The following is a 72,089-nucleotide window of genomic DNA, read 5'->3' as shown; positions in this document are numbered from 1 at the left end:
GGATAAGAGATTTCGAATCTCCAAAGGCTGCAAAGAAGTTTGAGCCAATTCGTCACAACAGACGAAGATTTCAGTGAGCAGAAAAAGAAAAAACAAGAGAATCCATGCTTACGCTGTAGGTAAGTCAGTGCCGCAATGAAGCAGAGGTTGAAGAGAATAGAGAAGGCGAAGAGAGCAATGACGCATATCCAGTACATATAATCCTCAACATACATGCCCCTCATCTTGAGAAGAACTTTGCCAACTGTTGGTTCAGCAAACCTCGCATCCGTGTTTGGCTGAGATGAAACAAGATAGCAAGATATCAATACAAGTGGAATTCGAATTGCAGATCACATTCTACAGATTAGCTAGCATGAGAACCTACAGTGCTCCATCTTTCATCCAGAAACTCGTTGATGGCCACAGCGTTCTGACCGTACATCATAGGAGAAACGTAAAAGCCCCAGATCATCCACGGCTCAATGTCGTCTGAGAAGTAGGATATAAACAAAAATGTCAAATCTGCAATCGCTTATATGATGCAGAGACATTTATTGAAGCTAATTCTAACTAATATAAAAACTTAAAACAACACTAACCTTTTGCAATGATAAAACCACCAAGAACAAATACCATTAGCAAAGTGAACGTGCCCAAAGTGTTTGCAACAACCTGTGTTCTTCCAAGTGCACCAATGAATCTGAATAGCGATAAGGCCATCTGATGCAATGCGAGAAATGCCAGAAACTGGCGGAAGAACCTGAAATGTGTCATGTAGAAACTTATTCCCTATTTTGAGAGAGAGAGAGAGAGAGAGAGAATCACAAGGACATACCTACTAGGTGCAGGAGCAAATCCAATAGTGTAATAGGTAAGAACAATCCATATCAATGATTCCATAATAGAAAGGGGGATTCTAAGTACCCAGATTGGCAAAGAAAAAGCCCAAGCAGGGTAGAACAGAGCATCCCTTTGCTTGAAGAACACAGGAAGTCGAAGAACTGTAAGAGCAAGCTCAGCTGTGCCATTAAACATCACATTGATGAGGCTGAAAAAAAGTGCTCCATAAAATTTCCCACCATCAACTAGCTGGCCAGACTTCATCTCTGTTCTAAAGAACACCGTGAAAGTAATTAATGACATCACGGTTATCTGAAATGTCTTAAACGCGTACAAGAAAGCATTTCGTTTTATCAGAAGCCACTCCCTCGACAAGCTTGCCTTGAAGAGCTCCATGTTGGATATACCATATTTCTCAGTGACCAACGCAGCAGGATGGGTTTTAGTTCTGTCATAAGGGACTGCAAGCTCGTCAAAGATCTTCTGCCCGATGTGGAAAGTGCTGAAGCGTTCCACAAACTCAGCCACAGAGACATATTGGTAAGGCTCGCCTTTCTTGCACCAGTACTGCTCTTGATCCTTTGCTGAAGTGACTTCCTGTAGAAAGTCTGCCACGCCCTTTCTATCCGGACACTTGAATCCAACGCTCTCAAAGAACTCAAGGATGTTCTCACGAGGGCCTTGATAGACAATCTGCCCTTCTGAAAGCAGGATAATGTCATCAAAGAGCTCAAATGTCTCTGGTGCAGGCTGGAGGAGAGATATTATCATTGTCACATCCATCACATGAACCATCTGTCTCATGTACTTGACAATTTGAAACGTCGTTGAGCTGTCTAGACCGGTTGAGATCTCGTCCATGTAGAAAACTTTTGCTGGCCCGACCAAAAACTCACCTACATCAGCCCAAAACACACAACTCAATACATTATTACAATGCAATTGCAGAGAGAAATCTGTAGCTGGGATCAAGTTGAAAAATTGATCTTTTTACCAGTTGTGAGCCGCTTCTTCTGCCCACCAGATATCCCTCTTCTCATCTCATCTCCCACCAATATATCAGCACAAATGTCTAATCCAAGAATCTGCAATCATAAAAGTTTACCTCAATGCTAAAAGGATTACTTTTTTATTTGGCCTTGTTTGAAATAACCAGAAGATAACCTTGAGAACATAGTCAGTTACTAGACTGGATTCTTGGCCAGCAACTGCAGTGGCTTTCATGAATGCATCTATCTCAGGGTCGGGCTTGATCCCCGCCTGCTTTTCTCGCCTGGACAGCTCTACAAGGAGGTCGTATCTGGTTCCAACTCCCAAGCAACGTCCTGAGAAGTCTAATGTCTCCCTGACAGTCATCTCCCCGTGGTGAAGATCGTGCTGGCTGATATAGGAGCAAGTCCTCTGAGGAACGAACTCTGACAGTTCGTGTCCACAGTAAGTGATTCTTCCGCTTACCTACCATTGAAAGGCAAAGGGAACGGTGACTTTGGAGACGAAGAAAATGGCTATTGAATAACAAGAGGAACCATCACATACCCTAAGATCTTCCTCCAGCTTCCCGGCAAGAGCTTTGAGCAATATCGTCTTCCCAGAGCCCGGAGGTCCAAGAAGTAGTGTCATCCTAATACAATGCACAAAAGAAACAGGTATGGTTTAGATTTAATCAAATGAGTCAACTGGATTCCTTCTATAAATAATGATGAAACTTAAGGTGTTTGGATGAAATTGGCAAGACAACATATATTGATGTCTCATTTTCACTTCCACTGTTACATAGGTGAGATCAGCTTAAAGTTTAAAATCTTTGAGTTTTAGTAAGCCAACCTTGCAGGTCTCACAATTCCGCTGACATCATGCAGTATCTTGATAGACTTTCTCTTTGAAGGAATAATCTTAATTTTTTCAAAAATTCCCTGCAGACATAAACAAATTCCTGGTATAAGAAACTGATTTATCTCCTCAGTTTTGGAACTGTAATTGCAGCAAAAAAAAAATGAAGAAGAAACTAAAGGCTCTTAGATTAAACAACCTCAAATTCCAATCAATTTATGGAATTTATATATGTATGTATTTAAAAGTAAACACAAGAAAATATTAAGAATCAAATCCAATCACCTCCAACATATTCAGTGTAGAGTTCCACAGAGTTGGAAGCGCCCTCGATCCAACATATGTATCTCCATCAACGGACAAATGCTCATAGCGAACTTCTACTTTTGGAACCTCAATTCCAACCCTACACAAACAAGAATCAGAGCTTCATATCTCAGTCAAAGCTGAGAGTGAGATAGAGAGAGAGATGGAGAAGTGTTCTTAATGCCTCACCTATCAGTCCTTTCTCTCACCCTCTGCAGAAACCTCTCATTATCATCATCAACCGTTTTAAGTATACTATCCATGAGGTGCTTCTTTTCTTGAACCCCCATATTGGCAAAATCAACCTCCTCCCTCACAACCTTCCCATCTTCCATAACTTGCTTCAAGATCCCTTTCCTCGTCCGATCATACGTCGGCATCCTCTCAATGGCCGCCCACATGAGCTCATCTTGATCATCATACTCCCTCCCACTCTTCTGGAAAGCATCCTGCCCCGGTGCAGTGAAAACCTCCCTCACACTAGCCGAAGCCCAACTCCTCGTGCTCACCGAGGCGAAGCTGATCCGCCTGCTGGCTGATCCACGGCTGAGGGACCTCGCCGCCGCCCTCTCCTCAGCAGCATGCGGCGACGCCATCTTCTTCTAACTAAAGCTCACCCCTTTTCACTCAATCACAATATTTAGCCTCAAAACGACTGATTTCATCGACTTCTACATGAAAGCTGCAGAGCATTCAGCACGACATATTAAGACCATAGCATACAGTACACAGCCAAAAAGCTCTCAGCATCAATTATTTTATTCTTTCTTTACAGTATCCCAGATGCTTAAGATTTCAGCAAAGCCAATTTGGAATACCAATTATGATAATCGTCAAGCATAAACAGCCAAGTTTTCTTTCATTAAAGCTAATGCTGAATTTAATACACAACCATGGAAGAACAAAGTGGCAGATAATACTAGTTTAATCCAACCATATGCAAAAAAACAAAAAAAAAAAAAACAAAAAAAAATCATTCTTTACTTGAATTCCGAGAAAAGAATCCAACCATAAAACAAAATTCAAAATTTTGAATGTATCCCATATGCATTTAAATGGTACAGATCATCATGAATACGTTAACTTACAGAGAAAAGAGAGAGACCATGAAGAGCTGCAGAGCCAATAACTACTTGTCTACTATAAAAAGAGACTTCTACTTTAGTTGTACGCTTGATTTTTTTCACACAGTAGAAGTATCAGTGTGTGTACACTCAGAATAAAGTTTGTTCGATAGTAGCAGCAGCACTTTGATTAACCTTTTATTTATATATAGTACTCCCTCTGTCCACGAAAAAGTGCCCTACTTACCCCTTTTTTTTTGTCCACGAAAAAGTGCCCTGTTTACCTTTTTGTACATTCATACCCTTTACTTTTCAATTTATTTACAACTTATGTCATTAATAAATCCACACTTTTATTTAATCTATGCAATTAACCCACACAATTAATCCCATTTATTTATTTATTTTCTTAATTTTCAGTTTATTTATTTATTTTCTTAATTTTCAGTTTCTTTATTTATTTATTTTCTGAATTTCAAGTTTATTTATTATTATTTTTGAATTTTTAGTTTATTTATTTCCAGTTTATTTATTTATTTTCTGAATTTTCAGTTTATTTATTTATTTATTTATTTATTTATTTCCAGTTTATTTATTTTCCATTTTATTTATATATTTATTTTCTGAATTTTCAGTTTATTTATTTATTTATTTTCTGAATTTCAAGTTTATTTATTTATTTATTTTTGAATTTTCAGTTTATTTATTTCCAGTTTATTTATTTATTTATTTCCAGTTTATTTATTTATTTTCTGAATTTTCAGTTTATTTATTTATTTATTTATTTCCAGTTTATTTATTTTCCATTTTATTTATATATTTATTTTCTGAATTTTCAGTTTATTTATTTATTTATTTTCTGAATTTTCAGTTTATTCATTTATTTATTTTTGAATTTTCAGTTTATTTATTTTCCAGTTTATTTATTTCCAGTTTATTTACTTATTTATTTATTTATTTCCAGTTTATTTATTTTCCAGTTTATTTATTTATTTATTTTCTGAATTTTCAGTTTATTTGTTTATTTATTTTCTGAATTTCAAGTTTAGTTATTTATTTATTTTTGAATTTTCAGTTTATTTATTTTCCAGTTTATTTACTTATTTATTTATTTATTTCCAGTTTATTTATTTATTTTCTCAATTTTCAGTTTATTTATTTATTTATTTTTGAATTTTTAGTTTATTTATTTCTATTTTATTTATTTATTTATTTATTTCCAGTTTATTTATTTATTTTCTGAATTTTCAGTTTATTTATTTATTTCCAGTTTATTTTTTTCTATTTTTTTATATATTTATTTTCTAAATTTTCAGTTTATTTATTTATTTATTTTCTGACTTTCAAGTTTATTTATTTATTTATTTTTGAATTTTCAGTTTATTTATTTTCCAGTTTATTTATTTCCAGTTTATTTACTTATTTATTTATTTATTTCCAGTTTATTTATTTTCCATTTTATTTATATATTTATTTTCTGAATTTTCACCTAATAAAATAATGCCAAATAGTTAGTGCAAGATTAGTAAAAGTAACCACAATACATTAACACTACCCTTTTAGTCTTTTACACCACCTTTACACTACCTTTTTCAGCTTTCTTAAAACCCGTGCCAGCACCCAAATGGGGCACTTTTTCGTGGACGGAGGGAGTATATATATTCTTTATATTTTGTGGGACAAGTGACAACTCAAGCTTAAATGAACCATCACAATAAACTAAATTAAACAAATCCCTCTCATCCGAGGACCCCTACGCACCCTCACTCAGCCATTAAGCAAACATCAAGAATCGTTTCAAATAGAGCATTTCATACCGTAGATAAACTGCTTTAGATGTTGACGAAATCGTAGAAGTCAGCTTTTTTTTCAAATGATTTTATTGTATTACTATGAATTTAGATAAAGTTTTATCCATAGCGGTAGGGACAATGGCTGATGGCTCAAGGATTCCTCGAATTTTCCACGTTCAGCCTTCTAGAAGACTGCGATAATGCTTGGAAAATAATTCTTTTTTTAAGAAAATAAAAAATAAAATAAAATACCTAGAAGAATAACTAGTTAACTAGGTATGTAAAAGCAAACAATAAAGTCATAATTCAAAATAATTAATTTGAAAAGAAGCTTCGAGCAGTTAATCTATTTGAATTAATATTGACTGCGGATTCAGATATTTAAGTAGAGGACATTGGAGCGCAAGAAACTAGTGGTTTGTAAAAATTGTTGTTAAATTGTCTTTGTCGACAAAATCATAGTCCATCCGTCCGTCAAGATTATGTAAAATTACTTGAGCACAAGATTTAATAAAATTGATGATGATTTTGATGTAGTGGAAAAAATGTCTCACCACTTTATGAGATGTGTGATTGAAATTGAATTTGGGATGAGTTTTTTGTAAATAAATAGTTAGTAAGGATAAAATATTAAAGAGGATGGCGAGACCATTGTCTTACAAGGAAAGTGATGTAATCTTGGCGGACGCCCGATATAGTAATTTTTACATAATCTTGGCGAATGGGGGACAGAAAAATATATTGTTAAAAAATATATTACAGTTGCATTTACTTTGATGGATAAATTTATCATTGAAAAATGAGGGATAATATTATCCATCCTTGAAGTGAAAATAAGGAAGGAAAAATGATGAACTTCTCTTTTGTGTCAAATGTTGAAAAAGAAATGAGACATTTAAATGCATAAATTTTTGTTATCCTCATTTTTCAATGATAAATTTATCCATCAAAGTAAATGCACCTAAGGTATAATATATTCATGTGCATATAAATGTTTCTTTGTAATAACATAGTGCAACTTAGTTAATAAAATATTTTTCTAATTAATAAATCAAGGGTTCAAATAATTTAACATGCATGAGTGTAGATGTGTATTTTAATTGTCTATAAGTTGTAATTTACACAAAGGAATTAAATGCTTTTATTTACTTTTGATTATATATTATATGTACAAATAATTAAGCACTATAATAAAATTATTTAGTAGTGTCACAATTTTAATAACATCAAGAGTTGTGTCAGAAGACTTGTTATATTTTTAAATGTAACGAAGTTTAGCTACACAAACACATGTATTTATATACTTTAATTGCACATAAAAATTTGTATAAATTTACATTTAAAAATGTCACAAATTTCGTGACATTTATTCATATAATAAATCTTATGACATCCAAAATTATCTCAAAATATTTTATTACACATATATAACTCTCTCTCTCTCTCTCATGCAATCATAAATATTTATATATACGCATAAATATTATATTACTTTTAATTATTAATAAAATTACATATTTCTGAAAATAACTAATTAATTATAAATTATATTATCATGAAAAAAAATTACTACTCTTTCATATGTACATGTCATAAAAAATAACTATACTTTTACATATCACAAAAATAGCAACACATTCAAATGTTACTAAATTTAGTAACATGTTTTTACTTTTGTGACACCCATAATAGTTACTCAACTATAACATGTCACAGTTTTAAATAATTACATTTATAAGTGTCATTATTCACTATTGGAACATTTTGTTATAATGAAGTTGCATATTAAAAATTAACTATAACTGAAATAAATTTGATGGAAATACATTTAAATCAACAAATTTTTATTTTGTAATTTCATCACATATATTTTCTTAGACGTATAAAATGCACGTAATTGAAGTTAAAGAATTAAAAGAGTAATAAGTATATATATATACGAATATTCGACATAGCACCACACGCGTCGAATGATCAAGGCTGGTTAAGTATCATAATCCCCTACCCTCAAAATTCGAATTAATCCCAACAACTTTACATAATTACATGTTTATAAGTTATAACCAACCAATTGAATGCTTTTAAAATTTAATGTAAAAAGAAATTTAAGAGAGCCCATTTTGTCAAATTAATACAACTCTGTCACCATCAATTTTAAGACTAACTATTGCGGCGGTTAAATGTCTGTAGGTCCCAATACTATATCAGTATAGTTGTCCACACTAGACGTTTTCAAGAAAAATAAATTACACTAAATTTTTAATTATAAATACATTTAATTATAGTATAAATTTAATATATCACTGAATTTTGGAGTACCTTTATTTTATTAAAAACAAATAATTAAACATATGGCTATAGATGCAGTTTTCAATAGACTAATTCTAGTTACAACTTGAATTATTTAGGTGCGTAGCAGGTAAATTTTGATTGCAATGCATGGCAACTAACCACGTTGAATATTCTATACTAATATTTTAATATTTGATTACGGCTTAGACTTTGCTACATTAAAGTTCAAATCATTCGGCTGTAGAAAACCGCACACGATTTTTGATCAATTTATTGGCTGCACTTTGGTAATTTATATATTGGCATTAACCCATACTATGATTAATTGTCGAATAAAAATTATAATCACAATTATAATTTTCACTTGTTGTAATAGCAAACTTTTCATTTCTCTTAATTATGACACCCTTAAGTTTGTAAAATAGCATATGTCGAGGTGAATTTAATTGTGTGTATATATACTCACCGAAAAATATTATGGGGTGTTATAATTGACATTGTATAATTCATTTTTTCCAAATGTGTAAATGCTACATATATGAAGTCAGCACATTCTCATAAGTGAAGAAGAAAAAAATGAAAAAGAAAATTACATTGTATGTACACTTAACAGAGATATAACCAAGTTGGAAGAATAATACAAAATATTTTTGTAAATCAAGTCGAAAATTCCAAGGTCGAGTTATGACCTTTGGCTTTGATAATTCAAACATCACTACTTGTCACGAACTTCCAAAAAAATATCACCAAGATTACAACATTCTTGGATAGCATCCAAAGGCTGGGTGCAAAATATAGCCAATATTCATAATAAAATATTTACCTAAGTCGTTTTAAATATATTTCAATGGGTCCATATGTAATGAATGCGGATTAATATCAATATTTCACGGGTGCGCCAGCTTCGAAAATAACATTTCTAATCAATGAATGCAAACCATATTTCTTAATTGATGTCGCTTTGTTTGGTATTCTTTATATCAATCTTCTTTCTGTATGTAAACCTCGGTATAGTCCATTATGGAAAAGCTGGTATATTTTATAATGTTTTAAATTCATACATATTGAAGTAATTAAGTACCCAATATTTGGTCCGTGTCATATAAGAGTCTTTAATTTTCTGGGTATATTTGGTGTGAGGTCATTGTATATGAGTACAGAATTCTAGATGAATGAAATTGTATATTAGACGGTTTGGTGTCACATGATATTCCCTCTCTTATAATATAAATGTCTGAGAATTTCGACACTAACAACTTTTAAAAATCTTATTGATCAAAGAGCTCCCTAAGAATAATCTTCCCCCTATTTAGGAGATTAGCATCGTTATTTTATTTCTACTCATGTTATTTTAGGCTTGCGAGTGAAAGACGTTTGTTTACCTCATTTTTTTGCATATAAAATGATATGAAATAGATACATTTATTTTGGTGGTGATCTGTCGCCATAAATTAATTATTCCATACGCCTACGTGCATTAGTTATATATATTTTTAAGGGTTAAGGTGCAGATCCACTTCTGAAGTGGAGGAGGTCCCTAGAGCATATATAGGGGTGAGCATTCAGACGGTTTGGGTTGAAACCGAATCGAACTGGAGCAATCTGAACCCAAATCGCCTTAAAATTTTCAAACCAAACCAAACCGTTTCACTTGCCAAAATCGAACCAAACCGAACCGTAAATTTTCGGTTCGATTTGGTTCGGTTCAATTTGGCATAAACCATTTCATTTTTTATTTTTATTTTTTTATTCAAAAAAAATATAATTACAATTACAAAATCAAAAAACATATTGTAATTTTTTCTCACATAAACCACCGGCCAAATCATCCATCAAACCCAACCACCGCGGATGCTTGCCAATGTGCACCCTCACCAACCACACGTAAAATAGACGATACACTCGGCGACGGCGAGGTAGGCTTGGGCGACGGCGAGGCTCAGCCGGGCCTAGGCGACGGCGTCGTGGGGCGGCTAGGAGCCTGGGACCTGGGCGACGTCGCAAGTATCGCGACGACAACTCAACATCTAGTGGGCTCAGCGGGGAGGGACGGGGACCTGAACTGGAGAGGCTCGACGCAGAGGGCGGCGCCGGCAGGGGCCTCGAGGTGGCGAGTATGGGTGGGGATGGCAGAATAGGGTGGGGGCAGCGGGAACTCAGCAAACCCTAGCTCTAAAATGAGGGGAGGCAGCAGAATAGAATTAAGGGTTTGAACTTTGAACTTTGAAATCTAAAACAAAATTCCTAATGGCTAATGTTTAATAATTTAATATTAATTATTTATAAGATATATAATATATTATAATAATTATTAAATAATTCGGGCAGGTTCGGTTTAGAAACCGAATCGTTTTTTCCAAACCGAAAATTGGCGGTTTAAAATTTTTCAAACCAAATCGCACCGTTTTATCTACAAAAATCAAACCAAACCGCCCGATTTGGTTTGGCTCGGTTCGGTTTGAAAAAAACGGTTCGATTTTGCTCAGCCCTAAGCGTATACCTCCATTTTCGACCTTGACCCAAATACACCCTTAGAGTCCATAAAATATGTGCATTTAAACACTTAGCCCAAATACACCCTCAGAGTCCATAAAAAAGGTGCATACCCAATGAATAAACGGTCGTTTCTCGCCGTTTACTTAAGTTTTTTTTTTTCTAGTGGGACCCACTATCCACCACCATCCCTGGTGCGTCGTTTTACACCAAAAATATATGGCAGTCAGCCGGTATGCCCACACTGCGCAGACAGCAGTAAGCAAGATCGTCTCCCAAGGGACTAGCGAGAATTTCTCTAATTAAAGCCTGCAAGTAACCCATGAAATTTGAGATTAAAATTGATAAAATACTAAATTTAAAATTAAATAAATAAAATCCAAATAAAACAATTTTTCCAATTAACCAAAAGATGAATAAAAATCCAACAATTAATAAAAGAATTTCAGCAATCAATTAAGTCCACCCTAGCTTAATTATTCCGATCATCGATGCAAAAATAAATTTAAATCATGCAAACAAACCAATTATAACCACCGAAGATGCTTCTGACGTGATCTTATTTCTCCTTAATTATTCGGTAACCAGGAAGACGCTTCACTAATTACTACCCTAATCGACTGACAACCGTAAGAGACGCTCTATAGGTTTAATGAGCCGACAACATTAATATCTAGATAAACCCGATTCAAAATCGATAAACTCTGACGCATGATTATTGAATTAAGACTGTTTTTCCCTTGACCCCGATGTGTCAATTTACCACTAATCAAACTTAAACCACAATTACGGATGGCCGGTTCAATTGGCTATATAATTAATTCTAACCCAATAAATATTTGCAACTATCTAATGGATTAACACAATTAATATCATTAAACATGGAGAATCGCAGATGCAAGCATAAAAAAAAGTATAAGAACAATTAGATCTCACAGAATAATTTTGCTAGTGCTTCCCTAATCGTTGTCGGAATAAACGAATTTAGCTAGAAAACATAATTAAATAACACAAGAAATAAATGAAAATAAATTGCAAAGAATGATGAAAGAAAATAAAAAGAACTTGAATTGAACTCCAAAACTTGCGTCCACAATCTGCCGTCAAAAATTGCGTCTGGTATATGATATGTGTGTCAAAGTGTGCTGACTCCTAATATATACTAAGAATATAATATTTAACCTAATATAATTAAAACAACTTAAAGTGGCGCATAAGCCATGAGCCTTAATAAAACCTAATCTAATACTAACTTTAACAAAAAGTGGCGCAAGGCCTAGCAAAAGAAAATAAACGGTCCACTAACAAAAAGTCAACTGTTCCAGCCCATAATATAATCTCGTCAATTCAGTCTTCACTCCATGCAATCAAACCACGCCCAGGCAGAATGGGCACACCGTCCAGCACAGGTGTGACAGCTTCCAATCTTCACTACTTCATGCTTCAAAATTCTTCTCAAAACCAAATATTTTCTTCAAAACCTATCAAATACCATCAAAATTCATATAAGACCATAATTCATATCCAAAAGATGATATTTAACACGAATTAAACATAGAAATCATACTAAAATTCCTCAAATAAATGCGTATAAATACGCCTAATCAATTCCCCTCCCCCACAACCTCTCCGCAAAACCCTCCGGCACTGTCGCCGCCCCTTCCGGCGACCTAGCAACCCAAATGAATCCGACCTCATCAACCATCTCCAACCCTTTCGCAATCTCCACCATTTCCTTCTTGCTCGTGAAATTTCCACTTTAAAAAAAGACGTACAAAGTCGAGCCTCTCTCTCTCATGCTCAATCCCTCCATTATCTCTCCACCGCTGTCTCCGCCATCGCCGCCATGCCTGATCAAAGGACTGATAGCAATGAGCTTTCTCTCACATACCGTAGAGAGACAATCCATGTACTTCCCTTCAATCCCTCTACAGCTCTTGACCAATCCCCTCTTCTCGTGCTCTCGCAAACTCAATTCCTCGAAGGGGAAATAGTCAAAACTCCCATGCGAGTGCCAGTGATGCAGGAGCGATCCCGCCGCCGCGCTGCTGGTGAAGAAAATAACGGCATGGATGCCTTCCGCCGCTGCGAGCTTCGCCGCCCACAGCTACAGAACATCATATATCAGCAAATTAGGACTCAAATTCGACAGCAAACTCAAGAAGCTTGAGCTCGATTGCTGAAAAGCCTGCATCAACAATGACCGGAGATGGGGCGGGATGTTCTTGGTGGTGTAGAATTTGGACGGGAACTGAGGGAGAGATGGAAGATGCAGCTCGTCTGGTTCGATTCTGTACGAGGAATCTCCGTTGAGAGTATGTGGTGGGTCCCACTCAGAATTAAAAAAAATTAAGTAAACGGCGAGAAACGATCGTTTATTTGATGGATTTAAATGCACCCTTAAAGTCGAAAATGGGGGGGTGTATTTGGGCCAAAGTCGAGAATGGGGGGTATAAGCTCTAGGGGCCTCCACTTCAGGGGTGGATCTGCACCTTAGCCGTATTTTTAATTCAGAGAAAATAAAAAATATCCACATTAAATAAATCAAATATACCTAAATTTTCGTCATAATTGGCGTATAATTACTTTAATTTCATCGCCGCGTAAATGATTTCTATAAACATGCTCACTAAAATAATTTAATTACACGAAAATACCCTTGTGTTAACGATTATAATTCAATAAAACAAAAATAAAAGATAAACACGGTGTTTCAATAATTCAATACTTCAAAACACAATATCAATTCATTCAATTTAAACTATAATATGGACGTTTAATTACCTCATTTTTGCGGAGTAGAACTCTTGTCTTAAAATCTAGTTATAAATTCAAAAAATGTAATCATCGTCTTTGTCAAGTAATGGGATGTTTCTGTATCATGTTCAACAATCGTAGTATGTTGGGACACTATAAGTAAACTTTAGTCATAAATATATCAAGCAAACTACACGCCAGAGAGACAATTGTTTTATATGAGTTCGACTCAAAATTCACAATGTGTTCGTAAAATTCAAATTTATAGCTTTGATCACAAGGTCATTAATTTGTACGTAACTACACACTTCCATACACAAACAACAATTCATTAATTGGTGGTTAGATTGTCGGAATCAACACAAAACATGATGTGATACAATAACGAAAGTGTTAATGATAACTTTTATCCATTTTTAAGGATAAAAATACTCGCAAGCTAAAATATATAAATGTTGTCCATTTTTTTAAAGAACATAAAATTTATACTTTAATCAAATTATAATTGCAAGTATTAAAACTAAAAAAAAAGTTACCCATACCCATCTCTCGCGCGCGCACCACGCCACGCCTCCACCTCGCATCGCCTCATCGCCCGTCGAGCCTTGTCGGCACCACGTCTCATCTCACCTCGCTTCACCATATTGTTATCACGCCAGCTCTCTGCCTCCCGGCCATATCTCTTTCAGCAAATCTGCCACCTCTCTCTCTCTTCCCTATCTGGGTTGCACATCTACATCTCGAACACGTCTCGCTTTGCTGCTCGTTGTCCCTCGCCACGTTGCCACTGTGTCTCACCTTGTGTCACCTCACCATGTTGAACTTCACATCGCACAGCCTCCCTCTCTCTATCTCTCACTCAGATGTGAGTTGCGTTTAGTGCTCGACACTTGAGTGTCGAGCAATAGCTCAATGCTCAACATTCGATGCTCAAATGAACTATAAAAGATGAATATATTTTAAGTTTTGTCTTTCAAAAAGTGATACGCCATCTATCTCAATTCAATAGACCACAAGGCATGAACATAAATGTTAATAAACGAATAGTTTTTCATATAATATGAGAGGAAAAATAATTTTTTTTAGGATATATTTATAAAAAAAGTAAGAAAGATAAACGAAGATATTGTTGAAATACAAGCTTGCGGGCGTCGTTACAATGAAAAAGAAAAGTAGGAGATGAGATTACAAAAGAAACTGTATTGAAATTACAATAGGAAAGAAACCAGAAAAGACAGCCGAGTCGAGGAGGATCCTCTTTCCGCAAGACGAGATACGCCCCGGTAGTGCTCTCAGTTTGGCGTGTCATCTCCAAAGATGAAACGACTTCGTCTCGTAGGTAGCAGCACTGCAGACCAACGAGCTCCGACGAACTGGAACGAGGCGAGAACAGAACTTCAACTATGGATGCAGAGTGCAGCAGAGTTTCAGTGGTGTGATTGCTTGTTGTTTGTGTTGAGGATGCATGGAGAATGTCCTATTTATAGGCACAGTCCACTTATGGAGGATCCCGTCTAATAATGACGGCACTTACCAAGTAACTCCCACCCGTCCAATAATGACGGCAATTACGTTGTAACTCCCTCCCGTCCAATAATGACGGGAGTTACGGAGGTGTGGAAGCTTCTAGTTGGGAGACCAACGGCTACTCTCGTCGGGTCGAGCCCCTTGTGCACGTGTAAGCCTAAACGATTGGGCCTCGTTCTTTGGACCGAGAAATCTTTGGTCCTTTGAGAGTTAAGGGTAGGCCCAAAGACCAGCCCAAGAACCAATTGCCAAGATCCAAGTTCACGGCCGAGGTCGGAGACCGGGGCCGGGCAAGCGGCGGCGGTGCGCGCGTGCGGGCTTTGTAACCCATCACTTGTGCACATCTATTTTATTACATGCACTGATGTAATAACTTATATAATGTCTTAATTATCATCCACAAAATAATGTGGCATAAGCATTAACATCTTTTTAATGCTTATCTCTTTCCACAACTCCATATTTCAAGTACCCAACTTTATTTAATTATTTCTCACTCACCGGAAATCGCTTTTGAGTAAATAAATATACTACAATTATCTACTCAGAACGTAGATCGATCATGTGCCATTTAATTCTGTTAAATTAAATATTTTCGGTACTAAAAAATTATCAAGCATTGGTTACTCACAACCAATTTCCAACAATCCCCCACATGAGTGGAATTAGCCAAAAATGCATATGCAGACACAAGCTCTGTTCTCAAGAGACCTTAGTGCATTAGAATAGGTGGTTTGCGGCCTTGAACCATCTTTAGTTAATATTATCGGGTATACTAATGAATTGATAGAACTTGATGTCTTTGAACCATTTTTCCTTCGTGTATACCAAGACAACAGTATTAACACACTAACGTCTCAACCTCATTTCGTTCTCACATTTTTGTCCTTTGCGGGCCTTGGACAACTCTTTGGATTCATAAGTGTTAGGTCGATGCGGCCCCCACATCTCACTTATATAGGTGATTCTTTCCCGAGTATCCTGCTATACTCAACCTCCTCGAGGTGTTTAGGAATCATTAGAAGTCAAAGACTTAACCTTACCACTAAGCAGGCTTCAACACTCAGTTGCTCTCTAGGGAATGCAAGTAGTTGAGTGTTCTACTTGGAATCTTATAGTTTAGTTTTCCTATTGAACCAAGTTCTTGGGATCTCCAGTCATCATGGTTGGGTTACCACTATATTCATCCTTATTTTGTGGATTTTACACCCATTCCCTCTAGTAATTTATACATTTGATCTCGATTCAAAGCTTTAGTGAGCGAATCGGCCAGATTATCCATTGACTTTATATAGTCAATTGAGATAACTCCGTTTTCGATCAAATGTCTTACTGTATTATGTCATCGACGTATGTGTTGAGACTTACCGTTGTACAACCCACTTTTCGCCCTCCCAATAGCTGCTTGGTTATCGCAGTTTATCATAACAGGCGGCACGGGTTTTGACCAACATGGAATATCTTCCAGAAAGTTTCATAGCCACTCGGCTTCTTCACCTGCTTTGTCTAAAGCGATGAATTCTGATTCCATGGTGGATCTAGCAATACATGTCTGTTTTGTAGATCTCCACGAGATTGCTCCTCCCCCTATAGTGAACACGTAACCACTCGTTGATAGCGAGTCTTTCACGTCGGATATCCAGTTAGCATCACAGTACCCTTCAAGTACTGGGGATTATCTCGTGTAGTGTATTCCAAAGTTTAGAGTATACTTTAAGTATCTCAAAACTCTCTCGAGTGCTTTCCAATGTTCTCTACTTGGCTTACTTGTATAGCGACTCAATTTGTTCACCGGGCATGCAAGATCAGGTCGAGTGCAATTTGTAATATACATAAGACACCCAATGATCCTTGCATATTCTTCTTGTGCAACAGGTTCACCCATGTTCTTCTTCATGTGAACATTGAGTTCCAATGGAGTTTTTACAGGCGATTTATCAAACGCGTTAAACCTTTTGAGCACTTTCTCAATGTAATGAGATTGTGTCAAAATTATGCCATCAGTGGTCCTGAGAATTTTCATTCCAAGGATCACGTCAGCTAACCCCATGTCTTTCATGTCAAAATTCATTTTTAACGTGTTTTTCGTGTCAATAATAATACGATTGTTGCTTCACATAATCAACATGTCGTCTACATATAGGCAGACCATAACGTACCCGTTATTGGTACTTTTGATGTAGACACATTTGTCACATTCGTTGATTTTTGAACCCATTTGACAACATGACATTGTCAAATTTCAAGTGCCATTGTAGTGGCGCTTGTTTTAATCCACAAAGAGACTTTACTAGTTTGCATACATTTTTCTCTTGTCCAGGTACTACAAACCCTTCAGGTTGCTCCATATAGACTTCTTCTTCCAGATCACCGTTTAAGAACGCAGTTTTAACATCCATTTGATGAATCTCAAGATTGTGCAGAGCAGCAATCGCGAGAAGCACTCGAATGGATGTAATCCTCGTCACTGGTGAATAGGTATCGAAAAAATCGTACCCCTCACGCTGTTTAAATCCTTTAACGACTAAGTGCGCTTTATACTTGTCTATTGATCCATCAGCTTTATATTTTCTTTTTGGATCCATTTGCATCCTAAGGGTTTGCAACCTTCAGGTAAATCAACCAACACCCAAGTGTGGTTTTGCATGATTGAATCAATTTCACTCTAGACTGCTTCCTTCCAGAGTAGTCTGTCTGGTCTAGAGAACGCCATTTTGATAGATGAAGGTTCTTCATCTAACATGAAGGCGATATATTCTGGATCGAAATCCTTGGCTATTGTCATATCCCAGTTTTTAATCACTGATTAAAGACTTAATAATTAGGGTTCGGCATCCATTAATAATAAAACTGATTTGATTTATCTGATGTGATTTAATTGTTATATATGTGTTTTGATGTGCTAAATTCTTATTATTATTTGAATCCGTTTGAGATTTAAAGGATTATTGAGTAGTCAATAATTATTATTTCGGATTATAACTGACTTAGCAAAGTCATGTTATTTAATTTATATACGATAGAAATAGTATTTCTATTATTTACTTGAAGTCGTAATTAATTTTCGACTTATAAAACGAGTTATAAAATATGTAATTTATAGAGAGTTATAACGAAGCTTCGTTATATGGGAACCCGAAATTAGTATTACAAATACAGAATAAGGATTTTATTCATCACATTCATCTAGCACCTACACATACTTTTCATTTCCACATCCATCTTACTCTTAAATAAATTGATGGTGTTGGAAACACTCATCATATGCCAACCATTCCACTAAATAAAGAGATTCTTTACACTTTCTCCAGATCAGCCCATTCCTTTTGCCGGCCATCTTCTACACCTTTAACATCTCAACATGCAACTTACTTTTATTTAACCAAAATCAGCAGCCAACATTCCTTCCATTCCTCCTTAGTTCTTCAATAGCCAAAGAAGAGATTGACTTCATTCAAAGCTCTTACAGTAAACCTCAAGAGGTAAAACTTGCTTTAATACTCCATTAATTTTCAGTTTCTAACATTCTGATCCAAGCTATACGTTCTTATGCTTGAATTATAATTCACAGATTCCAGCTAGACACCAAATACCAGCTACATCGAGGTTACTCCAAATTTCTCTTTATATTTTTTTCTAGTTAATTCTAAATCAAGCATCAAAGCAGCAACAAATACACACATACGCATAATCACTATATTTTCCTAACTATTACAGTTACAAGGTTCCAAAGAATTGATTTTGTTAAGAAAAGAAGAACAGAATAATACACACACACATTTTACTATATTCTCTAATCTATTACATGTACAATTAGTTTAATAAAAAGAAATGAATGAGAAAGAACAGATTTTGAAAACCCTAAGTGCTCTATGAGTGTTTTCTGGACTGAAAATTTTGGGACTTCTTGTGTGTTGTCCGAAAATGGGGAGAGAGGTGAGAACAGCTGGCGGCTGCTCACGGCCGGCGACGGCGAGGCGGCAGCCACCGCCCTTTTTCCTTTTTTCTGACAGAAATCGGGAAGAGAGGAGAGAGATTATTAGAGTTTCAGTTAAAAAAAAAAAATAGAGAGAAAGAGATAGGGGAAAAAGAGAAAGAGAAGAAGGGAGGGAGGACTTATCTTCTCCGGTGACGACGACGCGGCGGCATCGGCAGCGGCGACACGGCGACGGAAGCACCGAGCTGTTCCTAGTCGGCCGGAAAAGAGGAAAAGAGGGGGAGCTCAGATCTGGAGCCTACCTTCCCGGCGAGGCAAGGCTCGGCCTCCACCGCGATTCCAGCCAGACGAACGACGGACGGCGGCCGAGCTCCTTCACGGCGAGGCGGCGGCGGCGGTCATCAAAGCGGCGCATGCATCGATTCCGGCGAGGGGGGAGAGAACAGAGAGAGAGGGAGGCGGACGGAGGAGGTCAGAGAGATGAGAGGGGGAAGGGAGGTGCTCGGCGAGGCGGCGCGCCGGAGGCGGCGCCGCACTCGACCGAGCAGAGAGAGAGTCGGGAGAGAGAGAGCCGAGAGATAGAGAGAGAGAAAGAGCTTATGTGTGTGTTTGTGTGTTGTGTGTGTTATATGATAGATTTAGGTTTTTGTTTAATTGGGCTTAAGCCTCTAATGGCTGGGCCGAAAATTTTAAAGAAAAGAGAAGGAATGGGCCGTTTTATTTAATTAGTTTGGTCCGAGTTTTAATTAGTTTGGGCCGAGTTTTAATTTATGTGGGCCGAATTTTTTTTAAAAAAAAGAAAGAGAGTGGGCCGATTTTTATTTCTATGTGGGCCGATTTTATTTTAATTCTGCTGGGCTCTTTTTGTTCTTAATTGATGGGTTTTTATTTTAGTTGTGTGGGCTAATTTTATTTAAATGGTTGGGCTATTGTTTTAAATATAGGCCTACGAATTTTGGCCTTATTTTTTTTTAAAAAAAAATGTTTGAATTTTCACTAAATTATTTTTGTGAATTTAAATCTCTTGATTTAAATTTTAATATTTAAAGTTGGGATTATTTATTCTAAATGAAGTCCATTCTATTATTTAAATTATTAATGGACTTTAAAGCAAATATTTTGGGATTAAGCCCCATTTATTATATGATAAAATTATTTTCAAAGCTTACGAGTATGGATTTTTTTTTAAATGGTTAAAATGTTTTATTTCATCTCAATGGATTTTAAAATGTTTTATTATTTATAAATGAATAATGGAATTTCTTATTTATTTACATAAAAAAAAATGAAATGTATAGAATATTATAAATATGGTTTCTTTTAAAAGAAAAAGGATTAAATTATTTTATGAGTAATTCCATTATAATGGAATTAAAATGTCCTATTAGAATGGCTTCATGTTTTAAAAAAAATATTGAGACTATTTATGTGGAATTGTGTTATAGAATGATTAAGTATATGATTTACTTTATCAAATGAGCTTGGGATTTAATTGAGATATTAAATTGCTAAGCATATGTTTATAAATGATTTATTTATTTAAGTGATGAAAATGTGCGAAGTATGAGAAAGCATGATTTATAATGATTAAATTTTCAGGGTAATAATATATAGCTTGTTCTTAATTGATGGAGTACTTGACTAAATGACGGGTGTAAAAGGAAGTTATGGATTATGTACATGTTGATGTTCGAACAATTGGGTTCGAACCTATATGATAGTTACATGATAAGTGATTACATTTATTGATTGAATGAAACGAGATTAATATGGATGCTGCTAGAACCCTAAAACTTTAAAAGATACCCTAGGCACGTAGAATTAGACTTTGTCTTATGACAATTTCTTCACGAACTTATCGACTCTTCATCAATGAAGGTCCGGGCGACAGAAAGTGAAGCAGAAGAAGAAACGACTCCACGCCAGCTTTAAGAACAATTGAGGTGGGCATTACTTTTACTATATGTATATAGAGATCCCCTGCGTGTCGTAGGCCTCTTATACGAATATATGCATGAGATGATTTTAACTGTTAATTTCAGTTTATTATTATGCCCAAATGATAAATGACTCTTATGAAATGAAAATGAAATGTTTATGAAATGAAATGATTGACTGCCAAAAATGTTTATGTTTTTATATGTATCCTATCTGTGTTGGTTCGCCAATTTTAAAGGAAATCCAATTGGGATCCTATGCTAGACAAAGGTCGCTAGCTAGGGTTAACGTGTACACTCATGGAGACCGCGAGTCGCTTGCGACCGGTATTGGCGTCCGTGGTAAGGAGGCCTCCTTCCCGGCGCGTGATAGAAAGGGCAGATATGGATCATATAGACTGAAAATGGGATGCATCCACCTTTATGAAAATGAACGAAATGTTTTAGTAAGCGCAGGTCATTTATGAAAACCCCTGTGTGTTACTGTTATGGCAGTTCAATTTATATATGTATGCATGTTGTATTTTCGGCTTATGTCACTGAGTATTTTTATACTCAGCCCTGCATGTATTTCTAAATGTGCAGGTTGAGCAGGCGATGGAATGGATCGGTGTTGAGCGGATTTCTCTTTTGATGTTTATGTAATGAAACCTTGAGTATGCATCTCCATATGCATAACTCACACGTTTTTCCGCTGCAAACACTCTGAATTTGTTATCGTATAGTGGAACTTATTACTCCTTCATTTTGTTTAACTTTCATTTGGGGTTTAGTCGTTATGGCTGGCTCATTTGTTAATTACCCAAGTGGTTATATATATATATATATATATATATATATATACCACTAGTTTGTTGTTATTAATGTTGGTTAATTAGTAAATCCCTTTTAAATTTCCATTTCTTATTGTTCACCCAAGTCATAACCCCGGTTAACCCGTCATTGGGATAGTGGGCTGTGACAGCTATTCTGCCTCTCTTACTACGTCTTGGTTCTGACACTTCAAGGTCAGAGCCCGATCGCTTTCACGATTTGGGTACTATCTCAACAGGATCAGAACTAGTAGCTTCTTCTCTAGTACTGCTACTTGTACTAGCTTCTTTTTTTTTGTCTTTACAAGGAAAGATATTTTCAAAATAAACAGCTTTATTTGATTACATTGTCATTCCCACAGTCATTGTTGGAATGTCTGACTTGTGAACTAAAAACCGATGTACATTGTTGTTTAGTGCATACCCAATAAAGATACAATCGATTGTTTTAGGACCAATTATTACTTGTTTGGGTGGAGGCACTTGCACCTTGGCTAAACACCTCCACACTTTAATGTATTTGTATGAGGGCTTTCTGCCTTTCCACAACTCATAGGGAGTGACGTCCCTTTCCTTGGTGGTATTTTACTGAGGATATAGTTGGCTGATAGAACAGCCTCCCCCCCACATGTTCTGGGGTAACCCAGAACTAATCAACATGGCATTCATCATCTCCTTAAGAGTTTGATTCTTGCGTTCAGCAACACCATTAGATTGAGGTGAATATGGGGCAGTTGTTTGATGTATTATACCACTAGCATTGCATAATTCCTCAAACGGAGCAACATATTCTCCTCATCTATTGTTTCGAACCATCTTAATTCGACTACCAAGTTGATTCTCGGCTTCTGTTTTGAAGTTCTTGAAAGCTTCAATAGCCTCATCTTTACTTCTTAGAAGATAAAGATAGCAATACCTCGTGCAGTCATCAATAAAAGTGATAAAGTACTTTTTACCACCTCGAGTTTGCACAAACTTTAGATCACACACGTCGGTGTGGATTAGTTCTAAAGGTTTAGTGCTCCTTTCAACAGAATGAAACGGAGACTTCGTCATTTTTGCTTCAACACAAACTTGACAATTGTTTTGAGTGTTAAATTCGTTTATTTTTAGTAAATCCATATTTACTAATCTTTTTATAGCATTTAGATTAACATGTTCTAATCTACAATGCCATAAATCACAACACTCAATCAAGTAAGAGGAAGTAGTAGCATTTTCATTGATAGGTTTGTCAATTACACGCTTGACAGGTTGAACATTAAACTTGAAAAGCCCATTGGTAAGAAAACTCCTACCAAGGTACTTTCCAAACTTAGTTACAACAACTTTCTTGGATTCAAACACAAGTCTAAAGCCCTTATTAACTAGTATGGACCCCGAGATGAGATTCTTGCGGATGTCCGGGACATGCAGCATATCCTTCAAGGTTATCTCCGTGCCGGATGAAAGCTTGAGTACCACATCACCAATCCCGGCAACTTTCGACGATGCTTGGTTACCCATGCTTAGCTTCCTCCCTTCAATAGCCTTGTAAGTAGAGAAGTGCCTCTTGTCGGAGCACACGTGCACAGTTGCGCCTGTGTCAATAAACCAAGCACCTTGGTTTTCAACGAGGTTGACCTCCTCGGTGATAACCGTCGTCAAGTCATCCTCGTTCCATTCATCGAAGTCCTTCTCGACGACATTGGCATCTTGGTTTGCCTTCTTTTTCTTGGGCTTGCGGTAGTCTTTCGCCGAGTGGCCCGGTTTGCCACAGTTGTAGCAATCCCCTTCGAACTTGCGAGCAGGAGCTTTGCCTTTGCCTTTGCCTTTGTCCTTGGAGTTAGGACGTCCACGTTTGTTGGAGTTGGGCGGGCCACCACGCTCCAACAAGTTAGCTTTGGCCTTAACTTGGCCCTTCCCCTTGCTATCGAGCCTTATTTCCTCGCATTCGATGCGGAACCTAACGATTAAGTCCTCGAACGTCATCCATTTTTCGCATGTGCTTGAGGTAAGTCTTGAAGTCCTTCCAACTTGAGGGCAACTTGTCAATCACCGCCACCACGGTCAAGGAGTCGGAAACCACATGTCCCTTGGCGAGGACATCGTGCAAGATAAGTTAGAATTCTTGCACTTGTTCGATGACGGGCCTCGAGTCCACCATCTTGTACTCCATGTACCTGGTTACACAAGTGTTCTTAGTACTAACATCATTTAGCTTGTACTTTTTATCTAGTGCCTCCCACAGCACTTTGGAGGTCTTTACATCAACATACACTTTGTACAAACTATCCCCTAGACCACCTATAAGAAAATTTTTACAAAGAAAATTGCCATTATGCCATGTATCATAAGCCGCACGAACGGTGAAGCTCGTCTCGTTCTCCACCGGTATAGGCAGCTCATTGTCTGTCAAGTATCCCGCGTACCCCAATGTCGTGAGGTAGAAGAACATCTTTTGACACCAACTCTTGAAGTCGGTGCCACAGAACTTCGGTGGCTTGTCGGTGGCTATGGCCACCATGTGGCCATAGCTCATTACATTGGTCCCGAAGGCACCAACCGTTTATCCAAACATGGACCCAATGGAACCACTCGAAGTGGAACCAAACGTTGACCCAAACGGAGTTTGGCCAACCGTTCCTTGCGTGAAACTTTCTCCTCCAAGAGTTGTTTGATTAGCACCAAACATGAAAATGAGTGGTGTTGGACCACCAAAAGAACCACCATTAAAGGTGGAGGCAACAACAACAGAGATGGCAGACGCCACGGTTGAAGCGGCAGCGGCGGAGGTGGCGACAGCAGCGGCGACAGAGGCAGCGGCGATGGCGTTGGCAGCCTCGGTGGAGTTCGTAGGACCGGTCGACATCTCCAGCAAAGGTATTTAGGTTACGAAATTCTTTAAGTTCAATTACAAGTCAAATCCTCCCACTTTGCAAGCTGTATCTCGTCTTGCGATTGTTGAAATACAAGCTTGCGGGCGTCGTTACAATAAAAAAGAAAAGTAGGAGATGAGATTACAAAAGAAACTGTATTGAAATTACAATAGGAAAGAAACCAGAAAAGACAGCCGAGTCGAGGAGGATCCTCTTTCTGCAAGACGAGATACGCCTCGGTAGTGCTCTCGGTTTGGCATGTCGTCTCCAAAGATGAAATGGCTTCGTCTCGTAGGTAGCAGCACCGCAGACCAACGAGCTCCGACGAACTGGAACGAGGCGAGAACAGAACTTCAACTATGGATGCAGAGTGCAGCAGAGTTTCAGTGATGTGATTGCTTGTTGTGTGTGTTGAGGATGCATGGAGGCTGTCCTATTTATAGGCACAGTCCACTTATGGAGGATCCCGTCTAATAATGACGGCAGTTACCAAGTAACTCCCACCCGTCCAATAATGATGGCAGTTACGTTGTAACTCCCTCCCGTCCAATAATGACGGGAGTTACAGAGGTGTGGAAGCTTCTAGTTGGGAGACCAACGGGTTCTCCCATCGGGTCGAGCCCCTTGTGCATGGTAAGCCCAAACCATTGGGCCTCGTTCTTTGGACCGAGAAATCATTGGTCCTTGGGAGCTAAGGGTAGGCCCAAAGACCAGCCCAAGAACCAATTGCCAAGATCCAAGTTCACGGCCGAGGTCGGGGACCGGGGCCGGGCAAGCGGCGGCGATGCGCGCGTGTGGGCTTTGCAATCTATCACTTGTGCACATCTATTTTATTACATGCACTGATGTAATAACTTATATAATGTCTTAATTATCATCCACAAAATAATGTGGCATAAGCATTAACATCTTTTTAATGCTTATCTCTTTCCACAACTCCATATTTCAAGTACCCAACTTTAATTAATTATTTCCCACTCACCGGAAATCGGTTTTGAGTAAATAAATATACTACAATCATATACTCAGAACGTATATCGATCATGTGCCATTTAATTCTGTTAAATTAAATATTTTCGGTACTCGAAAATTATCAAACATTGGTTACTCACAATCAATTTCCAACAGATATTAGTATGGCAAAAACTTGAGTGAGATTATTTTGGAAATTATAATTTAACGATTAGAATTAAATATAATAAATTTGATATAGACTAAGATTTGAAAAATTACAAAATGACATAATCGAATAAGCCTAAAATAAAGAATTGTGTGTTACATTATCATCCCTCCTTCACTTTATTACTATTGCTCATGTATGAAAAAGTACTAATATTATAATATTTATAACGTTACTTTTCTTCACGACAATTACTACTTTTACTTACGAGAACTTGTAGTTTTTTTAGTTTAAGTGGTTATGGAATTATATAATCTTACTAGAAAAAGTAACATTGATATGAAGAAAGGTAATGTCTCATTCACGAATAGAAGTACTAATATTTATAACGTTACTTTTTTTCACGACAATTATTACTTTTAATTACAAGAACTTGCAGTTTTTTTAGTTTAAGTGGTTATGGAATTATATATTGTCGTAAGAAAAAATAACATTTATATATATGAAGAAAGGTAATGTTTCAATAAATATTATAATGCTAAAAAAACATTGTTGCTGCTAGGAATTAAACCAGCAACATTAGAGATGGTAAGCAAAGAATCATACCACTAAGCTAATAAGCTTTAGTTATAAAAAATCGGATAGTTTTTTATTTATATAATGAAAAATCCTGGATTATAAAATTGAAAAATAATATTGCTGCTGCTAGGAATTAAACCAACAACATTAGAGATGGTAGGCAAAGAATCATACCACTAAGCTAATAAACTTTTATTTGTAAAGATCGGATAGTTTTTATTATAAAATGCAGGCGTTATCTGTAAAAAGTCGAATAATTTTTTTTATAAAATGAAAAATCTTGGATTATAAAATAAAAACTCGCTTGCTACTCTTGGGAATAATTGAACCCGCGACGTTAAAGTGGTAGGCAAAAACACTAGGCCAGCGCAATTTATGTATTTTGTTGTGCATAATTTTTTATAGTCTTCTGGTGAGAATTGGTTTCATGGATGAGATCGATTTTATAGGGGATTGTCTCTATTAGTGTTTTTTAAATGAGAAGAGAGAAACTTATATGCGGTCGTAATACCATATAGTAATTTAAATAATAAGTTATATAAAATTATTTATTATATCTTGACTTCTCATTGTAAAAAATGAGTTATTGTGTATTTAATGGAGGGGAAAGATGTCTAGTTACAAATTCATGCACCATTTGATGAAAAATGGGAATTCGTGAGCTCGTTATTTAGAATGAATCAATGAAATAAAAGAGTCCATAAAAATAATCCAATAATAATCAATTTGGCCATTGTACTTACTACTTAGTGATCACGAGTCGATATATTTATCACTTGGCTTGGCTACGTAATATGACGTCCAATGAGATACCTAATTGCGATATCTTGACACGTAGATGAGTATAATAGTCACAGTTTGCCTAATTGATTTGATTGTTTGACTCACTATGAAATTTAATGCTCACCTCTTTTAGTTCCGTGGCTGCCTTAATGTCAAATTTACACTTTCGAACAAGAAAAAGAAAAACCTAAAAGAAAAATTGCTTGAGTTCGTTTTAAAGGTAAAAATACGTAAAATATATCGAATTTTGGATCAAAATATGTACTGATCTTGTAAGATGTTAGTAATTTTTATTAATGTTTGAATTCAAATTGATAATTCTGCGTACAACATTTTCACATAAGTTTCTAAAAAGTTACAGTAGGCGAGGATGATCGATGAAGAACAATTAATTATATGGAAATAAAATATTGATTTCTTATAAATCGTTCGTTTCAAGTGCATTTTGCTATCAGCAACGTCTTACAAATGGGCCGGTCTTGCATGCGGCGGTCGCATTCCAGTGCGACGGGTCCGCCCCAACCCGCGCCCAATTCGACCCGTGCCCAGACCCGAAATCCTGAATCCTAAATTATTACATTTATTTATAATAATTATTACTTTTAATAAGCATGAAATACATTTGTTCGCACAAATATATATTTACATAAATATAGGTATTTACCTTCATTTAATATAAAGTATTATATTTTCTAAACCCTAAATTCCATAAACTAAACCCTAAACCCTGTAAACTAAACCCTAAGCCTGAACACTAAACCCTAATAGGAGTATTTACTTTTAATAAGCAAATGTATATATTGTGTTTATTAAAGGTAACAATTATTATAAGCAAATGTAATAATTAGGAGCATGGGTCAAATCCACGCGGGTCAGGGTTCCGGGTCAGGAGGGCGGGTTTGAAGCCGGGTCAACCCGTCGCACGCCTGTGCGACGGTCGCACCCAATAATCTGCGCTTACAAATTACTAGATTCGGTTATGTAAAAACAATTAAAGTGTAATCTGTCGAAATTTGATGGATATCGTACTTGTTTTAAGTTGGATTTAGAAAAAAAGAAAATTACCACTCATTCTCATTCCAAAACCATATAGTAATATCCTCTGATTTTTTAACATATTTAAATTTATAAAATGTCGATATATATAATCAAATAAACTTTATGAAATAATCGGCTATCACTCTCAATAAAATCTCAAAAGTCACAAAGTAAACATTAACAATGTACTAAGGATTTTATGATAAATTTAAAGAGAAGATGAGGGAGATGTCCATAATCGTATTATCGAGTGGCTAGTGTTCAATCATCTCTTAGTTGTTGATTGCGTCAAAGCAAGACAATTAGGATAGGGTTCAACCACTTGAACCCATCTAAAATAAATAAATTAATTCATATATGTTGTAAGCTTAATTAATTACCCTAATTGATTTAAATTTTTAAATAAAAAATGTTACAATAATATCTCAATAAAACCAAATATTGCAAAATAAAATATTAAGAATAAATAGTAAAAGTTAAAAAGATTAAAAAATAGAAAAAGAAAATCCACACACACTTGTATACTAATTAAGGATAAGGTCCATTTAGAATTTAAATACACGTACTCAGCCAAAACTTAATTTAAAAGTGATTAATTTACTCGTTTCAAAAAAGTGATTTTTCAACTGGTTGTCATCCAAAACCTGTAACTTAATATTCAGTGTACCATACTTTATGTCCCACTTTGTGTCCCACTTTCAATTTTGTTTAATTTCTTATGTATATTTTCTTCAATTTCAATTTTATATGCTTTAGTTTAATTTTGTGATTATAAACTAGGTTTTATTCCATCAATTTAGGGTATATAATTATTTTTTATCATTTAATTTCAATTTTATTAGCTAATAATAGGTTGATAAATTCAAAGTCATGGTATATATTTTTTTAAAAATTTAATTTTTTGAAATAAAATTTCAATATAATTCATAGTATTATAATAAATTTTATTTTTATAAAAATATTTTTTAAAATAATAGATATAAGCATGGGACACAGTGGCACACATAAAATTGTGGGACACTGGATCTCACCTCTAATTACTCAAACATATTTAATTTTATACATAAAAATTATTGTGATAATAGTTATCTATCTCAATGCACATACAAACATTAAAAAGATTTTAAAAAATAGATAAAATTTCATATAATTAAGCATGTCAATAAATGTCTCCAAATCTAAATAATCAAACATATTTAAATTTATAAATATAATAATTGATTATTTATCTCAATATAATCGAACATAACAAAGTTAAATGCCTTATAATAAATAGTATAAATGATAAAATATTTATAAAAAAAAATAAAAAAATCAACATAGACATGTCAAAATTAATATAAATTTATGTATTTGTACATGTCCCAACTCGATCCAAAGGTGGTTTTACTACTAATCTATTCTAGAACTCTTTTCAATTTCATGAGCTTATTAGCATCGCAATAAACGCGCGCGCGCACACAGATATATATATATATATATATATATATATATATATATATATATATATATATATTAACAGTTACTCCCTACATCTCATTACAAATGTCTCAATTTCTATAATGGGATGTCCCATTACAAATGTCACATTCCTTTTTTAGCAAATAATTAAGAGACTAATTAACTAATGGGTCTACCATCTACTCTCTATCTATACCTATTTTCACAGATCTCAATTTATTACTCTTTATCAAAATTCACAATTAACTGATGCAAATAAATTGAACCTGAAAGAACTTAAAATTTCCTAGCTTAATTGAACCTAAAAGAACTTAGAATTTTCTGGCCCTGTGTGCTGCATAGAGTTTTACCTTATCCAAATTTTACTCATTAAGGTGTATATATTCGGGAGAGCATGTTAAATAAATTATACTCTCTTCGTTTAAAAAATATCTTTTTAAGGCGAGTGAATACGAATTAAATATATATATATATATATATATATATATATATATATATTGTGTATTTGATGAGTGAAGAAAGAGTCCAATAAATTAGAAAAAGTGATAATAATTAATGAGATTATTTTCAAAAATGGTGAATTCATTAGTCACAATTTATATAAGTAGATAGGAATTGTATATGTAATAATTAATGTGATTATTTTTAAAAATAAAGTAAAAAATACTTTATGATCGGAGGAGAATGAAAAATTAGGAAGATGTTTATTTGGGAGTGAGTAAAAGAGAAAGGACATTATCTATGTTCGAAAGCAACTTTTGGAAAGCAGTTTCAGCATAGCGACCAAAAATTTATTTCTTATAAAATATTTTGTTTAAGATTCAAAAACAATTTTATTTGCTAAGATAGACAATGATAATAAAATGGTTGGCCAAGAATAGTGGGCTAGCAAATCAGGTGGCCCAATATGATTGATTTAAGTGGGCCCGACTGCACTACATCAATATGGGTGGGCCATTGCTGTCCTAAGTCCTAATCAACAATAACGGACTAGGAGTAATTTTTAAGCCCAAAACATTATGTAATAAAATATGAGATACGTTATTTTCTTTTTAGAGAGAAATAAATTACTAGTATTATTTTATGAGCAAATAACGTCAAAATCCATGAAGTTTGGCGCGATTCTCGTTTTTTTCCTGACTTAAAAATCTCGCGTTAAAATTCATGTACTTGATGCCGATTATCAATTTTCCCATGAAATTAATTTTCCCCCAAACTTATGCTGACATGGCAATCGAAAATCCACGTAGGCTTAATTTTCCGACGAATTGAACGACTGTTTAAGTCATAACATTGAACGTCGTCGTTTTATATTTTGTTTGGGGATTAAATAGAATTGAACTGAAATCCCTCTTCAAATTAGGGTTCCTCACCAAAAAAAATACTCAAAACACTCTCACATTTGAATACACAGGATTACCAAAACACTCCGCCTCGAAGCTGAGAACAGTCGAAAGTGCGTTAATAATGAAATCGGAGGGTCGAAAGATGAGCATATCGTAAGGATAGGAGGAGCGGTACAAGTCCGGCGACTGAGAGATGACTGGAAAGAGAGGGCGGCGTGTTGAGGACAATGGACCCATCAATAGTCTCTCTCTCTCTCTCTCTCTTTATACTAGGGTTTTTATACAGTATGGAAGACATATAAGATAGTGTTGATCGCTGTCTAAATTGTTGCAAAGTTTCTGGCGGATTCGTTCTCGTTTCCAACCCAACGGACGTCCAGTCCGGAGTCGGAGGATTGTTAAGGTCAAGGGAAAAACGAGAATCGCGCCAAACTTTAGGTATTTTGACGCTATTAGGTTATTTAATTCAGATGCAAAACAACGCCGTTTAACTTCTAATTAATCTACTCAGCATAAGTGTGCCACGTTGGTGACACGTCATCTAATTAATAGCCGGAAAACGTCACTAAGGGAAAAATAAGAATCGGCATCAAGTTCATGGATTTTAACGCAAGGTTTTTAGGTCAGGGGAAAAACGAGAATCACGCCAAACTTCAGGGATTTTGACGCTATTTGCCCTTATTTTATCACAGATACTTGTATTAAACATACATGATACGTTACCTCATATCTAATCATTATTTGTAATTTATTTGTGATCTCACATTTTTTTAAAAATATGTTATACCAAAGAAAGGAAAAAACACACTCACACTCTAACCTTCTAGGTGACTCGAACCTCCGACCTATTGGTTGGAAGAGAAGCGTCTTACCAACAGACTGCGCATTTGTGATCTCACATTTAGTACTCCCTAAGTTGTTTAAAAATAGGCTTACTTTTATACTTTCAGACGTTCATGAAAAATAGTTATATTTCATTTACAGACACTATCCTATAATACATTTCGGTTCCTTAAAAATGTGTACCACTTTTAATAACACAAGTTTTAATGAATATAGGGGTTGTGGGTTACGAGGGAAAAAATGAATCCACTTTTAATATAATGTTAGAATAGTGAAAATAAGAAATTTATGGTGAGTCATGCATGATAAAGTTATGAATAAGTTGAGAATATGAAGGTGCCAATGAAGCCTTGCTCTAGTGGCAAAGCTAAGGCACCCAAAGGCTCTCATTTGTGAGAGGTATTGGGTTCAATCCCGCCTGCGTGCGGTGATGTTTTCCCACTTTAGGTGGTGTTGTATTGTTTGGTGCGGTGTTGTATTGTTTGGTGTTGAGGTCCAACACGCAAGGCGTTTCTCGCCTGTGTGCGGTGATGTTTTCCCACCGTTTGGATGATACTGGTGAGGTCCCACCTGTATACGGGTTGCATAATTGATTATATTCAGATCCCTCTTGAATTTTTTTTTTTAAGTTTAGAATATGAAGGTAAAAAAATAAAGGCTTTGAAGTAGGTAGTGTCCAAAAATAGACAATACACATTTTTGTGAAGCGTATCAAAATTACAAAAAGATACACATTTTTAATAGACAAACCAAACACATCTACAATGGTTTGCATAATAAACTGCTTGTTTTAATACACATGGTGTTTGGTTTCTTGGATAGGATACATAAGATTGATAAGAGTGATAGGATTGGAGATGTGATTAAATAATTCACCCAATTTCGTGGTGATAAACAATCACTCATTTGGGTGATTAGATGCGGGCCAAGTTATCAATCACAAGCTCAATCATGCAAACCAAACACTTGATTATGATGGATTATTTTATCAATAATGCCTTATCACTCAAACCAAATGCCTCCTTAATATATCAACTTAGTTGCTTATTCTATCATATATAGCCCATGAGATTTATACCCAAGTTTGAATAACTATTCATACATTACAAGTAACTAATTCGTAGATTTATATTAACTTGTTCGTAGATTTATACAAATTTAATCATTATTTTTTCCTTTACTTATTTCCTAATATATTTACATAAGGATTTGGCTGAATTTGAACTCAAATTAGCAAAAAGAAAACACACATCCACAATCTTTTTTTTTTTGAACTTTTTTTTTTTTTGAGAACATTTTTTTTTTTAACTTTGCTACAACCAAAGAAAGGAAAAAATTCACTCACACTCTAGCTTCTAGGGTGATTCGAACCCCTGACCTATTAGTTGGAGGAGAAGCGTCTTACTAACAGACTGCGCTTCATCGTCACACATCCACAATCCTACCAAACCTAATACAAGCAGTTTATTATGCAAACCTCATAATCGATCCAGTAACTATTTTCATATATATATATATATATATATATATATATATATATATTAAAGCAAAATAAACTCTATTTTACGTGTCGTCGTATAATCACTTCATTCCAATTTTCCTCAATTCTCATTCATTCTTATTTTTTATTAAATTTTTAATCAATTTCCATATCTAAAAGTCATTAAATATCTAAAAATTATTAGATAATATGGGAAGAATTAATTTGTTTAACACGTCTTTATCTTCATAATATGGGAAGAATTATTATATACGAATAAAAAAATTGTAAAATAAATTGGGAAGAATTATTATATAATTGGGAAAAAATTGTAAAATAATTATTATATAAGAATTATTATATTATTAGATAATATGGGAAGAATTATTATATCATGTCTTTATTATTGACAAATTGTAAAATAAATACTCCATATATTTATAATATTTCATTTTACGCATAAATATGATACACATGATATATATTGGGGTATAATGAACTATGGAAATGTAATTGATAATTAATTTTAAGCATGATGTACAATGCCATGTGTATCTATATATACGAATAATATAACTTTTCCAACATCAATTTGTTTGCTTCCATGAGTATATGCACACTTCACTATTTCACTAGATAATTTTGAGCTTTTCTAATGTGAATCACAAGAATTCTATATTTCATTTAATAAAAAAATTATATTTTATTAAAATTTAATTTCCTATTTATCATGAACTAATATCTTTATCTATTCATTAATATTTGAGAATTGTATATTATATATTTTGAAATAAAATTTATCTTTATATATTTGATAATTAATTTTAACATATTGGTTATGTATACTTACTCTAAATATATGAAATGTCGACTAATAATGAAGCTATTCGTTTGAATGTCATCAATCCAAAAATAAAGAATAAAAATGTGGTCGTCAGAAATTTAAGCTTGTAGGTTCAAAAAGATAAGTTGTGCAAGTAAGCATTTTAAATTATTGTAATTGATGAATGAGTAAGTCTTAGCACAATTTTATTAAATAAATAATTTTGTTAAAAAATTATTTTTCAATGTATACAATCTAATAAACATATTTTTATTTATGTAGGGCAAGAAAATCCAAGCATCCATTTCAATAGGGTTCAAGAAAAAGTTTCATGAACTTCTTAAAGAGGGACAAATATTAGTTATTAAAAACTTTCAAGTATTGGAAAATAAGCCTAACTTTCCAGCATGCAAAAATCAGTCATGAATGAAAGATCGATTTTAGTCTTAGAACCATTGTTTTTGAATCTCAAAGAAGAAGATTACATTGATAATGCATTAGTAGAATCTCAATTCCTACAATGGATAGCTATAATAAAGAAAAATGTGGAAGCTCGAAAATGGTTGTATACTGAGTTTCCACAACATTACGTTTGGAATGCAAAAGACAAGATAAGCGAGAGAAATGTTTTGCCATAGGACGTATCTTCCATGTTCATCTCTCATCTCATCTTAGGATGCTCTTGAATCATATCATAGTTGCAATGTGCTACAATGATTTTAAAAAAGTGAACAGTGACATGAAAGACAGTTACAAGGAAGTATGCTACACAATGGGTTTGTTAGACGATGACAAAGAGTATATTGAAGAAATTATTGAAGCAAGTTCTTGGAGAACAGGACAATACCTAAGACGCCACTTCACGACGTTACTAATTTCGAATAGCATGTCAAGGCCTGAAGAAGTGTTGGTCCTCTTTTTGTATTCTACTACTAACTTTTTTTTCCATCTTTTTCCGTTTACTTTAACTTGAGCCAACGTTAAACAATTGAGTTTATTATCCTACAAATGATGATTGAAACCTATTTCCAGGTTATGTTAAGTTTAGTATAATTGTTAGTTTGTTAATTATGAGCATACATTGTTGTAATGACCTCTATTTCAATAGATTTGCAGTTGACAAATGATCAATTACAAAATCTAGCATTGGTTAAAAATGAAAAGTTGCTTATTACTAATTCCACCAGTTTAATCAATTTTCCTGGCATGCCGTTACCAACGAAACTGTCATATCATATTCAGAAAATCTACTGATATCAGAATATATAGATGTCTTACAACATAGAAAAAAGGGTTAAGTACCAAATCCCCCCCCCAATGTTGGGGCCCCTATCGCGTACAACCCCCTATAGTCAGGGTAAGCGTTGTTTACTACCTCAACGTGGCAAAATCGAAGCAATTAACCCCCCGCGTTTTAACACCGTTAAAAACGCCGTTAGAAAAATATATTTTTTAAATTTTTAATTAAGATGGGCCCCATATCTCTCTTTCCCTCACTGAAATCCGGTCGCCACAACCCTCCCCCGGTGAAGGGTCGTCTCCCTCACTGTTCCGATTGACAGCAGGAAAGTCGCCGTTGGACCTCTCTATTCTTTCCTCCCCTTTCTCAACTCTTGCAAAGCAACAACGACGAGCCACCGCCACCGCCTCCCTCTAATTCTCCGGCAATGACACAGCCACTGACCATGCTTCCGGTCCCAGCCGCCTCTAACAGAAACAAACCACCGCCCATTTCCCAATTAATCCCAACGACAACCAACCACAGGAAGATAATCCATTGACACAATTATAACGTGCCACATGCAATTTCCCAAATCTTATATACAAATATTGGTTTCCGATTGCGACACTAATTGCCCATTTTTTCACCCATTTCTTTCTCCCTAATTCAGCCCACTTATGGCAGAAAGTCGGAGATCGAAGGGACTGGAGTTTTCATTTGAGGATCTAGGGTTTAGGGGGATAAAGGCAGCAATGTTGTCACTCGAGAGACGAGAGAGAGGGGCGAGAAATTGGGGTGGATGGCGAGGCAGCAGGCTCGCCGGAGAGAAGAAGGTCAACGCCTGCGTTTGCCGAGTGAGGGAGATAACCCTTCACCAGACGAGGGTTGCGGCGATCGGATTTCAGTGAGGGAGAGATAAACCCCTTCGTCTCAGTGAGGGGCGACAGGAAGATAATCAAAACCCCTTCGTCTCCAGCTCTAAATCGTTGAAATGGGGCCCACCTTCATTAAAATTAAAAAAATTAAATAACAGACGACGTTTGGGGCCGTTAAAACGCGATAGAGGATTTGTTTAGGTTTAGCCACGTTGAGGTAGTAAACAGCGCTTACCCTGACTATAGGGTCCTATAAGCGATAGGGGCCCCAACGTTGGGAGGGGGGATTTGGTACTTAACCCTAGAAAAAATGAAAGAAGAGCACACTAAGTTATATCCCTCTTTAATAGATGAACAAATGACAGTTTATGAAAAAATAATGATGACGATTGATAGTGGCGAGGGGGGATTTTTCTTTCTATATAGATATATATGGTGATACCGAAAATACATATATTTGGAACACCTTATGCTCGACCATAAGTGGAAGGGGTGATATAGTACTCCAGGTAGCTTCAAGTGGTATAGCATTGTTATTGTTGCCTAGGGGCAGGATTGCACACTTTAAATTCGGTATACCATACATATTACCATTAGATTGCCACGAAAACTCCACATGCAGCAAGATAAACCCAGATAACGATTTAACAAAGTGTACGGATACTGTTTTAAAGCGCTTGATAGAAGCCTAAGGGATGTTATGAGATCTTTCGATAGGTGTAGAAAACCTTTTGGAGGTTTGGTAGTTGTTTTAGGAAGCGACTTTTGACAGATACTCCCGTGATTCCTAAGGAAAGTCGGCATGAGATCGTGTATGCCTCCACAAGTTCATCTCAACTTTGGAATATGTATCATGTTCTCAAGTTATCTAAAAACATGAGATTACGCGTATTTTACTTTTAATAAAAATATATAATTTACGGTTAAGTATCAAATTGCCCTCTATCGATGACGTCCTTATGGCTTTTAGCCCCCTAAAGTCAGGGGGGAGAGCTGCCCACTACCTTAACGTGACTTTTTGGCACCAATTTCTTCCCCAACCTTTCGACGGGGGCAACTTTCCCCCTGACTTTAGGGGGCTAAATGCGATGGAGACCCCTATCGATAGGGGGGATATCGGTGCCAAAAAGCCACGTTGAGGTAGTGGGCAGCTCTCCCCCCTGACTTTAAGGGGCTAAAAGCCATAGGGACGCCATCGATAGGGGGCAATTTGGTACTTAACCCTATAATTTAATAAATTATATTAGCATGCATAATTTGTTCATATTATTTTGGGTAAAGTACCAAATACCCCCCAACGTTGGCGTCCTTATCGCGTACAGCCCCCCATAGTCAGGGTAAGCGTTGTTTACTACCTCAACGTGGCAAAATCGTAACAATTCCCCCCTGCGTTTTAACACCGTTAAGTCACCGTTAAAAAATTATTTTTTAAAATTTTTAATTAAGATGGTCTCTCTCTCTCTCTCCCCACCTCCCTCCATCGAGCATCCTTTCCCGGCGAGAGAACATCGCCCCTCCGCCGTGGTCTCCACCTTCCTAGACGACGCTAACCCCGTGGAGTCCGTCGCAGCTGGTCCGGCCTCCCCAGCGGCGCCATTTCCCGCACCCCCGATATTCAATTCCCCACCAAAGTGGAGGATGATGGCACCGCTGTCTGGAAAGACTGCTTATGACAACCAACGCAACCTCCACCTCCGCCTCTACAAGCCCTGCTCCACCCCCGCCGCCGCCCTCCCCGTTCTCTACTTCTTCCACGGGGGTGGTTGCCCCACCACCACACTTGCTGCCTCCGCCTTGCCTCCGCTCTGCAGGTCATGGTGGTGGCGCCTGACTACCGGCTAGCGCCTGAGCACAGGCTCCCCGCCGCCGTAGAGGATGTGCTCAGCTCTCTCAAGTGGCTGCAGCAGTAGGCTCTGCTGGCTGACGGCGGCGGTGATGAGTGGCTGCGGGAGGGAATTGATTTCGGGAGAGTGTTCGTGGTGGGTGATTCCTCCGGCGGGAACCTGGCCCACCATCTGGCGGTGGAGCTCCGTCGTGGATCGCTGGAGTTGGCCCCGGTTAGGGTGCGGGGCTACGTGCTATTGGGGAGGCCAGACCGGCTGCGGCGGGCTCCATGGGGTTAGCGTCGTCTAGGAAGGTGGAGACCACGGCGGAGGGGCGATGTTCTCTCGCCGGGAAAGGATGCTCGATGGAGGGAGGTGGGGAGAGAGAGAGAGAGACCATCTTAATTAAAAATTTTAAAAAATAATTTTTTAACGGTGACTTAACGGTGTTAAAACGCAGGGGGGAATTGTTACGATTTTGCCACGTTGAGGTAGTAAACAACGCTTACCCTGACTATGGGGGGCTGTACGCGATAAGGACGCCAACGTTGGGGGGGTATTTGGTACTTTACCCTATTATTTTTATTTCGACTAACTAAATACTCCCTTCGTCCAACGAAGATGCTACATATTCTTTTTTGGGCCGTCCCAACGAAGATGCTACATTTCTAAATATGAAAAAATAAGAGATTTTAATTGCACAATTACAACTAATTAATCACTCCCTTATTATCTTCTCTCTCGTACTTTATCACTTTATTACATTTTATCACTTTATTATCTTCTCTCTCCTACTTTATCACTTTTATACTACACACTTAAAACACTAATCTACAACTCCTTAAATCTCATGCCGAAAAGAAATGTATCATCTTGCCTGGGACGGAGGAGTATTATTTTAGTATAAAGTATCAATCAAGTGTAATTTTTTTTACCTATTAATTTTTTGAAATTAAAGAAATGCAATATCATCTCGATGTATTATATATTAGGTAGAGTTGATTCATACAAATTAAAATTAATTTTTTTAGAATAATAGTATTGTATTCGATATTATATTTAAATTATGGGTTAAGTACCATTTCCCCCCTATCGTTGGCGTCCCTATCGCGCCTAGGACCCTAAAGTCAGGGTTAGCGCTGTTTACTACCTCAACGTGGTAAAATCGAAGCAAATGCACCCCCGCGCTTTCCCCGCGTTTTAACACCGTTAAAACGCTGTTAGAAAAATAATTTTTTTTAATTTTTAATTTAGGTGGGCCCCAGCTCTCTCTCTCTCTCTCTCTCTCTCTCTCTCCTCCCTAGTTCTCTCCACCACCGCACTCCTCTCTCTTCCAAACCACCACCGCAAGCTCCACCACCCTCTACCAAACCACCGCCGCACGCCACCACTCCTCTCTCTCAAGCTCCACCATCGGGGCTCCTCCACCGCCGTGCCCTAGCATCCCTCATCCCTCACCAACTATCGACCTTTCTCTATTCCCCTCCAATATCGTCTCACTTTACACATCAGATTTTTCGAAGAAAGCAGCAGCAGCACCGTTGCCATCGCCTTGAGCACCCTCGTATCTGCTCTCTCTCACTCTCCATTTACCCTCTATTCCAGCCATCACTGCCACCTGTAACTCAAGCAACGGTCCACCCTCTTATCCAAATCCTAGATCTCGACTCTATTGTATCTCAAGCAGCGGCCCACCCTCTTCTCCAAATCCTAGATCTCGGCTCTATTGTATCTAAAGCAGCGGCCCACCCTCATCTCCACTTGAATTGAGATTTGTTTTTGCTATTTCTTCAATTCGGTTGAAGGGGGAGACGACGACGCTTAGAGAGAAGTATAGGACGGAAATGTGGAGGGAGGCCGGGGAGAGGATGAAGGCAACGTCGTTGTTGGATAGGAGGGGTTTCAGGGAAGCGGCGGCAGTGGTCTGGAAGAAGGTGGTGGAGCTTGCGGCGGTGGTCTGGAAGAGAGAGGAGTGCAGTGGTGGAGAGAATGGGGGAGGAGAGAGAGAGAGTTGGGGCCCACCTAAATTAAAAATTAAAAAAAAATATATTTTCCTAACGGCGTTTTAACGGTGTTAAAACGCGGGGATGTATTTGCTTCGATTTTGCCACGTTGAGGTCGTAAACAGCGCTAACCCTGACTTTAGGGTCCTAGGCGCGATAGGGACGCCAACGATAGGGGGAAATGGTACTTAACCCTTAAATTATTTGATCATCTGATAAATATACATTTTGATTTTAAAAATACATATTACATATAATTATTTTCTCATAAAAATCATACAAATGCTTCTGATTCGGATGAAGAAGAAATCAAAGAATTTACATAATGGCTACTTAAAATAGGTGACGGTACTGGCGGTCAAAGTCTTAGTGATGAAAAATATGTTGTAACATTATCAGAAGACATTCTTATACGCGATGAAACAAATCATATTGCAGCTATAATGGAAAACACATACCATGACATAATGAATAATGAGTTTGATCCAGAAAAGTTTAAGATAGAGCTATCTTGGCCCCCTGCCAATAAGAGGGTTGATATGATAAATGATTGTGTCATGTTTCTAATGTCTACCAAAGAAAGAGTTTACCTAAGTTTAGACAATATTTGCAAAGAAGATGGATAAGTGGATGTCGATAATTAAACAGGTATTCTCGGTTGAATATCTCAACACGATTAAGTGTTTAGGATTGTCAAGTCATGAAATTAAATTAAAAGAGAGATGCATAATCACTCACTACTAGAAAAACGCTCATAGATAACGGATAAAATCCGTTATCTATGAGCAAAAAAACTGTTGTGTATAGTGGTGTTATCTATGATACGTATCATAGACAACAGTTAAAAAACCGTTATGTATGTGAGAATAGATAACGGTACGAGACGCTCATACATAACGGTATGAAACCGTTATCTATAGTGATTATACATAACGGTTTATACCGTTATGTATGAGGAAAAAAAACCGTTGTGTATAGTGGTGTTATCTATTCTATACGTCATACACAACAGTTTCAAAACCGTTATGTATAGTAGCATAGATAACGGTACGATGCGTCATACATAACAGTACGCATCCGTTATCTATAAAGGTTATACATAACGGTTTTTCACTGTTATGTATTAAGATTTTTCCGTTATGTAATAATTTTTTTTTTTTTTTTTTTTTTTTTTTTTTTTTTTATCATAGTTAACAGTTTTTTGCACTTTTTATAACGGTTTTAACCGTTATCTTTGATAGAATACATAACGGTTTTTCACCGTTATGTATTAAGATTTTTCCGTTATGTATTAGAATTTTTTTTATCATAGTTAACAGTTTTTTGCACTTTTTATAACGGTTTTAATCGTTATCCTTGATAGAATACATAACGGTTTTTTGCACTTTTTATAACGCTTTTTTGCACTTTTTATAACGATTTTTGTAATTTTTATAACGATTTTAACCGTTATCTTTAATTAGAATACATAACGATTTTTTGCACCTTTTATAACAGTTTTTATAAAACGACAAAATGATAAAATCAACGATAACAATATTATATATCATCCAAAAAATTCATACATTATTATACAAATGAACCAAATATCAAGTATACCAACTACCTTATAGCTAAAACAAAAATCTATCATACAATGTTTCTAGCACCAAGTCCTCAAGAACTAGTTAATCAACCTGCTATGATTCTCTGGTTGTCTTTTGACCTCAAGCCATCCCAAGCTACCATAAATTTATTACGCATTCTTCTAGTTGCCTCATGCTCAAAAGCATCGCCACCGGCGCCAAGTATGCTGTTCCAAACTCTTCTTTACTCTTTAGTGCTAGCGCTGAAGAGTAAAAGGTTTTACAGAATGTTTTACAGTATTACATAGTCACTCAACTCTAAATTACAAACAGTAAAAGCTGATAAGTTTCCATCAATAAATAAAAAGCCAAAACATTTTCAAGTTTACACTTATTTGTAACACATACAACAAGTATAGAGAAACTTTAAGAGTAATTCAAAATAATAGAAACCCCAAAAGAGACATGAAAATACATGTTACCTTTAATATGATTCCAACAGGAAGCAGATACTCCCTCCCTTTGGTCTTTTATAAATAAGGACTAAGAGTTGCATCATAAAAACAAATTATATAAAGAAGTTTCCTATAATTCCCGTATTCAATGATCAAAGATGTACAGATATAAGAAACGAGAAAGCATTGTTTTTTAAGGGTCAGAACAGGGAGAATCTTTAACATACTTGCCAGCATCAATAAGAATGTTCCATTTTCCAGATGGGTTGAGATAGCGAACAAGGAGGCTTGTGTTAAGTCTCCTATTCTTGCTACCCGGTTCTGTAGCCTTTGAGCAAACCTATTGATTTAAGTAACAAGTTGCAAATTTGAAATCTTATGGATGAACACATAGCCACCAAATCAACTGAAAAAACTAAGTAGGTTCGTGCATGTAAAGGAAGTCTTTTGGCTTACTGGACAGGTCTTGATAGGATTAGTGAGGCAGCTCACACGTGGAACAAACTTAAGGAACATAAAAGAAGAAATACTAAGTACTCACCAGATCACAAAACTGTTACCATGTGTTTGCTAGGAACAAACTTAAGGAACATAAAAGAAGAAATACTAGTAAACCTAAAGGTTGCAACTACACGAGCATCAAGTAAAACCTCACAATGCAGTAGAGTTTTTAGATTCAAGGAGAACACACAACATTCGATTACGGTAATATGAATCCTACATTAGTAAATAGTAAGAGAAATGTGAGCTTTGCATAAAATGGTAATAAATCCCAGGATAAGATTTTCTACGTACCCTTCTTGAGCCTAGGGGAAACATCATCTCCTCTAAATACTAGAGGAACATCAACCTTCAAGTTTCAACCAAGCACTAGATGGAGCCCTTATGAATGTAACATTAAGCATTGCATCTGTGCTCGGATGAAGATGGAGCCGACAGGATGAAGATGGAACCGACATTTATCAAGAAAGATTATATCAGTGCATAACCTAAGAATTTCCAACCAGTGCTGTATGAAAACTCAATAGCATTATAGAAATAATAAAATATTTTTTAAATTTATGTAATCCAGCTCGCATTCCTTCCTATCTATCTAAACCCCTTCGCTCATTTCACTATTTAAATGCAGAATTATTTTCATTTCATGTCTACTGATGGAAAAACAAAAGCAAAAGTTCAATAGCCATTTAGAGCTAGCTCAGCCACATCTCACCACAGAAAACCCCAATATTTCACAAAATCAGACCAATATTTCACAAAATCAGCCAGAGAAAGAAAGACTGCCCTAAATGGTTCACGAGCTTCTTAACCTGATTGCTCTGCACAGAAATGATGCGCTTGTTGCCGCCGTGCTGGCCATCCTCAGCCTCGAAGACGATGCTCGGAACGAGGCCGGCCTTCCTCTCCTTAGCAGAGATGCTCTCACCGGAGGCGTTTCTGGGGTAAAGCAAGGTAAACCAGCAACTGGAAACAGGGGCTAAGAACAACACTAGGGAATCTGGAAAAATTCTCACAGCAGCGTCGATGTTCGTTGCTTGCTGACCGGCGGAGATCGGGTTGGCGGCGGCGACGGGGACACCTAGGGTTTTAAGATTGGAGGCCAAAAGGAATGTGGTTTGTGGCTGCCTCCACGGTTGAGACAACGGGGAATAGAGATCGACGCCAGGGTGAGTCGGCGCCGGAGCCTTTAGGGCACTGAATCGGGGTAGAAGATGGATTTGGGAACTGAATCGCAGATTCGGGGGAGAAGATGGAAGTGGGAAATGGAGAATTCTTTTAGTGATAATTAGGTTTAATTTATAATATTATTAAATTTAAAAATAAATACTATAAAAAATAATACATAACAGTATTGAAGCGCTCATATATAACGGTTAGAAAAACCGTTATAAAAAGACGCACATAGATAACGGTCGGCTTAACGGTTTGTAATACCGTTATGTATGTAACTAATAGATAACGCAAAAACATAACGAATTAATTGAAACCGTTATCTATGCATATAGACAACACTACATAGATAACGGATTTTTGCAAAACCGTTATCTATTCCTAAAAGTGCGCTCATAGATAACGGTTTTTGAAAAAAACCGTTATCTATGCACTGTTATGTATGTAAACTTTTGTAGTAGTGACTCTTCTCAAAAATATTTATCCATCTAATGAATTTGCAATGACACTAGGTTAATAGTAACTCAACTTGGGGAACGCGTAATTGAAGGAAATCTTATTTCAGAAAAAAAAAAAATGCAGGCAGGAAGTTTCCTATAGCTAGAATGATTATGATTCCATTGAATTTCACTAAATTTCCTATTCGATTTTAGAGAAGGCAGTTCCATGTGAGTGTTTGTTTTGCTATGACAATAAATAAGAGTTGGGGACAATTTCTTCCAAATGTATACCTACCGAAACCTATTTTTAGTCATGAACAACTGTACATGGCAATCTCAGAGTCACTAAGGTCTAAAGATTTTAGTATGTGATGAGAGTGGTCATACGCATGATACAACAACAAACGTGGTGTATGATGAAATTTTCGATAGATTATGAGGTAATTACAAATTTAATGATTTATTCAAACTTTGAAAGTTGAAATCATTATTGATATTATTTAATTTATTTTTTTTAGTTACTGCTTTCAGCTACATGCATCTAATTTAGGTACGTTTCACATAACTGTTGCTATTTCTCTTTTAATATTTTGTGGGTTGAAACTCTACTTACATATAAATTTCATAAGATATTTAACTTAGGTCAATTTCAAACAAATGTTAGAACTTTTTATTTTTTTAAAAAAATCATTAAATATTCTAAAATGAAATTCATAAAATAAAAAATGCATAAAATAATTTTACAAATTTATGTTTTAATAGATTCCCGTTGAAATTCAACGGGTTACTTACTAGTAATAAACATAATTTATCAATTTTCTACATTAAATTCAAGGGTGGAAACAGAAAAGAATATAAAAAAGAAATACATAATGAAAACAACGGTCCTCACAAGTTAGCCGATTAAAACTGTTTAATCTTATTTTAGGAGACTCGAAAACACCCACACATCAAGAATATTTAAAATTATTTTCATACCAATCATCTATGGATTCTACACTACATTCAAGGGTTGATCTCCAATCAAATAAAAAGAAACATAAAAAAGAGAAGCGTACGTTAATGAAGACAACAATTCTCACAAGTTAGCCGATCAAAGCCCATTCTCACACATTCAACACTCAAAACAACATACAGTTTTGCTGCCTAATTATCCTTTTCATTTCAATCGCGCTAAGGAACAAGTTTAGTACTCCTTCCATCCCACTTATTTTGTCACATTTATTTTGGGCATAGAGATTAAAAGTAAATTATTAAGAATGTAAAATGGGTAGAGACCATTTATTTTATATGCGTAGAGATGGTAGAGACTACATACTATTTTTGAAAAATACCATTATAAACAAGACAAACTAAAAAGAAAAATAAGTCAAGATAAATGGAACGGAGGGAGTAATTGATTATGAAATTTTATCTGAACGGATAGAGTAATTGATTATGAAATTTTATCTTCCGAATTTCGATAAGGTTGACTACAAGAAAATTGCCAATCTTTAGCATTTTAAATCCTAATAAAAATCCTAGCAACTTCTAATAAAAATAAACTCTAATCATATCTCAAATTCCCTAGCAACTTCAGAAATACCAACACCCAATTTAAGTGCTAATTTAACAGAGAGAGAAATTAATGAAAAAATCAGCTATAACATAAACATCATTATATAATCAAAAGATTATCTTTTTCTGAGCAATTTCCCGATAACAGAAAGAGACAAAAGAGAATACCAAGATTCGGTGGCGGAAGGGAAATCAAGAGGAGAAAGAAAAGAATAAGAAAGTATATGTAGATGTATAATGAAGCCACGGAAATGTATATGATTAAAATTAATTAAAAGCTCTAAAATTGCAGATAAATAAAATTAAACATTTTCAAGAAGCCACTTAGGAGAGTTGATATGAGGATAAAAATATACATCCCTTCAAGATCAGAATATTGAAGCAAGTTCAATCTAATTACTCCGATAACAACACAGTTAGCAGGAGAACATTCTTGATTTTTCGGGATGGCGCTATCTCAAAGATCATCACGTGTCCGATAAAGAAGGAAATTATCTCGAAGAAATAGATAAACTTGAAACTTGAAGAATTATAGCTCTATTATAAGTATAAAATGAGTCATATTCCTATTAAAACTCTCAATGTTTTAGCCTATAAATACATATAAAGTTTCAATGTAAAGATCATCGATAACATCTCATTATTACTTATGCACACGCAAAATCTCAAAGTTCTCAACTATATATAATGTAAGGAGATGTCATTAATCTCTAACCGTATTATATAATGTAATTCGGAATAACCGAATAACCAAAATAACAGTTTGATTATTTCGATTAATTTGGTTTGGTAGCCAAAATAAATATAATTTGGTTTGGTTTGCATATTATTTTCACAAATTTGAATGCCTAGCTTAAGTGGCAAAGCTGCGGCACCCAAGAACTTTTGTTTATGAGATGTCTTGAGTTCAATCACCTTTCTTGCGGTTATTTTTCCCACCTTTATGTGGTGAATGTATCAACTATAAATCTTGTACAATTCTTTTTTTTATGAGGTTTGGCCCTCAATTAGCTCTCTTGTGTTATTGATGGGTTGCTAGATTTCTTCTTTTTCCTTTTCTTCTATAAAATTTTAATTCAGCATCCCTAGACTTATGCTACCAAACACTTTTTAAAATACAAACTACAAACTCATGAATTTCATGTCGAATATGTATGAATTGTAAATTTGAGAATTTGTGCTCTTCAAATTCGAACCCAAAATAATAAATTTATCTAATAAAGTGATGAATTCACCGTAAATTTTCATGATATGATGGTTAAAAATGATTCTTAATCTATATTTTAAAATAGAATTTTATTTTAGCTCATCCCTATTGTGATATGTATAAAATAATGTGCTGTTTATGTAATCAAAATACAAAATACGAGCAACACAATAAATGAAATCGAATATTCTGTAAGATTTTGTGAAATTCGAACATCAAATTAAATTTAAGGTAATAATCAATTCCTGCTGTTGTTTTCAACAGCAATTCTCAATTGATAGCAATATAGTTTACATTAATTCGGAGTGGAAGCATTCGGCAACATCGATATTGGAAAACGAATTAGTTAAATAAAACAAATAATTTAAGGGCATGTTGGGGCCTAGCTAGCCGGCATAACGACCCAGCCTACCTTACTGCCGGCCCAAAAAACACTCCCCACCATGCTCCCTTAGCTTCTTCTCTCATGAAATGAGTATTTATATATGAATACGATCTTCCCTCTTTCTCCATATTCACCAAAATGGATATGCACACGAAGAAGCTGGTGCTGGAGGACTTGTACTTGATGCAACGCCTAGGAAGCGGCGACATCGGCAGCGTGTATCTGGTGGAGCTCAAGGCCAAACCAGGCTGCTATTTTGCGGCTAAGCTGATGGATAAAGAGGAGTTGGCTTATAGGAACAAAGAGTGTAGGGCTGCCGTGGAGAGGGAAATACTTGAAATCTTGGACCACCCATTTTGCCCCACCCTCCATGCAACCTTGGACTCTCCTAACTGGTTGTGTTTCTTGACTGACTTTTGTCCCGGCGGCGACCTCCACCTTCTCCGCCAACGACAACCGGACAAAAGGTTCCATCAAGATGCTGTCCGGTTAGTACTTCTGGTATAATTCAATTTTTAAGTGAGTTTGAAATAATTAATGTTGCATTATCTATCAAGAAATATATAGTTTAAAATCTACTATAAGATTTTGTAGTAGGTAGCATATGGTCCCATATTGTAGACTTTGTAAAGTAATACAAATAAGTATGTCCATATATAACCAATTGCACATCATGATGATGAGTATAGCGAACAATAATGTGATTTTGGTTATTCAGGTTCTATGCATCTGAAGTGGTGGCGGCTCTAGAGTACTTGCACATGTTAGGTATAGTTTATCGCGATCTGAAACCTGAAAATGTTCTTGTGAGATCGGACGGTCATATCATGTTGACCGACTTTGACCTCTCCCTAAAATGTGATCATTCAACATCGACGGCGCAGCTTGTATATGATCCAAGATCTCACGGCCGCGTGGTAGCTAATACTTCAACACGATTTTCGATCTCATCATGCATGCTGCCCCGTTGCATCGTTCCACGTGTCTCGTGCCTCTACCAAAGACGACACAAGTGGAAAACCTCCCCAATGAAAAACAGAGGAGGCGGGTATCACGGAACCCTAAAAGTCGTGGCGGAACCGATCGACGCCCGATCAATGTCGTTCGTCGGGACCCACGAGTACCTAGCCCCGGAGATCGTCTCCGGCGAGGGGCATGGAAATGCTGTGGATTGGTGGACATTAGGAGTATTTATATACGAACTCTTCTATGGGGTGACACCTTTCCGTGGGAAGCACCATGAGTTCACTATGGCTAACATTGTGGCTCATGGGCTCGAGTTCCCTAGCGAGCCAGTGGTTGCAGCCAGTGCAAAGGATTTGATGACCCAACTATTGAACAAGGATCCAACTAAGAGAATGGGGTCCACATTGGGGGCTACGGCAATCAAGCATCATCCATTCTTTGAAGGGGTAAATTGGGCACTTTTGAGATGCACAAAACCACCATTTATTCCAAAATCTTTTCATGCTACGGAATTTGTTTCATCTAATTCTCATCATGCTGATGGAAATATAGATTGCTATTAGAAAAACCCAGGTCGCTATTAGATTTTGTGATTTCCATTATTATTTTCATGAGAAAATTAATAAGTATCCTACTTTGATTATAAGGAAAAATTCATTGTATTAGTGTATTATTATGTGTCCGATGGCTTGCTAATTTCCAAATTTAGTTATATATTTGGTCATTTAATTAATTATATCAAGCGTAATTAATGATTTTTGACGCTTTGAAAGCGTGTACGCATACACACTAAACAAGCTTCATAGTTAAGAAGGAAAATTATTAAATAAAGGAAAAATATAGCATGCAGTTTGAACTAATTAGTTTTATTCGATTGCAGTAATTAATTTTATTTAATTGAACTAATCAATTAAACACCTCATAGAACAAAAATTGCAATTCGAATTGACAAAATTGGACGCCACAAAATCAGGCATATAGCCTTCATGGCCATTTCTCAATGTCATATGTTGGGAATCTAGATATAATCTTGGTGATAAAAAAAATTCTTTGTCTGCTGTTAAATTACCTTGTTCCAAAAAGTTTTGTAATTTTGGGTATGCGTATCATTTGAAAATTTCAGAATTTATTTGAAAATTCTGCAATAATAATAATAATAATAATAATAATAATAATAATAATAATAATAATAATAATAATAATAATAATAATAATAATAATAATAATAATAATAATAATAATAATAATAATAATAATAATGGTTTCCTCAAAAGAAAATTTCAGAATTTTTGTGAAAATTTTAGAAATATTTTTTACCAAGTAGTGTCAATCGAATCTAAGGAACAAAAAAGGAAAAAGGAAATAAACAAAGGGAACAATGCGACACAAAAATATTTCAAATCTATATATAATTTATGCGTCAAATCAAACCCTCCCAAAGGGTCAAAACTTTGACGAACTCCAAACTATCAAACAAATAAAAAAGCAAAAGGTTGTGCCGCAAAATCTAAAAAAAATTCATCAGAATTTGGCGCTGCTGAAAACGTGAGTGAATCATCACTTTTTGTCTAATTCTCTCATACTTTCTGCACCTTAATGTCCCCACAGATTCATGCATGCCGCTCTATATATATATATTTGTCTAACTTTTTTGTATATATAATTTTGATGTAATAGTGTATATATACATGCACTTATTGATTTTCACCTAAATTTGTGTGTTCGTGCGTGTTTTCTCTTCTAAAAGAGCATGGATTACAGGAGCATGGATACAGAAGCACTTGACCGAATGCTGCTTGATAGCATTCATGAACTCGAACAACAAGTAATTTTGTTTTTCAAAGTTTTGATATCTTGTATTTGTTTCCAAATTTACTTCTATCTTTTTGGTTGAATTTGTCTACTTCTTATATATTTATCCGACTTAATCTTTTGTTACGGAATTGAAGGCTGATTGATTTGAACCTAGAGAGTTCGAGTAATTGAATAAAAATGAATGATTAGCTAAAACACAAGTAATGTAATATTGGAATAAGTTTTCAATGATTTATGTTGATCTTTTTTATGACTAATTATATGAAATCGTGAAGGTTTATTTTATGAGATTTAATAACTCAGATTTGATTTCATTTTTTGTACTAGTTCTATATTCCTTGTAAGATATATTGGGCTTAAATCTAACAATAATGTTACTTAATTCGTTTTTTGTTGATTGCTCCAGCAGAAATTGTTTTTATTTGTATGTGTATATATCCATATCGCAGGCTCAGAGATATAGCATGTTGAATGGTAGGAATGATAGTTTCCAAACACCATTATACACTGGATTTCTTAAATATTTCTTGGACCATGTCAACTTGCAAAAGCGCAACCAATTTAGCACATATTTAATACATGTTTGAGATGTCGTTGATCTCGTTATAGTTAAGTTCCTCGTATCATGTTCATACACAGATACACTAGATATCTAAGATTTAATGTACATTAGATTTTTAATAAATATATTGTTTTTTCTCTATCGTTTACTTTTGCCATGGATTGTGACTTATATATACTTGATCTTCGTAGAAATTGGTGGATCACCATTTCCGACAATGCCATTCATTGAAAGAGGACAATGGTTTGTCATTTTTCTTGGACCTCATTCTCATTTTTCTCAATGATGCTGAAGCAACAATGAGTGAAATGGCAGAGATTATGTATGTTCTTCCCAAGATAATGTTTGTTGGAAGTTTTTGTTTTATGTTTTTAGGTGGAAATTTGATTTGTGAATTTTCATTTTCCTCGCTTGTAATTAGGTATCAAGAAGTTGTGGACTTCAATAAAATATATTCATATTATATCAAGCTTAAAGGAAGTTCTGCATGGTATTGTAAGACCTTTGTATTTCTCCTCTAAAGCAATATTTATATAAGCTTTGATTTAATGCTTGGTATGAAGTGTATCGTTCTTTGACAACAATGTTTTTACTTTACAAATCAATCAAGATATCTTTTCAGAGAATTATTGAGGCTTATGTCATGTTCTTGTGTTATTCCTTACAGCTTTGGTGCTTGTCGAATTAAAGCTGCGTGCTCTAATTTACGCCATGCTATTGACAATAAATCCAAAGAAGGGTACGATGGTTTCGTATTGATAGTTATTCTTATGCTCATTTTCTTCTATAACTGCATATAATTTTCTTCAGTTATAACTTTGAAACATGGAAATATTAATATCTTCTTGATACTTTTTTAAAACTTCTATATGAAGGGGAAAAACAGCATTGGGTAGCTATTTCACAAATGCCATCTACAGACCTATATATGTTACTCATATTCTAGAAGCTTCATACATATATACTTAGGTGTTATGTTTGCATCTTAGAATATGTGGGCAACTCTGCATGTATATAAACAAATATTAATAAATCATAATTTTTGTTTGTTCACTAATGAGCTGCTTAAGAATTTCAGTTTTTGATATTTAAACTCATTTTTTTCCATTTCAAAACACTATGTTCCTCAATCTTTTATCCAATTGAATTTATTCGAAGATTCTTGAGATCATACATGATTATGAATCTTACACTTGCAACATTAGGATCTTATATTGTATCTAGTTAAGGATTCTTTCTCATGATTTCGATTTCACAGGTGTTTGGAGGCACTAAGTCTTATGAAAGATGAACACAAGAATCTGCATGACCAGTTGAATAGCATTATCAAGGTGTGATCAATAATAAGATTTAATTACTTTTGTGGTTGTTTGTTGTGAGAAATGATCTTTATACGGTAATCAAACTAAGAATGTTTTATAATTTCCTGATCTTGATATCATTAGCTTTCTTATGCACAACTTATAAACTTTTACGAACTTTAATTTTGATTTCATGTCCATCACAGATTGAGGAGGAACTTTTTTCTAGAGCTATGGGATAGGAGCAACGGCCATGCTTATCCATGGAGTGTATGCAAGAATATATATATATATATATAGCATAAGCAACACTTTTCTTTCTAACTTTATACTTATTTTCTTTTTTTAGCCTCTAAGTATATAATCTTGAAATTATTACAGCAAATCGTCCCAACATTGTACACTCCATTACATTTGGCTGTTTTATTGAAGGAAATGAAACAACTTGTTGACTTGCATATATCATTTTGATTGCAATCACAAATACTAACACATAGGAAACTCTGCAAGGAAAACAAGATTGCACGGTTTTCTCATGTCGAACAATTTTCTGAAGATTCCATTACACTCATCAGAATCTACTTCCACATTTTCCGCAACCAACATATGTAGTTGAGGTTGATCATTGATAAGCTTATTCCTAGGCTGCTGAAAATCGAAGGGGTGAATCTTTAGGTGATAAGTGAGCAACACATCTCCGCTAGGTAAAGCCTTTTTGGCTTGAAAATGGAAACCTGTCATTTTAGAGTAGTGTTGCATGAAGTTCTTGCCATTGATGAGTTGATCTTGAAGAACTTTGAAGCAAGCATTGGCATGTTACGCTGTAAGGCTAAATCTCTTGCGAACTCTATCCCAGCCGACTCCCGTTACTGCAAGTATGCACTGATGAAAATTAATATTAATTGGAATATAAGATACCTTAACCGAGATGAACTTGATCACCATCCCCTTCTACGTCTCATCAATGAACATCATGAACTAGAATTGGTGCACAAGTAATTGAACAGAGTTTCTAGCCTTTTGAGTTTTAAAGCAATCTCCACACTCTTACTAAAGCTATGAACTGTGTGTCACTTGTTTCATTTGGTTTAAAAAGTTGATATTGGAAACAAGTATTATAGAGTTGAGGTATTGTGATTTGTGGGAGCACAGCACAGTCTCTGTAGACTCTAGTAATTAGCTTTGTTTCTTGTAAATGATATTTTACCATTTATTGCTTTTGATGTATTTTAGTCCTTTTCTCTCTTTTTCCATGTGGTAATGTTTGAAGCATGTATGATACAATAAGACTATTCTTTTTGTTTTTCTCATCCCTTTTTCTGAGGTGAAGTGCAGAAATCTAATGGACATTTTCACGAAAATAAATATTTAGAGCACAAATCAAATGGTATAGTCATTAGCCCAAGGGAACATCTCCAAACTTTAGTAGCTAAATAACTAAATTTATGATTCAAATTCCACTGTTTCCCTCCCTGAAATGAAAAAAAAATGGCATCGTCATTATCAAAACGTTTGTAGCTTTTTTACTCGGGTTGAGACGTTTTGAGAATTGCAACGCCCACACTTTGCACAATAATAATCTTATCATTGTAAATTATATAACTATAAACTCGAGACGAGTGTTTACAACATATCTTCATGCGTCACTCAGTCTATGTCATCAGTTTTATTTGTTTCTTAATAATCTACTCAATCAAACCAGTTCATTTTTACATAAAACTATAGAAAATGACTCGCTTTAATAAAGTAGAGAGGTGTCTTTATTGAGACTACTCAGCAAAATAAATAAACTAAAATAGAAAAGCAAAAGTGAAGAAAAAGTTAGTGGTTTTTTTAATGAGATTAATAGGCACTAATGTCTAGACTTAATATAGTCCACATATGAACTCTAATAATAAAAAAATCATATTAACAACCATTTTAAAAATAGTTTCTAATTCCAATGAGTGGATATAGGATCATAAGTCGCAAGTCTATAATATTCTACTTGTCAACTCAAATTTAATATAAAGGATATAAAACCTTTCCCTCCACTGGCCTGGTGGTTTTGAGACCAAATTACATTGTCCAAGTCCTATGTTAGAATCCCAGTTAGATGCAAAATCTAACACGACTGCCTGACGCAAAATTGCAGTAAATTAACCAATATTGTATGAACGTGACAAAAATCAATTTCACTATACTGAAAAAGCTTGCATCATAAATGTTTACCCAACTGTTTACATGTCACTCTTATACTGGCTCCATAACAGCATTTCATCTTCTTCATTCTCCTCCTCCTCCACCACCACCTCCTCCTTCTCCGTCTCCGGCTTAGCAGCAGTTTGAACCTCGGTGAAGTTATTTGCTGCGTCCCCATTCTCCTCTTCCTCAACATGTTCGTGTTTTCCACCATCATCCTTTATAGTGAATTGCAAAGGGATAAGAGAATGTATATTAACAACAATAGAAAAGTTTTGGTACATATGATGTGAATTGGTATAACAGCAAACATACATCGGCATCGGACGCCTCCTCATCAGGACCCCCTTCGGTGCTTGTGCAATCTTCCAACTCTTCTTGCTCTCTTATTTTATTTAAATTCTCTATCACCTTTCCAAAATAGGAAAGATCTGCAAGATGACGATTTACCAACAGTTAGACTGAATGATTGATTATCAAAATATCCAACAAGTATCTTTTGTTCTAAAATACATTACTGTTCTTCCTATTTTAAGTAGATTAAAACAGAAGCTCACCTTTGCCGCGGTTAGTCAAGGCTTCACGAAGCCTCAGTGGGTACTGCCGTTCTTCCTTTTTGTATTTGTTCCTTATTTGTTCCCGGCTACGGCCAGGAAAAAGCTGTGCTATCATAGAAAAGTCGGTCCCAAACTGCTGCACGGCCTGCCAAATAGATTAGAAACAAAAAATTAAGAATCAGTTGGGACTTCAATATGAACTGATACTAACCAAAGAGGATTTGGTTCACAGGGAGAATAATTAGAGTTTTATTCCCATCAATTGTTCACTTATCTACCACTCAATCAGTGATTCAGTGGCGTGCATTTCTCTTAGATAATCACCATGCACTCACTATAAAGGGTCTTCTAAAAAATGCTAATTACTTTGGAAGAGGTAAGTTTTCTTCCGCCATTATAATTATCTCAATGACTAATTCAGGATATTGAATATTTTCCATATTGTCTCATCTCAACCAATCATGATCATTACTTTTGACAACTAAAAGAGGCAAGCTAACAGCACATAAACTAGTCAGTGACAGCATGATCATTGACCACAACCTTTCTTTTGTCATCGCCACTCATTATGGAAGCAGAAACGGAATTTTTCCATTCCAGTCGAATTACGCATAAGTAGAAGGAAACATACCTCATAAAATAGTTCAGTATCCTGTTTTGACCATCTCACTCTGGGTGTCTTTTCCATTCTAGACTGATAATTGAAATATTCTGTGGTATCTTCAGCAATAGGGCCATCTTCTTCATCATTATTATACTGTCCAGCCGGGTCATTATAATATTGTCCAGCTGGTTCATTATTATAATCTGAATTACCAGTACTGCAAAGAAACAAAAAACCAGAACCTTATGTTACTCCCCTCAAAATATAATGTAAGATAGTATTATATAGTGCTCAAAATAAAATATACATCTAGGAAAAATAAATTTTAAGGTGGAAAGGAAAGGACAAATATACCTACAAGCATATTTTAACCGAAAAATCATCTTTGTATGTTCATAAAAGAAAAAAAATGATCAACAGTGAACATAATGAGAAATTTACATCAGCCCTCATCTTTTAAAAGTCACTGGTCCTGGATTAAACTGTTTAACTATCAAACAACTTTCTTAATGCAATCCACTAAGATATAACAAAATGGTACATCCTAGACAGCATGGTTCAGAAGCGCACAAACTACCCAAGCCCAGACCAGATGCTACAGAAAATATTATAAAAAACTAAATAAACCAAAATGAGAGCATTGCTCACCCTTTCTGTTTTATTCTCCACCAACCTGTAGATTGTTTTATCAAACAATTGTTCATGTACAATTTATTCTGCTAACATACATAAAATCATCTTAATGGTCAAGAGTAAATTCTAGTACAATTTAAATATAAAATTAGACACTTTTACCCACCCAGGAATGCCAACATTCACCAACATATTTTTTACAGTAACCAAAGAGATGATACTACCTTTGGTGTGTTGCAGGTGCAGTAGCCTGTCCTGTTTTCTGCATAATTTGAATGATTAAATATATCAACTGACGGTTGTATCAGGAAACAATGGCGAAGTAACAATGAAAACTCTAATTTACACTGTACTGAAAGAATATTGCATCCACTAAAAGTAGTAAGATTTAGGCTATCAATAAAACAAATTTGATGCAACAACACATACCATCTGCTTCTCCCTGTGCTCTGCAAGGAGAATCAAATCCCTAAAAGAAACCTCTCGAGGGTCAAATTCTTCTTCAGGAATGTTGAGCAAATTCTTATCCACTACATTGAAACGTTTCTGGTCAGTACATTAATCTGGAATCAAACTAAATGCAACTGGGAACATTGAAACTCACAAATCCGTCTCCGCTGAGTGGAGTGAGAGAACTTTTTCTTCTTTGCACGTGTCTCCTGTTCTGATGCCTCCTTGGCCTTCTTGTTCTTTCTAGGTGGTTTGTCTTTATCATTCTCAGTTTTCTTTGACTTCCGCTTCGAGTTTTTCTTTTGTGATTCACTTTCTACCTGAGGTTGCTCATTATTTAAGTTTTCTTCATCTATTGCAGAACTGAAAGGACGCTCTTCACAATTCTCCCCACTGGCAAGGGTTTCATCCCCATCCTCATCTACTAATTCACAGAAACTTGTATCCCTTTTCCTTGGGCGTAGTGATCTACTAGTTCCATTCTCCTGACTCGATGTGGAAGGTTTCTGCTGATGGAGATTAGGATCGGACGCAGCATTGGTTTTACTATTTCTGGTCTTTGCTCGACGAGAAGCCTAATAACATGCAAAATAACAATTTAGCTGCAGAAACCATGTAAACAGAACAACTTATAGAACAAAAAACTTACTAGTTTAGCAGGAATTTCAGGCAACCCCTCCATATGGGTAAATGAATCTGATTGAGGCACCTCCTTCAGATTCATAGACTCTTCATCCAAAGGAAGTTCAGATGTCGATTCAGTGGGTAAAGTATGAGTGAATCCCGGTGATGAAAGATCAACAGCATCATCATTTTGTGATGTAGGGATAAAATTATTTTCTGCAGAATCTGGTTGAAGTGAACCAGCTTGAAAATCAAGTGAGTAGGAAGTAGAGTTGCTTGGTTCATACATGTTTTTTTGCATTTGCAGATTTGGCCCAGGCTGAAATTTTCCTGTTCCCTGTTCTACACAATATCGAAAATAGTACATCTGACTGTTTGGATTAATTACTAATAAAGCTTGTAAAGCCGGTACTATAAAATTCAATATACCAGATTTAGTGGTTAACTCGGTCATATTTATAGAATCCATCCCCTGAAATTACAATTAGACCTCAAATCAGATGATGCAAGTTTAAGTCAGTGGTTGGGAAACAACACAAACACTAAACCCCTGGCCCGTTACCTCTATTACTCCTCTACCGTCTATGTCATCATGTACATCAGCACTTGAAACTATACGCTCACCAGCAGCTAAGGCATCTACCTCTGCTGCCACGTCAGAATCTTTAGTAACATCAGCCACCTTACATGTATTGGTAGAGTCTGATTTGTCATTTGGCACAGCATCCGAACCTGAAAGCACATGAGGGAAGAACCAATACTTGAACATCCATCTATCTTTAACCATGATAACTGTACAACAAGACAAACACATTTTTAGGTGATTAAATACTGCCACACTCAACTAAGAAAATTCTAACCATGCTCCAATAGCTCTGCATTCATAATAGGTTGACTCAACTCTCTAGGTGCAGAATCAATGGTTTGGCCTGCCCGTTTTGCATTGTCAGTAGGCAGAACATTCGAACCTGAAATCACAATAGTATGCATCTATCTTTTTTATTAAAATAAATGAAAGGCAAATAATTTTTGCCACTGTTAAGACTAAGATATGTTACCAAATAACTACTGTGCAAACAGCCATGAAAATACTAACATTGCTCCAACGGCTTCACAGTGTGGATAGGTTCACTTGAGTCAAGCGGTGCAGAATGAACAGTTTGGACTGACAGTGAGGTAGCAACTGAACTTTTTGCTGAGACCTTCCTCTGTGGTTGGAACTTTGGCTTGGGACGAAACTTTCCTACTACCCTAGCTGCTTAGGGAATAGGAATGTAATATCATCAATAACATTGCATAAAAAGCCACATTTAGAAACAGGGGACCGCAAAACTCAACATCTTACCATTCTTCACTGGTTCATCACCAAATATATCATCAAATGGATCGAAATCATCAGCCATTGCAAAATATCCTGAATCAAACAATTTCTTAGTTACAACCAAGAGACAACCTAATTTCGTTCTTGATTCATGGTCATATAACTGACACTATTCACAGAGGTAGGGGTTGGGTTACAATTTCATTAGTTTTCCTATGATTAAAGAACTCACATTTATGCAATTCTTACTCAATAAGAAATTATAGAGAAATTAGATTTAGATTTTAAGTATTTAGAATTAAAAAAGAAATTACTGAAATTAAATCGGTAAATTCGGGTATACTCGATCGGGTATCAGGTAATACCCGACATCCGATAGTTTAAGAACCCAACCCCGACCTCCATCCGAATCCTGAAAAATTCAAGTATCGAGTACCCTATATTTGACCGGGTATCGAGTCGGGTCAAGTATACCCGATATCAAAAACTGAAATTCCCACGCCTACACGTGAGTATTACTCTATATCTATATCTATATCTATATAAATATAAAAGTCAAGTGCAGCCATGTTTTGGCCATTTTCCCGCCAATAAAGTGTGAACTTATACTGTTTTGTGTAATTTGTAAAATGTTGGCTGAACTTTGTCTCTTGGTTAATAACCATTGTTCATATTAACAACTCAAAAAATAAACGAATCTGCTTTGTTTGAGCTTGAAGAAAGAAGTTCCCGTTTCATTTTTTAGAAAAAGATTAGGTGATGAAATTTTGTATATAGAATCAACTCAAATATATTCTGACATTCACTTTCAAAGATGATGAGCACATCTTTTACCAATGCATAACATTCCATATAAAGAGCTATCCATATAACTACCTGAATATCTATGTTTCCACATATCATAGTAGCTCTCATCTATATATCTATAAAAGCCAACTTCATCATTCATCGAAGTAAAGTTTATTCTTGAAAGAGTAACAAGTTTGCCCCAAATTACAGCGGAAAAAGAAAATTCAAAAATTGAACTTCTAAAACACAGAAATAGCATGCCGGCTTACCAACAATACCGGAAATTGGGCTTTGGAAACTGCTGCTACTGCAGATTCAGCGGTCGGAGACGCCGAGGCCGAAGGAGGCGGGGGCGGGGCGACAGGGAAGGCTAGGCGAGGGCGGTGGCGCGGCGCAGTCGCGCACTGCTGCTTGCAGAGCTGGGACGGAGCGGGGGTTTTGAGAGAGAGAAATTGGATAGAGAGATGAGGGTGGTCGTCGTGGTGGTCGACGGCGAAGAGACGCCGGATCTTAGGAAGGGCGAGAACCGGTGCGTGAGAGAGTGGAATCGAGAGATACAGGATACAAAAGAAAAGAAAAGGGAAAAATGAAAAAGAAAAAGAAAAAGATTTTATTGGGTTGATAAATTGGGCTGGCTTACTTGATACTTCCTCCTTTCATCCAAGTTTTTAGTGTTCATATTTCATTTTTTCATCCTTCTAAATTTTAGTATTCGTTTTTAATTTTAGTAAAAATATATGAGACTTTTGCTCCAATTTAATTATATTTTAATATTCATTTTTATTTTTAATAAAATTAAATAGGACCCTTGCTTCAGTTTAATCATTTTAACATCACATAAAATGTGAGACTTTTATTCTACTCACAACACATAATCATTTTATTAAAATTCATATTATTTTTAAATGAATATTAAAAACTGTGGCGGAAGGAGTAACTAATTAGGCTTATTTAATTATGTTGGGTCTTTATTCCTTTATTCTCTTCCATCCAATTATTGAACTAATGGGCTTATTTGTATTGAGCTAATTTGTATAAAATTTTTATAAAACGATGGCTCTTAAAAAGATAAAGAGTTTTTAAGAAGGGGTAATTCTTTATGACGATGAAGCGCAGTCGTTGGTAAGACGCTTCCCCTCCAACCAATAGGTCGGGGGTTCGAGTCACCTTAGGAGCTAGAGTGTGAGTGAGTTTTTTCCTTTCTTTGATTGTAACAAATTTTTTTTTTTTAAAAAAAGAAAGGGTAATTCTTTATAGTCATTATTTAAAATAATAATTAAAATTTTATTCATTGCTCTCATTTTACTCTTTATAGTCACTATTTAAAATAATAATTAAAATTATATCTGTATTTTATCCTATATTTAAATATGAAGGCTATGAAAAGTAAAATGAGGATTATGATTTATGAATAGAATCACTCTTTAAGAAATTTGACATAAGAAAAAAATTATGTTTAGTTTTTATTATGATGAATAATATAGTTACAGATAATTTAAGATTTAGAGAGAAAGAAGATTGTTCGTGGAGAAAGATATATGTAGTGTGAATAAAATAGTGTACGTAGTTAGAAAAATATTGAGAAAAATATAAATGTGTAGATAGATCGAGATATATATATATATATATATATATATATATATATATATAGAAAGAGGATCGTGTGAGAATGACATATTTTTGTGACACCTAAGAACTAATCCTAGCCATTCATTTTGTGAATCCAACGGCTGACAGATTAATACACTTTCAGCCTCTAAATTTGGCGTTAAAGGGTAATTATGTATTTCCTCAATTCACACCATCCGTTACTTTCCTTATTTCATGCAAATAATATCCCATAATTATGGTATTTTAGATTTTGGTCAAACAAACATATCTTTGATTACCCAACTATCATGCATTCTCATTATCACGACTGGAGATTCAGTGTTATCATTATTCCATATCCCATTATCACTCAATCTTCTTGTTCGAGTTTTATGCTTCTTGAATTCCATATCCACTATTCATAAGCCATCATACTTTCATATATATTTATCTCTCATGAACAATGTTTTGAGTTTTATTCATTACCTTTTTTGTGGTTTGAACAATTTTGACATTACATTTTATTCATGACTGTATTATATATATAAAAAAAATTATTCATGACTGTATTATATTATGAACATGCATTTTTCAATCAATGAACATATTTTTTGAACTTGTATGTTTTCACATGAATAAGGCTTGAAAGTTGATAGGGCTTGTTCACATGAATATTGTCATGTTCAATGTATGTTTTTCGTGTGAACATAATGTCACATTCATGTGTGTTGTTCATTAATGACCGCATTGTTCATGTATGTTTTCACATGAATAAAACGAATGAACATTTACTCATTACCTTAGTTTTTGGTTTGAACAGTTTTGACCTTAACTTTTATTCATGACCGTATTAAATTATGAACATACATTTTCCAATCAATAACATATTTTTTGTTCATGTATGTTTTCCACATATTCAACAATCAAAGCTAAGCTATCGTACAGAGCCCCCAGAGTAGTTCTTGTGTTCAACTTCGAAAACTTGCCATCATCAACATTGTCTGCTTCTCTGGCCTACACCCCATGCGTTTGCATTTTATATTATTTGGATTCTTCGGTATTGGTTTGTGTTTCCCTCTACCAATGGTTACCTTGTCGTTTCCTTCCACATTTTCACATTTTGAACAAGCTTTGGGGGTTCATTGACTGTCATTCATGTGAATATCACAACATATTCAGTATACATTTAACGATATGCAATGATGAATGCACTCTTATTAAATCGTACATGTTTTTGCTATACCATTTCCCTTCTCTTTTCTTGTGTAGCGTCTATGCTTGGATGATGAACCTTTCTCTAATGTTTGAGATGAAATAATAAAATATAACATTAATATAAGGGCGTGATAATCATTAAAAAAGTATAAATATAAATCATTAATCCATGTTCATGAATAAATATAACAACTACGTGGAAAAAAAATTATGTTCATGAGCAACCACATTTGCAGGTAATTTGATCAGATTTAACTTCTTAGTAAATATTTTTTGTTACATGAATATCATCTACGATAAATGCATTAAAATACTCATGAGTAATCTAAGTATAAACTGGACATGCTAATATAAGAATAATACTCACGTGAACAAAGCAATAAGATATTAATGAACAAATTGACATCGGTATGAACAAGGCTTAAATCTACATGAACAATCAACTTAGTACACGCATATGGTATAAAAGTCAAATGAACATCAACATGAACAAGGCTTAAATCTACATGAACAATCTCCTTTACTACATGCATATGGAATAAAAGTCATAACTGATGCAGTAATGAACAATAATAAAAAATTAATGAACTACTGAACATCAACATGAACAGTAATGAGTACGCGAACAACAATGTTATACACGTTGAACATAAAAACTATTAACATGAATAACCCTAGGAGTAGAATTTTTTGAAATATTCAAAGTGGTGTACTAATAGTATCTCAGTATTCAAACAAACCAGAAATTTTTTTTTCAAAAAAAAAATCACTTTTGTTACCAAAAAGTTCAGATGTATTCTTTTCAATGAACCCCGACACAGTCCTCATCTACACAATAAAATATGATATTATTCATAATTAGATAAACTTGCTCATAATATAATGGGGATTTGACGAATATAAAAAAATGAGAAAATCTAGATAGATAGAATAAACTCGTTGGAATTCACAGAAGATCTCCGAAAACCACATAATAAACTCGTCGTCGGAATATGCACGCCGGAAATCACACAAAATCGAAGGTTTTCAAAAATATTCGTCGCTTTGCCGGAAATCAAAGGTTTGTTCAAAGGCTTTACGATTAAAAGAAAAAGAAATACATACACAGACAAAACAAAAATCTAATATTTGTTCGATGGTAGCGATGGTCAGCGGGTGTTCATCGAACTCCTCATAATCTCAATGAAAACAAAAAAGTAGATGAAACAAAAAAATTAAACAAGAATATGATGCTCACCTTGTTCGATGGTGGTGATGTTCAGCAGACTCCATCAGACTTGAATGACCGAAACTCTTGAACTCTTGCTTGACCGTAGATGAACAAGCTTTTACTCACCTCTGTTTTACTCGGTGATGGAAGCCCAAAAGTGACAGAAGGTAATAAGTGAAAATGGCGGTGGAAAGATGCTATATTCACTCATCAATTGATTTCTCTTCCATTTAGTCAACGTGGTAAATTAGGGAAATGCACAAATCTTTAATTGCACTCGGTTATTTGTCTTCAATGTAATACCCTAACTGCCCTTATTCACACAAATCGGCAGAATCTAAATTAAACGGTAATATAAATTATAACTATAATCTATTAATGTCATCCGTTAGATTAACAATAATCAAGGGTCTAAGATGATTCTTAGGTGTCACAAAATTCTAAATTCTCATATGATACTAACCCTATATATATATATATATATATATATATATATATATATATATATATATTTGGAGAGAACTACATTATTTGTGAGAACGGGAGAACCATCAAATCTAATGCATCCACTGTAAAAATTAATGCATTCGCTGTTAAAATTAATGCACTAAAAAAATTTTAAAAAAATGCTCCCTTCAGGATTCGAACCCAGGATCTGCATTCATCCAACAAGATGATGCATCCACCGTAGATCTTGATGATCGAATGGCTGAAAATGGTTCTCCGGTCTTCTTTTATTTATGGTTCTTTCCTGAACCTCTCCCTATATATATATATATATATATATATATATATATATATATTATCATTTTGTCAAATTTCAAATTTTTCATAAGAATTGTTAAATCAACTTAATAAAAAAAATGCTAAACCAATAGGTTTTTTATGAAAGATATTTTTATGGACTAAATTATGATATATTAGTATATTCTAATAACCTAATTAATTAGTTATTAGTTGGACTATTGGACTAATTAATTGGAGACAACAGAAAAGTCCGGCCTATTAACCCTAGGGTTACAGGCGGTTATATTCCTATAAGTATAGGAATATATTTCTTTTGTCATACACGTGAAAACACAAGAGAGAAAACACTTAGAGCACTATAGTATTCAATCAGGATTTCATAGCTTTCTGTAATTGAAACTTGCACTTGTCATTGTTCCTGCATCGAGTCTACATACACGTGGATACCTCTAGTAGTGGATTCAACTGCAGGAAACGTCACGATCGTTCTACCGCACAACAAGTAAGTTATTCTAACTATTGTGTGTTTTATCTCTACACATGAATATAATTATAAATCTAGATCTTATCCTTGATTGTATTTCCGCTGCGTATCATTAGATAATATCAAATATTTCCAACATTTTATGCAAATTAATATGACTATTCTGGTTTCATATTAAACTTAAACTATTATTAATCTATTTAAGAATGTGTTTCATAATTTGTGTCAAAAAAGCATGTGTTTATAATTTAACTAGATTTGCCCAAAGGGCGATGCACGATAGTAGTTATAATTAAAATTATGTATATATATATATATTATTAAATTATAAAAAATATAAATATAACACATAGTTAATTTTAAAAGAGTTAAATGCACGTAAATTCATGAACTTTTGACAAAATCCATTTTTAATATGAATTTTCAAAATTTTATTTTTATACATAAATTTTAGGACCAATTCAATTTTAACAACAAATTAAGGTTCATATACGATGTTGTTTTATTTATCTACGGGTAATTTAAAAGCCACGTCAGTGCCACATGTGTTTTTAATTCGCCAAAGATGTATTCAGTGTATAAAAATGAGTTTTTAAAAGTTCGTGTTAAAAATAGGTTTTGACCAAAGTTCTTCAATTTATATGCATTTAACCCATTTTAAAATGTGTACTTTTGTACGACATTCATAGTTGTACTATAAAAAAATAGAATAGTACACTAACAATATATATATATATATATATGATTAAATTATAAAACAAAATATAAATATAACACATAGTTAATTTTAAAAGAGTTAAATGCACGTGTGTGTGTGTGTATATATATATATATATATATATATATATATGCATAGTTGTACTATAAAAAAATAGAGTAGTACACTAACAACATAAAATTTTTAATATTTCATAAAATTATTTTTTAAAGACAAACATTTACAAATTGGTAGAATAATCACAATTAATATTTTTTAAAAGTCATAGCTTTTATATATATATTAGATTTAGATAATCTGTTAATCAACAATACATGAATAATCTATTAGTTTAGGCTAAGACTAAATATGGTATTTGCTAAAATTGTAGATGCATTACTCATTTAGTGAATCAATCAATTATAAGGTCATTTATAAATATATAATATAATATCGAAATAACTTCCATTAATACTACATATACTTATAATTTTTTTAGAGCAAACATATTTTTTAATTTTAAATAGTAAGTGTTAAATTTTTTATAATTTATTTATCTTTATATTCGTAATAAAAATTTATTTAAATTATTGTTAATAATGATAATTAATTGTACTGTAAGTGCACGCCCCAGAATGTCAAAAATGAACTATTTTCTTTAGTCGAATGGAGTATTATTTATTTTGAAACAAAAATATAAGCATAAATTTTAATCTCCCTTTCTTATAACCTTAATAATTTTATTTTGAGTTCCATTGTATTTTTTATATTTTCATTTATTTTCTTTTTTTGTTTTCCGAACTCATCACTTGATGAGAATCATGAGATCATTACTAATTTGCTTAGAATGTCAAACTTTGTTTATATAAATATGTATATCATCACATTACATAATAGATAATCATTAATTTTACATTTATTTATGAATAATAAAAGCAACATGGTAATAAATTAACCAAATATAACATATAATAAAATAGTAATATTATTATAACATAATTAATAAAGTGGAAATTATTACATATAGCTATTTTTCATAAAAATGTAAGTTTTATAGCCCTAGTTTATAATACATAAGTTATATAACCATTTTAGGCTTAAAAGACAAAAGACGTTATAGATTTTTAAGCCTAAAATGGCTATATAACTTATGTATTGGAAACTGAGGCTATAAAACTTATGTTATTTTAAAATGGGGCTATAAATATGACACTAATAAAGCCGTGGCCTAATTAATGACAGTTACTGTTTAATTATTGTTGGCAGTTTTTCAAACAATAATTTTATCGTTTTTAATTGAATTTATTTACAAAATTACCATTCAAAATCAATTTGAAATTGGAAGTTACCTTTTTAATATAGTATAGATGAATATATAAATAATATAAAAGTTATTTCTGAAAAAAATATATAAACATTAGTTTATTTCGAATTGGTACAATGTATATATATTTAAAAGAGAATTATAATGTTGGTAGTTCATTCGAATCTTTATATATATAAAAAGCAAAGTAAATGTAATTTAATTCAATTTTAAATTGAAATTGGAAAAAAATAAAAAGTCAAAAGTCAAAAATCAAATTCAACTAGTACACTCGCCCGTGCGATGCACGGCGAATATAGCTTTGCATCAAAATTAAACGATGTAGTGTGTGTACCGACTAAGCGATTAGGGGTTAATGTCTAAAACCGAAGGTCTTGGGTTTGAGCCCCTGTGGCGCGACCTTTAATTTTTTTTTATTTAATCATGTTAATTTATACATAAAAAAATTAAATGATGTATCAAATAAACAAATAAAATATTAAATATAGTTAGAATATAAGTAAATGTATATTATTTTTTCTTAAAAAAATAAAATAATCTACATCAATTACTCAGTAAAGATCCTTAATTTTATTTTATAATTTTCAAAAGTATCATTTTTAATTTTTCACCTATTTAATGGAAAACTTTGTTTTCTCCCCTAAAATTATAGAATAAACACATCATTCAAATTAAAAGAAACGAAGAAATAATTAAAAAAAATATTCACATCAATATATGGAGTATATTTTTAAAACATGAGCTAATCATGCATAAGATTATTTTTTCTAAGTTAGCTCATTACCTACGTCATCTTATTAGAAAATATTCAATTGATGAGTAGGAAAATAAATTATATCATTAGAATTTTTTAGAATACTAATAAAAGAATTGAATAATTATTTGATGCCAAAAAACAAATCCCAATAAAACTGAAATATATCATTTTGCTTTGGCTTTCTCCTTCAAACATACTTATTTAAATACATTTCTAAAATCAATTTTTTGCTAAAAATGTATAATTTCAAAGTTTATAAAATTTTATTGATTATAATTTTGAACATGGTATATAAACGTATATTTATAATTATTTGTAAACTATTTAAATTATTTATAATGGCAATTGACATCACACATTATTATTATATAGTAATTAAATACCTTCATTCCTATTTTCGTTTTCTCCTAATACTTATATCTAATCAAATTTGTTGCAGCAAAAAGAGTTTCTATCTATTACTTTGATTTCTTTAATTACTTCTTGTCATTTTCTCTCATCAGCTTCATTCATCTCACTTTCTCTCAATTTAATACTTCGATTCTTAATTTATTTAGTTAGATGCTAATTTTAAACGTAAATGACATTGTTTTAATATGCCCAAATTAACATTGTATTTTTTATTTTTATTTTACTTGAATTGACATTGTGTTAGTAATCGACAAATATGGTACGGGATTTCATATAGTATTTCAGCACAAATTTGACCAAAAAATAAGCGAAATATGGTACGTAGGATTTCATATAGTACTTCAGCACAAAATTTGACCAAAAAATTATCGAATATGCAAAATAAAATATATATAATTGTCATATCCCAGTTTTTAATCACTGATTAAAGACTTAATAATTAGGGTTCGGCATCCATTAATAATAAAACTGATTTGATTTATCTGATGTGATTTAATTGTTATATATGTGTTTTGATGTGCTTAATTCTTATTGTTATTTAAATCCATTTGAGATTTAAAGGATCTTTATAAATATGGTGCACAAGTTTAATTAGTGGTTTGAGCATATTTATATGAGCCACATGGATTTTTTTTTTAGTGGGCATGAAGTCATGAAATTCCCTTTAAATGGAATATTAAGTTTTATAAAGTGTTTTACCTCAATGATTTTAATTGTGATTTTTTTTAAATGAAATCATGAGTTTATTTAAAATTGACTTCATATCTTAACCACTTGTTTTCTTAATTTGTTCATTCCACGTCCACCCACTTGATTCATTTTATTTAATTATTTCCATCATTTCCAAGCTTTACAACCTTTTACTCACAACCAAATCTCATTCATATCTTCCTAATTAGACCAACAACTAGTACAAAGAAAAGAAAATGTGGAACCCTACCACTACACTTCTTTCTTCTGCTCCACCTAACTTTATACCTTTCTGACTAAGCACTGCCCCTACTTTAGTTAATAAATTCCAAAGTATTCTGCCATCCTTTAACTTTATACCTTTCTGACTAAGCACTGCCCCTACTTTAGTTAATAAATTCCAAAGTATTCTGCCATCCTTCATCTTCAAAGTCTTAGCTTTCTCATTAAGCTAATCCCTACTTTCTCTCCCTAACATCACTTTCCCTATCCCCATTCACAGTTGTTCCAAAAACAAGGAAAGAGATTCCAAGTCCAGTTCCAAAATTTCAAATCAAGAAGGTAGGTAATTAAATGTCTTACTCTTCATTAATCTTCCAGTTCCAATTCCAAAATTTCATTCTTACTTTTTGATCAACAAATTGCAGAATCGAACTATTGCCAACACCACCCCTCATATCGAGGTTACTCCAATTTCTCCCCACTTCATCTTGTTAATTTCGATTCAAGCATCAAAGAACAGAAGAATACGCACGCACACATGTTAATATATTTTCTAAGCTATTACATTTACAAGGTTTGATTTTGCTAAGAAAATGATAAATGAATGATTGAAAGAACAGATTTCTAAACAAAACCCTAGCTTTGCTATACTTGTGAATCTGGACTGAATTTGGGGGTTCTTGTACTCTGTCTTGTATGTGTGTCCGGGAACGGAGTGATGGGGGTGAGAGCAGCCGGCGGCTGCTCATGGCCGGCGACGGCTAGGCGGTTGTCCTGCCAAAACGAGAGAGAGGAGGGTAGAGAGAGAGAGATGGTTAGGGCTCTGTGTAAAAAAAAAAAAAAAAAAAAAAAAGAAGAGAAGGGAGAACAGGGGAGGGGAAAGAGAGATAAAGAAGGGAGGGTGGAGACTTAACTTCCGGCGACGTTGAACGGCGGCGGCGAAACTGCCGATTGTCTCCGATCTGCCAAAAAGGGGAAAGAGAAGAGGGTTTTCAGCTTTTAATTAAAATGAAGAAGGTGGTAGGAGAAAATGGAAAGTAGAGAGGGGGTTAGAGTTTACCTGCTTCACGGCGGCGGCACCACGGTGGTTGCTTCGCCGGAGGTCGAGAGAGGGAGAGGGAGAACAGGGGCAGCGGCGGCGCACCGCGGTGGTTGCGTCTGCCGCCTTGTCTCGGCAGTCTAGAAAGAGGAGAGATACCGAAGAAGGGAGAGCCGCGCCGCTCGCCGGCGGCGACGGCGCAGTTGAACGACAAGCGGCGGCGGACAGACGTGAGAGAGGCGAGAGAGAGAGTGTTGTGTGTGCTGAGTGTGTGTATTTGTGTGATATGTGTGTGTTATGTGATTTACATGTGTAAAATAGGATTAGGGTTAGCCCTTGGGCTAAGCCCATTTGGTTTATTAATTGGGCTCATGTTTTATTTAGTTTGGGCTTCTTATTTAATTTGTTGGGCCGATTTTATTTAAGTTTAATCATGCTGGGCCCAGTTTGTTTTAAAAGCTGATGGGTTTTTGATTTAAATTAATTGGGCCCAATTTTTATTAATTTTGGGTTGTTAATTGATTAATAAAGCCTACGAATTTTGGCCTTATTTCTTTTAAAAATGTTTGAATTTTCACTAAATTATTTTTGTGAATTTAAATCTCTTGATTTAAATTTTAATATTTAAAGTTGGGATTATTTATTCTAAATGAAGTCCATTCTATTATTTAAATTATTAATGGACTTTAAAGCAAATATTTTGGGATTAAGCCCCATTTATTATATGATAAAATTATTTTCAAAGCTTACGAGTATGGATTTTTTTTTAAATGGTTAAAATGTTTTATTTCATCTCAATGGATTTTAAAATGTTTTATTATTTATAAATGAATAATGGAATTTCTTATTTATTTACATAAAAAAAATGAAATGTATAGAATATTATAAATATGGTTTCTTTTAAAAGAAAAAGGATTAAATTATTTTATGAGTAATTCCATTATAATGGAATTAAAATGTCCTATTAGAATGGCTTCATGTTTTAAAAAAATATTGAGACTATTTATGTGGAATTGTGTTATAGAATGATTAAGTATATGATTTACTTTATCAAATGAGCTTGGGATTTAATTGAGATATTAAATTGCTAAGCATATGTTTATAAATGATTTATTTATTTAAGTGATGAAAATGTGCGAAGTATGAGAAAGCATGATTTATAATGATTAAATTTTTAGGGTAATAATATATAGCTTGTTCTTAATTGATGGAGTACTTGACTAAATGACGGGTGTAGAAGGAAGTTATGGATTATGTACATGTTGATGTTCGAACAATTGGGTTCGAACCTATATGATAGTTACATGATAAGTGATTACATTTTATTGATTGAATGAAACGAGATTAATATGGATGCTGCTAGAACCCTAAAACTTTAAAAGATACCCTAGGCACGTAGAATTAGACTTTGTCTTATGACAATTTCTTCACGAACTTATCGACTCTTCATCAATGAAGGTCCGGGCGACAGAAAGTGAAGCAGAAGAAGAAACGACTCCACGCCAGCTTTAAGAACAATTGAGGTGGGCATTATTTTATTATTACGTATATAGAGATCCCCTGCGTGACGTAGGCCTCATATGCGAATATATATGCATGATATGTTTTGACTATTTATTCAGTTCTTATAAAATGCTTATATGTTCAATGCCCTTTATGAAAATGAAAATGTTATGAAAATGAAATGTTTATGAAATGATTGACTGCCAAAATGTTTATGTTTTTATATGTATCCTATCTGTGTTGGTTCGCCAACTTTAAAGGAAATCCAATTGGGATCCTATGCTAGACAAAGGTCGCTAGCTAGGGTTAACGTGTACACTCATGGAGACCGCGAGTCGCTTGCGACCGGTCTTGGCGTCCGTGGTAAGGAGGCCTCCTTCCCGGCGCGTGATAGAAAGGGCAGATATGGATCATATAGACTGAAAATGGGATGCATCCACCTTTATGAAAATGAACGAAATGTTTTAGTAAGCGCAGGTCATTTATGAAAACCCCTGTGTGTTACTGTTATGGCAGTTCAATTTATATATGTATGCATGTTGTATTTTCGGCTTATGTCACTGAGTATTTTTATACTCAGCCCTGCATGTATTTCTAAATGTGCAGGTTGAGCAGGCGATGGAATGGATCGGTGTTGAGCGGATTTCCCTTTTGATGTTTATGTAATGAAACCTTGAGTATGCATCTCCATATGCATAACTCACACGTTTTTCCGCTGCAAACACTCTGAATTTGTTATCGTATTGTGGAACTTATTACTCCTTCATTTTGTTTAACTTTCATTTGGGGTTTAGTCATTATGGCTGGCTCATTTGTTAATTACCCAAGTGGTTATATATATATATATATATACCACTAGTTTGTTGTTATTAATGTTGGTTATTTAGTAAATCCCTTTTAAATTTCCATTTCTTATTGTTCACCCAAGTCATAACCCCGGTTAACCCGTCATTGGGATAGTGGGCTGTGACAGAGTGGTATCAGAGCAGTTCGTTTGCTCTGGCCCTAGAAACCATTTTCTAAAAAGTCATGTCTAGATTGATTCACTTGACATATGTGGGATCATACGACACCGCTCAACACTCCATTGCATCGTGCTCAATCAAGGAAAAAGGTAACTGCAGTTACAATGTTTTAAAGATGTTATTATTCTAAACTGTTTCATGAAAATGTTTATGTAAAGAGCATGCTATGATGAAATGTTGAATGTTTTGCCTTTCATGGCATATCATTGCAGTTATGATGTTATGATAAGAGAAGAATGATAGAGAATTGACACATGCTTTCCCCAGA

The 72,089-nt window shown here is 34.7% G+C and overlaps 4 protein-coding genes, 1 long non-coding RNA gene and 1 pseudogene across 10 annotated transcripts in view; 4 read left to right on the top strand and 2 right to left on the bottom strand.

Moving 5' to 3' along the window:
- LOC131019602 (pleiotropic drug resistance protein 2-like) overlaps window positions 1-4,227 on the bottom strand; it is a 6,944-nt gene extending 2,717 nt beyond the window's left edge. The window contains exons 1-12 of the mRNA XM_057948189.1: window positions 4,047-4,227; window positions 3,148-3,640; window positions 2,938-3,058; window positions 2,647-2,735; window positions 2,359-2,443; window positions 1,987-2,277; window positions 1,817-1,907; window positions 818-1,718; window positions 582-742; window positions 368-471; window positions 113-278; window positions 1-27 (exon numbers count right to left, since the gene is read on the bottom strand). The exon at window positions 1-27 is cut by the window's left edge and continues 78 nt beyond it. Coding sequence (XP_057804172.1) covers window positions 1-27; window positions 113-278; window positions 368-471; window positions 582-742; window positions 818-1,718; window positions 1,817-1,907; window positions 1,987-2,277; window positions 2,359-2,443; window positions 2,647-2,735; window positions 2,938-3,058; window positions 3,148-3,554 — 2,443 coding nt within the window. The 5' untranslated portion in view covers window positions 3,555-3,640; window positions 4,047-4,227. The remainder of the gene's footprint in view (window positions 28-112; window positions 279-367; window positions 472-581; window positions 743-817; window positions 1,719-1,816; window positions 1,908-1,986; window positions 2,278-2,358; window positions 2,444-2,646; window positions 2,736-2,937; window positions 3,059-3,147; window positions 3,641-4,046) is intronic.
- A 31,573-nt stretch (window positions 4,228-35,800) lies between these two features.
- Window positions 35,801-38,121, top strand: LOC131006112 (probable carboxylesterase 15; annotated as a pseudogene).
- An 8,775-nt stretch (window positions 38,122-46,896) lies between these two features.
- LOC131019594 (serine/threonine-protein kinase D6PKL2-like) lies at window positions 46,897-48,760 on the top strand. The gene is made up of 2 exons (XM_057948177.1): window positions 46,897-47,592; window positions 47,823-48,760. The coding sequence occupies exons 1-2, from the start codon at window positions 47,243-47,245 to the stop codon at window positions 48,631-48,633; spliced, it is 1,161 nt and encodes a 386-aa protein (XP_057804160.1). The 5' UTR covers window positions 46,897-47,242; the 3' UTR covers window positions 48,634-48,760.
- A 755-nt stretch (window positions 48,761-49,515) lies between these two features.
- LOC131019584 (histidine-containing phosphotransfer protein 2-like) lies at window positions 49,516-52,193 on the top strand. 2 transcript variants are annotated; one of them, XM_057948159.1, is made up of 7 exons: window positions 49,516-49,615; window positions 49,818-49,895; window positions 50,639-50,769; window positions 50,869-50,937; window positions 51,115-51,186; window positions 51,706-51,778; window positions 51,955-52,193. In XM_057948159.1, the coding sequence occupies exons 2-7, from the start codon at window positions 49,821-49,823 to the stop codon at window positions 51,988-51,990; spliced, it is 456 nt and encodes a 151-aa protein (XP_057804142.1). In that variant the 5' UTR covers window positions 49,516-49,615; window positions 49,818-49,820; the 3' UTR covers window positions 51,991-52,193. The 2 variants fall into 2 exon arrangements, with proteins under 2 accessions (XP_057804142.1, XP_057804150.1); XM_057948167.1 differs by lacking the exon at window positions 51,955-52,193 and having other exon boundaries at window positions 50,869-50,942; window positions 51,706-51,766.
- Window positions 52,194-52,375: 182 nt separating this feature from the next.
- LOC131019554 (transcription factor TFIIIB component B'') lies at window positions 52,376-59,535 on the bottom strand. 5 transcript variants are annotated; one of them, XM_057948142.1, is made up of 15 exons: window positions 59,177-59,494; window positions 58,143-58,211; window positions 57,894-58,055; window positions 57,658-57,765; window positions 57,360-57,529; window positions 57,227-57,269; window positions 56,823-57,139; window positions 56,328-56,748; window positions 56,153-56,253; window positions 55,948-55,985; window positions 55,118-55,307; window positions 54,487-54,631; window positions 54,245-54,360; window positions 53,965-54,147; window positions 52,376-52,617 (listed from the first exon to the last, which is right to left on the bottom strand). In XM_057948142.1, the coding sequence occupies exons 2-14, from the start codon at window positions 58,198-58,200 to the stop codon at window positions 53,968-53,970; spliced, it is 2,049 nt and encodes a 682-aa protein (XP_057804125.1). In that variant the 5' UTR covers window positions 58,201-58,211; window positions 59,177-59,494; the 3' UTR covers window positions 52,376-52,617; window positions 53,965-53,967. The 5 variants fall into 5 exon arrangements, with proteins under 5 accessions (XP_057804125.1, XP_057804119.1, XP_057804130.1 ...); XM_057948136.1 differs by lacking the exon at window positions 52,376-52,617 and adding an exon at window positions 53,730-53,861 and having other exon boundaries at window positions 53,960-54,147; XM_057948147.1 differs by lacking the exon at window positions 52,376-52,617 and adding an exon at window positions 53,730-53,861.
- Window positions 59,536-68,291: 8,756 nt separating this feature from the next.
- On the top strand, window positions 68,292-71,663 carry LOC131019548 (uncharacterized). Its single transcript, XR_009100331.1, has 3 exons — window positions 68,292-68,715; window positions 70,752-70,816; window positions 71,403-71,663. It is a non-coding gene; the product is annotated as an uncharacterized LOC131019548 (long non-coding RNA).
- The last annotated feature ends 426 nt before the right edge of the window (window positions 71,664-72,089 follow it).

Source organism: Salvia miltiorrhiza, chromosome 1 (assembly GCF_028751815.1).
Source record: "Salvia miltiorrhiza cultivar Shanhuang (shh) chromosome 1, IMPLAD_Smil_shh, whole genome shotgun sequence".
Lineage (NCBI taxonomy): Eukaryota > Viridiplantae > Streptophyta > Magnoliopsida > Lamiales > Lamiaceae > Salvia > Salvia miltiorrhiza.
This window is presented reverse-complemented; position numbering and strand designations above follow the sequence as displayed.

What these genes read in the sequence shown, in the direction of transcription:
- LOC131019594 (XM_057948177.1), top strand. Translation starts at nt 47,243, where the DNA reads ATGGATATGCACACGAAGAAGCTGGTGCTGGAGGACTTGTACTTGATG. An exon ending in TTCCATCAAGATGCTGTCCG is followed by an intron (nt 47,593 to 47,822) that starts GTTAGTACTTCT and finishes TTGGTTATTCAG; the next exon opens with GTTCTATGCATCTGAAGTGG.
- LOC131019584 (XM_057948159.1), top strand. Translation starts at nt 49,821, where the DNA reads ATGGATTACAGGAGCATGGATACAGAAGCACTTGACCGAATGCTGCTT. An exon ending in TTCATGAACTCGAACAACAA is followed by an intron (nt 49,896 to 50,638) that starts GTAATTTTGTTT and finishes TGATCTTCGTAG; the next exon opens with AAATTGGTGGATCACCATTT. An exon ending in AGTTGAATAGCATTATCAAG is followed by an intron (nt 51,779 to 51,954) that starts GTGTGATCAATA and finishes TGTCCATCACAG; the next exon opens with ATTGAGGAGGAACTTTTTTC.
- LOC131019554 (XM_057948142.1), bottom strand. Translation starts at nt 58,200, where the DNA reads ATGGCTGATGATTTCGATCCATTTGATGATATATTTGGTGATGAACCA. An exon ending in ACGGTAGAGGAGTAATAGAG is followed by an intron (nt 57,270 to 57,359) that starts GTAACGGGCCAG and finishes TTGTAATTTCAG; the next exon opens with GGGATGGATTCTATAAATAT. An exon ending in CACTCAGCGGAGACGGATTT is followed by an intron (nt 56,254 to 56,327) that starts GTGAGTTTCAAT and finishes GTTTCAATGTAG; the next exon opens with TGGATAAGAATTTGCTCAAC.